A 62,820-nucleotide genomic window follows, 5' to 3' on the forward strand; every position below is an offset into this window, starting at 1 on the left:
AAAGGCTCTAGGAAAGGGGCAGAAAACAGTCTCTAATGTCTCAATGTGGTTCAGATGGAAGAGAACTGAACACAGGCACGTGAACTTGCAAAGCCCTTTAACCACTGGGTTTTAGTCATTTCTTTGTTAACTGGAATAAAGCCATTTTTAACAGAGGTTTTTGAAGTTAAGAAGAAAAGTGATGTTTCTGATGTGCTGACTTGTCACAACAGAGACACTCGCACAATGTATGCATTCAAATGTATCTTCTTCCTTAAGCATTCCCCCTGTATCTATTCTCGTTATCTCATGCCTCACAACCAAATCTTAACCAAGATGAAGCATTTCCCGGTCCTTACTCAGCAGTTAGTAAGGACTCAGACATTCTTCAAAGTTTTACTTCTACCAAGGCAAAACTACCCCTCTTACAATTACACCTCACAAGTAACCCCAGCTTCACTTGACTCTTTGCTTCTATGGAGCCGCCAGCTCACTTAGATTTGTTGCACTTTCAACCACTTAATTATGGCTCAGCATGGGTAGTCCAGTTATGACCTCTCTGGATTTCTAAAAACTCACTGTTTCATGCTTCTCTATACATAAACTAGTGCAGTACTTTTGGAATCAAATGGTCTGGTTTAGAATGTCAGTTTCCACTTACTGGCTGTGTACTCTGGCAAATCATTTCATCTTTCTGTGCTTTGGTCTCTTTGGTGTGTTGGATTGTTTTAATGATGAAATGCATTAATACATGTAATGCACCTAATCGTTCCTGGCCCATAGTAAATATTATAGATGTTTTAGTTATTATTATTATTACTATTATTGTTATTATTAGACATTTTGTGAAAATGGGATTATTGGATATTCAGGAAGAGTAGAGACCTGGTCTGACCCGCCACAGAAAGCAAGGACTTTGCAAAACTTTGCTTACAAGCACAATGCTCGATAGTATGTAAGATATTCCAATGGAAAGACTTGTATTCTACTCTTACAAGGACCCTGTGAGAAAAACAGGACCTGGCGGAAGTTTTAGTCCTATTTATCACAAGATTTTTGAGGTTCCCAGAGACTGAGTGACTTAAGGTGTTATGCTTAGAAACAGGAAGAACCACACTTACAGAGCTAGTGGTGGCTTTCCTCTGTAGGCCAAAGTGTTCTTGGGAGTAGAATGTTGAATTTGCACATTCTCATGAAGATTCAGGGGAACTCTTCTCTGAGGATGCTAGAAGCATCTACTCAGAAACTTTTGCCTTCCTTGTGGCCCTCACAAATCTAGTATAGACCTGTAAGAAGCCTACATCATGGGTCAGTCATGTGAACCAGATTAGACAGATGTTCATTTACCAACATTTGTTAAGTGCCTTTGAAGTAGAATCTGTGCTAGAGTGCTTGGGATATCAAAATATATATGGCTATATGACCAGGATCTAGGATTAGACATTTAGGGAGGATGAAGTTTTTAAAGGTAGGTATTCATTCATTCACAAGTATAAGCTAAGCACGCGCTTATTACCTAGCACTGCATGAGGCCAACATGACAGAAGATGATACGTACGTGCATGCATGTGGGGTGGTAGGCACAAAATGATAATTAATAGTTAGTAGAAATCCATTAGCAGTGGTATTTTAGCAGCCACTGTGAGCCACATGCAGCACTATTAGGAGATTTACGTTCAATATTCCTCAATAAAACTCTATGAAACATATTTTCTACATCTTATTTTTACTAATAAAAAAATAAAATATGATCATTTGAGAAAATCTTTTAAGATCATGTAGCCAGTAAATAATTGAGTCTTTTAAAATTTCCGTGAATACTTTAAATAGTTCCATGATACAAATATGACATAATAGATATACTTCATACATGTTAAATATAAAGTGAAAGACCATTACCTTCGTACCTTCCTTAGAGAGAATCCCTATTTACAATCCCTCTGCCCTTTTTTCAACACACGTACATACACATGTATAAAAATACTCAAGCATACAGTCTTGTTTTTGGAGCCAGGAGCTGTGTGGGGCTGTTTCCATCATCCTACACTAAGAGCATTGTTAGCTTGTGTGCATTCTTGGGTTAATGTGAATACAGACCAAGACTCCAAAGAAGCCAACGTTTTTTTTTAAGAGTAATGACCTTGTTGTCTTTGCTGTCAACAATGGAAAGAAAAGGGACTTACTTTTAGCATCTCCCCTCGGGAAAAAGAAGTGGGGAAAGAGACCTTGGTTTCCCACCTCCAACCCTCCTTGTATGGGGTCTACAAGTTCTTCCCTCAAAGCGCCCTCTGGATGGCCCCAGCTGAGTCAGCAGTTCCATAAACCACTCCTGCCATCTTGTGGCTTGTACAGCATCTACATGCGGCTCCTGGAGAAAAACGGAGAAAATAAGAAGAAAATGCTACAGGCTACCAAACAGTGACTTAAAAGCAACCATGACAACAGTAATCATGAAGGTAGTTATTATGTATTATTCCTATCACTGACAGTCTCAGTCTTTTATAGCGAACCCTAAATTTCAGAGTTCGGATTATTAATGCTATGAGACATCAAATAGGTGAAGAACATATGTACTTCTTATACCGACTGGCCAAGACTGGAACTGCTACAGAAAAGTGAGACAGAAATACATATATTGTCTATGTAGACTAAACTAAAGTGGCCAGATCATCAGGTCAGAGTCATTTATAGAAAAAATTAAACTCAAATCCCTAGAGGAGCACTTTTCTTGATATGTTACTGTTCTATCACTGGGCGTTGAGTTTTAATGATAGAAAACATCTATTCTGCTTTATTTAGTTAGTTAATGAAAATTATTTATTTATTCATTCATTCATTTATTTAATGGAAAGCCCCTATATTTTAGTGAGTACTAGTTACCAAGGATCTACGACTGCATATATTCTTTGCCTCTGTGATGCTTCTATTTTAAGAGGGAAGGCAAATAAAGAAATTTTAAATGCAACAATAAATAATTACAACTTTATGTAACTGCTATGAAAGAAATGAAAGGTTGATGCAATCGAGAATAACAAAGAAAGAAGTACATCGCTGACGCAACAACTGAGGGCTCTCAGAGGAGGTACTAGAATGTGTTGGGAGAGACATGGGGGTGGAGAAAGCTTTGCCTTACCACCATTGGTCCTGGAGCTCCAGCCAATGAACACGAAGCAGGAAAAGAGCCAAATGACCATATTTCAGAAAAGTGGCCACCCAGGGGCCTGCCTTTTTCAGAGGCACTTGGTGGTCAGAATAGTGATTGAACCCTTCTTTTTGCTGGCCCTAGCTATAGACCACCATGGATATTGAAGTAAGAACCTTGTTCCGGATTTATTTCTAGTATATACAGGGCACTAGCACATGACTGTGACGTGCACACCACATTCTGATGTTCTGATGTTTATTCCTCAGTTCTCATAGGCTTTTCCCAGGAACCAGGGTCTTTTATATTCGTGGTTTTTTAAAAAATAAAATACAAACATTCGAAAGAACATGTGAATATAGGATTTTAAGATTTTAATATTTTAGTAGGGAAACTGACCAAACTGTAAAAACCTGAGTTATAGCCTAGAGGTATAAAATTCCATCGTAAAGAATTAACAGAGTGACCAGAGGCAGAGGTACCTAAGTAGGTAGTGCTAACAGTACCTAAAGATGCTGACATTATAAATTGAGGGAAAAAAATAATAACTCACTATTTCCAACGGGTGACTTTAGTGTTAATAATGGAAATACCACAGTAGATCATCAACAATTAAAGAATCCAAATTTAATTTGTTTTAGATAAAAGCCCTGGGCTTCCCCGGTGGAGCAGTGGTTGAGAGTCCACCTGCCGATGCAGGGGACGCAGGTTCGTGCCCCGGTCCGAGAAGATCCCACATGCTGCAGAGCGGCTGGGCCCATGAGCCATGGCCGCTGAGCCTGTGCGTCCGGAGCCTGTGCTCCACAACGGGAGAGGCCCGCGTACTGCAAAAAAAAAAAAAAGGGTGAATATGCATTTTGTGTTAGTGTATTACTCCATAGTGTGTTTACCTGTGTGAGCCCACTGGCACATTTATTTGCTGGAAGGCATGGCTCGCCCACTTGATTCATGAATTGTAACACTTTTGCCCCAGAAGCACATGGGTATTGAGAAGCATCCATGAGTGCAAATGAGAATTTAGTCTGAGATGCTGAGAGCACCTCCTGTGTGCTATGCACACCCTGCCTCAGCACCTTTGTACATAATGGTTCTTCTGCTGAAATACTTTTCCCTCCCCTCTCGAATCTTTACCTACTTTATTCTTACCACTTTTCAGATTTTAGATTGGAGAACCTGCTCACAGAACCCTTCCCTCTCTCCACAGACTAGACCAAGCCTCTGTTACGCTATTTCACAGTTCCCCATCTTTTATAGCACTGATCATAGTTTGTGATTATATATAATTAGTACTGTTTGAATAGTTCCAGCTACCATCATACACTCATGAGGGCAGGGCCATGCCTTTTTTACTCACATTGAACTCCTAATCCCTAGCAGAATGCTGAGCACATGGTAGGTCCTCAATTTCGGAGCCAGATATTGCAAGAAAGACAAAATCCAGAGCAAGCTGGGTCCGCGGCAGTGGAATCAACTATAAATCTGGCTACCAGGGACAGTAACTTTGTAAACTTGGTGAGATCAGGGAATCTTAGAACTCAGCCTGATTCTTGCTCTATTGCTATCCACTCAGAGATCAGAATCAAATCCCAAAAGTGAGAGCCCCCTGTAGGATAATGTTCAGAGGCAGTAAAAATAAGAAGCTGTGCCCACTTTTCAGTCTGCCCGATGGTAGAGAGCCCCAAAGAACACAGAGTGCATGGTGGCAGCTCCTACAGGACACCAAATCTGGGGGGACCTTTGGAAGGACACCAGGAAAGCTGCAGTCTTCAACTCACCCTCCTCTGTTCCCCGTGCCTCTGAAACCTTTTGGTTTCCCATCCAAGCCCTCCCGTCCATGCAGAGACAGCTCTTACCACCTCTTCTCCTATACAAGCCCCCCCCCCCTTTTCTCATAGCCCACAAGAAAATCAGACTCAGGCAGCAGATGACACGGGAGACTGGATGTAATTGCATCTCAAGATAGGCATTAGCGGAGCTCAGACTGGGATCCCACGATGGTACAGTGGCAGGGATGGCTGGGTCACTCACAGCACCCCTACCCTGTTCTGGCTCTCATTCTTCCCAATGATTCTGGAACAACATTGTCTCCACCGTAAAGAGCATCATAGTAAATTCGGTTCATAGTGCAGCTGCATTCAAGAATGGGGGAGTTAAGGTAGGGGATATGGGGGAAAAGCACAGAGGAAAAGATGTGGTCTGAACAACTAGGGCTCTGACAACTGCCTCAGCTTCTTCACAGCAGCATCTATGTCACCTCCGGTGGCAATGAGGGCCTGCAGATTGGCTTCAGGATTCAGAAAGCCCATGGCCCGCAATTGCTCTAGCTGTACCCGGAAGTGGTTCTCGGGCTGCAGCTGCAGGGGATTGGCACCAGCTAGGGCTTGCAACATCTGGAGGAAGGGCATGGAATGGAGGCCCAGCACCACAGAGCCTTGTGCTGAGGGAACTTCAGGACCTGGGGCTAGGGGAGGATCCGCGGGCATAAGGGCACCCTCTCGAGGCTCTGTACTTCCTGCCGTACTTCCCAGCCCTGCTAGCCAAGGCGTGAACAAAAGGAGGATGTGAGGGGCTTCAGTAGCCAGGATCTGCAGACCCTGTTCAATCTGCAGCAAGGCATGCATGGCACGAGGGTTTGCCATGGCTGCCTGAAGGTGCAGCGGCAGTGGCAGCTGCCAGCGCATTTCGTCCTGCAACTGTGGGGCCTCATTCATTCTGGCGGGCCTCAGAGAGCTTGGGTAAGCTGGTGGCGGCAGCCAGACATGCTCAGGGCTTCCAGCGGTAACTGCCGTGGGTGAAGGTGGGGAAGGAACAAATGGGGCCTTGTTGGCAGCACACTCCAGCCTGGAGACAAGATCAGGCATGCTGGTGCCGTGGGCAGTGGAGCCATTCCCTGCACCATCTTGGCTTCCGGCTTTTCTAGCACTGCTCTCTGTGGGGTATCTCAAGGATGCGGGGCAGGAGGGCTTCCCCTTGATTGCTACTGACTCCCTGGGGAGAGGCTGGCCTGACTCAAGTTCCTGGGATGAGGGTGAAGTTGGGGGAACTTGGCTTCCTGGTGGTGGTGGTGGCTCTTGGCTTGGGCTGAGGGTAGATGCAATCCCCTGCAGATAGGTTCTCAGGGACAGGGGCCTCTCATGTAATTGTTGGAGAGAGTCATAGAGCCTTATATTACCTAGAACATTGCAAACCCTGTTTCTAAGTTCGGATGCCTCCTGGTCCCCAGGCCTCCTGCCTCTCCTACCAGCTGAGCCTGCAAATGTGGAAGCCCAGGGGTTGGGGAGAGGGTCACGATTCTCCATCCTTGAAGGTTGGCTGCTACTGGTGGTAGCACTAGCAGTAGTGGTGGTAGCAAAGGGATTGCCACCGAACTGCTCCTGCACTGCATTAAGCATTGGGTACATGATATCTGTATACATGGTGCGGAGCACATTGTAGCCACCAGGGATGCTCTCCAGGTTTCTGAGTGCCCGGTCCTGGCTACGCATCATCTCTTGCATCGTGGCAGGTTTGCATAGAAACTCCATCGTCTGCCGTATGATTTCAGGGTTGTTGAGGATGTACCCAATCTCAGGGTTGTGCTGGATCAGCTGCTGCATATGGGGGTTGTCAAGAACCAGCTGGCGCACCAGGCCTGTGTTGGACAGCAGACCCTGGATGAAGGAGTCATCAATGATCTGAGCCACAAACTCAGGCACAGACACATGCTGCCACATCAGCGAGCTTGGCGGGTCGGGGAAACTACCAGAGGTCAGGCCTAGCCCATTGAGGCCTGTGAGGACACCTAAGCTCACAGGGGATTGGCACCAGCTAGGGCTGGTGGGTAGCCTGTCTGCTGGGTAAATGGAGCTTGGCTGAGGGAGTGATCCAAGGCTTGGGGCTGGGATAGGGACCGAAGCAGCTGGGCACTCAGTGCCCACAGTACGGCGCTGCATCTTGATGACCAGGTGGACAGTGAGGCCATCTCGGACCCCACACTGTGCCAGTGAGTCAGGGTCCTTGAGGATTTTACCAGCAAATATTAGGATCAGCTGATCAGGGTGGGCCTTAAAGCGCTGGGATATCTCTTCCTTCAGCTGCTGGATGGTGCAAGTGTCTGTAACTGAGAAATCCTCCTTGTCCTTGGGTGTCTTCACTGTCACCTTGATGAGGTGAGGATCCTGGACCAGCACCGGGCTGCCCTGCGGCAGGGCCTCTCCACTTTTGGCCATGGTGGGCAGCAGGAGGCCCAGGTCTGTAGGAACACAGCTAGGGGGATGGGGATGGGAGACCGAGATTAGCCTTTTGGGCAGTGGTGAAAGTAGGAAAGGTGAGCAGGAAGAGGATCTGGGATCTCAGGGTGGGGGGACTGCAGGGTCCACATGGAAGGGGTTATGACGTCCCTGGGATAGGATGCTTTGGGAAGATTTTGGGTTTGAGAGATGTCAGGGGTCATGGGAGGGAAACCGGAGGCCCTGGGAAAGAGGTCTACAGTTGATGAGTGAAGGGGCAAGGGCAGCATGAAGGGCCCAGTTTGGGGAAACATACCAATCAGCTGTGGCCCCGTCCTTCTTCTTATACAAGGCTCGAAACTTCCCTCATCTTGCTGAACAACCACCACTGAAGCCTTCTCAGCCGGAACTCACTCCATCAGGTCTCCTCTGTGACCTCAGCGCCGACATCACAGCCTCATGCAATGGACTTCTGAGACTTCTCCAAGGTGTTCTGAATCCCTGGGGGCTTCATCTCCCCCCCCCCCCAACCCTTCAACTCTTCTATTTCCTTTGTCTCAATTGCCTTCTTCATAGTGAGGGGCCTGGGCTGACACTTCCTTCTCAAGCCAAGAGTTTTGCTTTCACACAGCTGTTTTGTGGTATGTGGAGACTCAGACTGGGATTGGACAATTAAGAAAAGCTCCTTAATCCCTTGTGTGCCCATGAAAACCCAAATTCAGCTACCTGCCAGTTGAGCCACTTCCTGGCATCGTATGTTCCTGTTTCCTCTCTGATTCAACATTAGCCATGAATTCTTTATTTATATTTCAACATATTGACTTTCTAATGGGTAGGATCTAGAGTATGAAAGAGAGGTTCAGGATGAAATAAACTTTTTATTTTTTTTCCCATTATTATTATCCCCCAGAAAAATTCAAAGAATGGATTGGCTATTTGTTGAGGTAAAAAAATGACCAGGAAAGAAGGTTGTTAAATGGAAAACTGAGTTCAGTTTTACGTATAGTTAAGATGTCTATTTCACATCCAAATAAAAGTGTAGGAAGGTAGTTCAACATTGTGAGTCTAGAGTTCATCAGCATCAACAGAGTATTTAGAATTGTGCAATTAGTGAGCATAGTAAAAGGATAGAGGTAAGAAAAAAACTGAGTCATGGATAGTACAATATTTAGAAGTCTGGAGGATTAGATGAATTCAGCAAGGGAAATTGAGAAGAAATAAAACATTAAGTCAGAAAAAGAAGTTAGAGAGAGAAAGAAGCCAAATGAAGAAGGAGAAGAGTTTCAAAAAAAGGAGAGAGTAACCAACTGTGTCAAGTGATCCTGGTAGGTCAGTAAGATGAGGACGGAGAACTGATCACTGGATTTGAACAAGAGAGACAGGTTAGATTGAGGGCCATGATGAGGCTAATTTGGAAAAGTGGTGAGGACAGAAAACCTAATTGGTGTGGGTTTAAAAGTAAATGCATAGGGGTCTTCCCTGGTGGCGTGGTGGTTGAGAGTCCGCCTGCCGATGCAGGGGACACGGGTTCGTGCCCCAGTCCGGGAAGATCCCACGTGCCGTGGGGCGGCTGGGCCCGTGAGCCATGGCCGCTGAGCCTGCGCGTCCGGAGCCTGTGCCCCTCAACAGGAGAGGCCACAACAGCGAGAGGCCTGCGTACCGCAAAAATAAATAAATAAGAAGCAGGCTCACAGATATAGAGAAAAAACTAGTGGTTAGCAGTGAGGAGAGGAGGGAAGAGGCAATATAGTGGTGAGGGAGTGGGAGGTACAAGCTATTGGGTGTAAGAGGCTGCAAGGATATATCATACGGCACGGGGAATACAGCCGATATTTTGTAATAACTGTAAATGAAGTGTAACCTTTAAAACTTGTATAAAAAATGATTCGCTTCCCAGGTGGGAACAAAGGTGAGCTGTTCCCTTAAGGGCAGGAGAGGAGGGCAGTAGGGGTGCGGGCAGCCGTAGACTCCCATTGTTTGCTGGATAAGGATATTTGTGACTCAGCTGTTCAAGTTATGGTTAAAGAACGTTATGTGCAAAAAAAAAAGACTAGGTTCTTAAACCTTCTTCCTTCTCCAATAATGAATTTATGTAGAAAGTGATTTCTAATCTAGAGATAACCAACCATACAGCAAGGCCAGGGACCCCCAGGATTAGCACTAAGAGGAAGCCTGTGATGGCCACGTGCTTCAGATTCCTAATGTGACAAGGCCAAAACTCATGTTCCACTTTATCCCTAGACTCACTTTTACCACATTCTTAGGCCCAGCTCACCATACCTTCCATCTCCCAGGCCAACACTTAGTGGCTCCTGTTAATGCTTTTTCCAAAGAGAAACCAGGTCCTCTGTTCTTTCTGACCTTCCCTTATCTAAAAGTAAAATCAGTTTTTTATAGCAACTCAAACCCTCCCCTACAGTGTCTCCATAGTTCATATGGTCTGGGCTCTGGGAACACAGTGCAGAGTTCAGACAGTGGCCCACAGACCAGCCCCTTATATGCTGAGTATCTGTGTTCTCAGTCATCATTTTCACTCGATTCTCTTATCCACTGGGGACATGGAACTCACCTATTGCCAAGAGTAGAGATCTGATTAGGTTGTGCAGCCTCTGTGTCAAAAATCCCTCTTCTGTGCTGCTCACGTACTCAAACAATACGTGGCGTCAGCACCCTGAAATCGTATACTTTGAATCACAGCTCTTCCAGCTTGTGTGAAGTCATGTTTTCTTCATACATATGTGAGGAAAGATCTCTTCTGTTTTTTTTTTTTTTTTTTTTTTTTTGCGGTACGCGGGCCTCTCACTGTTGTGGCCTCTCCCGTTGCGGAGCACAGGCTCCGGGCGCGCAGGCTCAGTGGCCATGGCTCACGGGCCCAGCCGCTCCGCGGCACGTGGGATCTTCCCGGACCGGGTCACGAACCCGCGTCCCCTGCATCAGCAGGCGGACTCTCAACCACTGCGCCACCAGGGAAGCCCGCAAATGCAATTCTTGATTGGATTCTGTTTAAATAAAGCAAGAATAGAAGATAACGTATAATTGGGAAAACTTGAACTAGGTATTATATGATATAAAGTAATTAGTGTTGATTTTATTAAATGTGATTATGATATTATGATACACACACACACACACACACACACACACACAGGTGCCCAGAGTATTTCAATAAAATATTGGCACAGAGTATATGCAGTGGAGCCCAAAAACTGGCATTTTAATTCCAGTTCCATAATTTACTGTGTGAACTTGGGCAAGCTTACTTGAACTAAATGATCCTTGGATTCCTCATTTTTGAAAAGGGCCTAATATCTCTAATTCTTAGTTATTTTTTAAGACAAAACAAGACATGCCCCCCAAACCACTCCTTAGTTCAGTGTCTGAAATGTAGTAAGCATATAATAAGATTTACTCCCTTTTATTAGATAATATTTTATATCATCTGTATTATCACCAGCAGTCAGACCACACAGTGAAGAAGAGGACAGAAATAGACAGGTGTATTAAAAACTTACAAGAGTATCCACACACTTAAAGCCACTCCTCAAGTTAGGGCTATGGGTCCTTGTCCCATGTCTGACAGAAATTGCCTGAACAAAACTTACCATGGCCATTCTTACCCAGCTGTATAACTGTTAACCTGTTCTCATCATTTGGAGCGTATATCCAAGTACAGGAGACCATGACCTCAGCTTAAAAATGGGAGTTGCTCAGGAAAGAAAGTTGTAGTTCTCAATCCATGGCTCCTGGGAAATGGAACCCTGAGCTTTTCATTGCCTCCTCCTTTTTCTCCAAATCGTAGTCCCAACCAAACTCCTCAAATAGCCAGCACTCACCTAGTTGGTTATTGGGCCACATGGAAAGCAGAAAAATTATGGTGAAAGACACACAGAAAATCTGCAAGATGAGCAGGCACGCCAACCAAAGAAATAAGGGGAAGGGGAAGGAAAGGACTGATAGGTTGATTCCCTGCTCAGTTATTGATTTTTTTCCTGAACCTTTTTCCACGGAGAAGAGGTAAATAGTTAGGGCCTGAGGGACCCTAACACGCTCTCTTCTCACTCTCAAGGGAAGAGTATAAAGAAGATTATATTAACTGCCTAGGCCTGTAAGCTAACACTGCCTCATGGTATACTTTTGTTTTACATTTGCATGTAAGCTCTGTGCTTGCTTGTGTGTGGCTGTGTGTGCCCACCTCTCAGACTACCTAGGTTTCGAGGTCATGCCCTCACTTACCAGATAAAGGACTTTGAACAAGGAACTTAATATCTATAAAAAGGTGATAATATAGTTCCTACTTCTCAAAATTATGTAAGGATTGACAAATTAGGACAAAAAAAGTGGGGCAGTGCCTGTGAAAATTCTTAACACATTGGTGGACTCACAGTGGACCTGTTGGAATAATGAGATGGCCCAGTACTCTAATACTGCCTTTCAGAGTTAAGCCCCAGGATCCGCATTCATAAACTCTACAATGGATTTTGTGCCTTTTACATTCCCCTGGAGGACCCATATATATGTGGATGAGAGTATAAAAAAATGGAGAACAGGAAAGTTATTCTGCTATTGATCCCATCTAGAGTATTTTTTTTTTTTTTTTTTTGCGGTACATGGGCCTCTCACTGTTGTGGCCTCCCCCATCGTGGAGCACAGGCTCCGGACGCGCAGGCTCAGCAGCCATGGCTCACGGGCCCAGACGCTCTGCGGCATATGGGATCTTCCTGGACCGGGGCATGAACCCGTGTCCCCGGCATCGGCAGGCGGACTCTCAACCACTGCGCCACCAGGGAAGCCCAAATCTTCCCTTTTTTATGTAAGAAACACCGCAAGGGAGCCTTTCCTTGTGGATTGAGGGTTAAGAATCTGAGAGGGAGATTGAATAAAGGAGGTATAATCAAGCAGGTATGACATAGCTTATATAAAAAAAGTATCCAGGGGTTTGAAATATTTCTTCTCATGGAGTCCCTATCACTCTTTCAAGTCTCCATCTCAGCCCTCCCCTATCATTATCTAAAGAGTTATTCTCAAGTATCTCTGAGAATGCCCAAATGAATGATGGCTTTACCTTTCAATTTGACAAATTTCCAAAGAATTGAAATTGAAAGAACAGTAAGAAGAAAAAGCTAGAACAGTTCCTTCCCCATCCCACTTGCACTTTTCAAAGCCTCACAGCCCTCAATCTCATTAATTTAAACTTTAGCCCTAGAACAAACATCAAAAGACTTCAGATAATACTTTTCTGTGTGTGAGTTTCCAGGTGTCACAGCCTATTGATGGTCACCATCCTTTATTTATGCTAGTTTTATTAATGAGAAAGTTTATTAAAAAATGTATTTGCCTATCTATGTCCATATCAATTATGATTTGAATTAAACAAACCTAAGATGTCTGTTCCATTTTAGCAAATTTTGGTAACTGCTTCTACCTCACCTCATATTCTTCCCTTTGGTCCTTAACCCTTCGGTCTGAATAGCCTTGAATAAGTTGAGAGACTCAAAGTGCTGCAAGTCCGTGGGAGTGAGAGACTGGGGAAGGATGAAAATGAGAGACATGCTCATTTTTGGAGAAGTGGTGAATAGAACTGAAGTTCAGAATAAGCAAGGATCATCTACATCAGTACTGAAGTCATCAAGGATCATGATAAGAGAATAATTATGGAGAGAAGACGAAAGGAGAAGAGAGGAGGGGAGGGGAGGGGAGGGGAGGGGAGAGAAGAGAGATAAAGACAAAGATTCAGAAGCAGAAGCAGATGCCACCTGGGAAAGAAGGAAAAAACAGGAATTAGTAGGTAACAGGAATATGGACAATTAGTGAGAAGTGTAGTATGATAAAGTGACATAAAGATGCTAGGGTTTTATATTTTAATAGAAGGAAGGGATTAGTGATAAGGTGCAGGGGTGACCTCCAGGCCAGGAGATCTGAGAAGTGTGGGAGAGAATGAACAAGTGTACTATGGAGAGACAGGTTTCAGTTAGCCAAGAAAGTAAAGAGAGGGGCTTCCCTGTTGGCGCAGTGGTTGGGAGTCCGCCTGCCGATGCAGGGGGCGCAGGTTTGTGCCCCGGTCCGGGAGGATCCCACGTGCCGCGGAGCTGCTGGGCCCGTGGGCCATGGCCGCTGGGCCTGCGCGTCCTCCGGAACCTGTGCTCTGCAACGGGAGGGGCCACAACGGTGAGAGGCCCGCGTACCGCAAAATAAAGAAAGTAAAGAGAACGCTCCAAGGAGAAGTTGATAATACAGGGAATTTTGCTGATGGCTGACTATGAGTCACAGGTTACTCAGTAAAGGATTTCAAAAGTTGGAGACGGATGATATATGGAATCAAAACTAGGGATATCCGGAGCCTTATGGAGATGAGGATCTGAGTGATGACCTTGAATCATGAGCTTCTTGCATCTGACAAAACAGGGATAAGATACATAATAGCATAGTTCCCAATGGTCTCAAAGCAGTGAGTGGTGGGGAGTATTATGAGGAGGGAGGTGTGAGAATGGAGATGTGGAGGCTGGGGGAGGGGCTGGTCTTCTTTGGAGTAGGGGAGCAGTCTCGATTCCTGGGGCATCACCCCAACATTCCAGTCCCCTTTTGGACGAGATGGACTTCACCTATTCTCGACAAGGCAGTCAGGTTTTCCCAGGCTCTTTTATGCCTTCGCTACACAATGTTAGACTCCATAACTTTTAGAGTGCTTATAAACATATTTGGATCCTAAAAACAATATGGACCTAATGACTCCTTAATATAGGGGGGAGAGTAAGCTACAAAACCAAAATTAATCAATGCTTAACTCACTATTAACCACACTTCAATAATGCTTCAATTCAACTCTCCTAATTACTTTTAATAGGTGGGATGTAGGCGTGTTTTTTTTTGTTTTAAATTGTGATGGAAAAGCAAAGATCACTGAGGCTGAGACCTCAATATCACTATCTATTGGCCTCTGGTATTATTAAAGCCTGTTGTACTTGCTGTTCTTTAAAATCCTGACACAGTTCTTTCTTGCTCAGGACACACATTTCTTCCTCTTCCCACTTTCTGATTGGTGCTGCAGAGTTCTAGACTTGGAATGACTGAATGTATTTGAATTGGCTCTATAGGAGGTGTTTCTGGCTCCTCCTGTTGCTTCAAGATACTTCCCCACCCCCAGAAGCTTTCCTTACTTTCTGTCCTTTTCTGCATGTGCAAGTATAGGTGAGTGAAGCCAGGCAGCCTTCATCTTCCCTTCAGAGGGTTTCACCTCACCCACCAGACTTCAGCAGTTGGCTGGGGTTGGGTAGAGACATGTAGGGAATTTTGCAGATTTAAAGTGTAATCCAAGCTTGGGGAGAAACATAGAAAAGCTGATCTCGGGCCATGAAGTGGCTGTGCAAAGGCCATTGTCCAGCAGACCCTGACCCAGAAAGCTGAATGAGATGGGAGGGGGAGGCCTGAAGCCTTGGATAAAGGGATTAATCCCTTGGATAAAGGAATTCAGCCATGAGATAAGAAGAGATTGAGAGGCCAGCAGCCCACATTTCTTTCTGCTGCAGGAGGTAAGTCCAGTTTCTTTTCTCCCTTTTTTAAAATTTAAATTAGCACTTTATTGAAATACAATTTATATACCATACAATTCACCTATTTCAAGTGTATGATTCAATATTTTTGGTATTATATTCATAGATCTGCCACTATCACAATTCATTTTAGAACATTACCATTACTCCCCTGCCCCCAAAAAAATGTATCCCCTTAGCAATCATTCACATTTTTCTCTCATCCCACCCCCAGCCCTAGGCAACCACTAATCTACTTTCTCTCTTTATAGATTTACCAGTTCTGGACATTTGAAATAAATGGAATCATACAATGTGTGATCTTTTGTGATTGATTCCTTTCATTTTGCATGTTTTCAAGGTTCATGCATGTTGCCGCGTGTATCAGTACTTCATTCCTTTTGATAGCTGAATAATATGCCACGGTAAGGATATACCACATTTTGTTTATCCATTCATAAGTAGAAGGACATTTAAATTATTTCTACTTTGCAGCTGTTATAAATAATGCTTCTATGAACGTTCATGTGCAAGTATTTGTAGAATTATGTTTTAATTTCTCTTGGGTTTATACCTAGGAGTAGAAATGCTGAGTCATACGGTAACTACGTTTACCTGTCTGAGGAACATGCCAGGCTGTTTTCCAAAGTGACTATACCAAATTACATTTCTACTTGCATGTATGAAACTCCCAATTTCTTCATATACTCTATAACATTTGTTGTTATTAATATTTTTTTAAAATTCTAGCCCTCTTAGTGGGTGTGAAATGGTAGCTTACTGTGGTTTTGATTTATATTTCCCTATGGCTAATGATGGTAAGTACAGTTTCCTGCCATGTGCCAATTAGCCCTCATTTATACCCCTGGGAATGGGACTAGAAATCCAATGTTAGAAAGATTAATTAATGAATAAAATATGTTAAAGTGAATCCAATTCATTTAGAATGGCAGACGCCTCATATTTAGACTTCTGTTTTATTTTTCTTGGAGCTCATGCTTCAGCTATAATCTCTTAAAGAAGATGATAATCTCTGCCATTTTATTTTCCTGGGTTGTCACGAAAATTGAATAATGGCTTGAAAGTCTTTGGTGAAATTAAATGTACTACACAAACATGAAGAAAGAAAAATTGTAGAGAGTTTGTTCACAGAAATGGGCTTTCCAGCGACCTACCAAACTGGACATTTGCACAGCAAAAAGCAGTGTCTCTGGGCTTGTTCAACGAAGTGCAGACCTGAAATTGCCATTTCCCTGTGCGTGTTCCAAGTACGTTTCCTGGTTTATACTGGAGATACTGGAGGACTACAAGAGAGGATGTGGTTGACTGCCTAAGAATGAAGGTAGCTCCTGATCCCAGCCTCTTTCCTACCTAAAAAGAGATGCCCCTTTGTCCACTATCTTGTAGGTCTGACTCAGGAGATAATTGATATATTATAATAACACACTATTATATCAGATGCCAGTCTGTCCTAGTTTTACTTCTTGAAGACTTTGGATATAATAAGTGCAGAACATCTTGCTGAAGTGCAGTACAACTCTCAGTACCTAGAGTTCAATTTGTCTTGAGTCTTTCCTACAGTTCAAAGGAACAGACTCTTTGCCTCCTCAACTAAAGCCAAGGCTTCATAGAGGACACGAAGGTGAGTATAGAAAGAGCTAAAAGAAGTCAGAGAAGGACAATCTAACCTGACATTATCCCCACAGGAGAGGCTTTTGAGTGACTAAGTATGGAAAAACTCTAGAAATTCCATGATCTAGGGTATGGGTATTACATGGCCTGAGGGCAAGACTTGAGTTCTTCCTTCTACAGTGATGGAAAGCATGGGTCATAATGCTACAACTCCCAGAATTGATTCAGAATTTGAAGAGGCAAGTGAGTCAAAACACTCCCAGTGATGAGATCGACAGGCAGAATATGGCTCAGACTGCAATTTCTGTAGCACAACAACCAAGTTTTCAGTAATAAAAGTAATGTGAGGACACAGGAAGAGAATCACCAATCCTGAGACTCTTTTTACTCCACATCCCCCACTGACTTTGAGAACTTGCCAAACTCTCTTACCGTAGACACGTGCCCATTCCTGCTGATCACGAATCCTTAATACCCAGATCAGTGACCCATATCTGCTAACTGCTCAATATCCCATCTTCCCTACACTATGATTCCCATAAGGGCTCATACCACAGTTCACCAGACAAAGTGACTGACACCCCCCACCCCACCCCCATCCATATATTCTTTTCTGGGACACTTTTCCCTCCTGTGGGAGAAAAGAAAAACAGTTTCAGTCCAGAAGTCATAAAACACTGCCCGCTTTTAGAAAGGCTTAGTATTACCGTCATAAAAACAAGATCAGGGTCCAGGCAGGTTATTCTAGTGAACCAACTGGGGGTCATGAGAAGATACGAAAATAAGAACTCCAGGGTCTACAGCCAGAGAGACTTGCTGGAGATAAAGAGGAGTCTGTATTACTTTCTTCTGGTGATCTGATCCCTGAAAAGGAAGTCATATACTTTCTTCCTTCCACAAGCCAATTCTAAATAATTAGTACATTCTGTGTATTGTTCTACACTCTAGATATACACATATGAATACAGAAATGATCCCTGGCCTTAAAGAGTTCAGAGTGTTATTCTCCAGCCTCTTGTTTCCTATCATTCCATATATACTCCTTAGGGCTATAATTGTATCCCGTGGCTTTAATCCTCGCATAGTGTGTTGACTCACAAATCTAGAGTAAAATATAGTAGCTACAGCTTACTTGGGATCCAGAATTTATTAATCTCATGTGAATGATATCCAGAAAGTGCTAACTTGGTTTAAAAAACAACAACAACAAATGTGCATTTTTTTTTCCCTCAGCAAATTGCTTTATCTCCATAATTCCCCACCTTGGTGAAGAGCCTCACCATCTTTCCAATAGCTTAATGCAAAAATCAATCTTAGAAGTTTGGGATTAAAATATACACACTACTCTATATAAAGTAGATAACCAACAAGAATTTACTGTATAGCACAGGGAACTATACTCAATATCTTGTAATAATGTATAATGGAAGAGAATATAAAAAAAGAATATATATATGTATTATATATAATATATATATTATATATATATATATACATATGGTTGAATAGGTTTACTGTACACCTGAAACTAACACAACATTGTAAATCAACTATATTTCAATAAAAAAATTTTAAAAAGAAAAAAAATCAATCTTAGATTCCTCCTTCTTCCTTCCTCCAATATGCTGCTGTCACAGCCTAATCATTCCGTCTTAGCAACTTGTTTCATCAGTTCCTTCATATTCTCACTCTACTGCCTTAGTTTTTATAGTTTCATCTGGACTGTTTCAATAGTCATTGAATGGATCTCCCTGATTTCAGCATTGTGCACTTCCAAGCCTCCAACTACCCGGTCGCCCAACAGATCTACCCAAAATACAAATTACTGCATCTTCCATTGCCTGTAAAAGAATAAAATCGAACGTCATGGAATAGCTATTGATTGATGGAAAGTAGATGAGCAGGTACATTACACAACAACAGCTATTCAGTACCTGATCTGCCAGTTAATTTTAGGCAAACAAATGTAAATTGAGTTTCTCAGAGTTTCTTTGTAAAGACCATGTTCCATTTTTCACAAACTTCTCTGTGATAAGCTGAATTTCAAGTGCAAAAACTGAATCTGTAAAAGCAAATGAAGATACATTTAAGGGGTGAGGGAGCGTGGATTGGGCTTGAATAAGGTAGGGGTTCAAAAGTGTGTGGTGGGGTGAAGGAAATAAGAAAGATAAAGGAAAACTTGTTAGGAGAACTTGAAAATAAAAAGATATTCTAAAAACCGCAGCGTAACTTTTGACTTGGAATTTTGGAGTCGCTGGTCTCTTAAGAGAAGTACAAATCAGAAAAGAAATGCAAGTTGTATTGAATGGAATTGATTACCAACTCTTTGATTTATTCATCCTCATGTTTAAAAAACCTTTTGATGAAATGAATTTTGAGCTAATTCTTGTGCTAGATACCAAACTTCTTTTGAATCTTTTCCTTCCCAGACCTAGATACTGGTCTTCTCTAATATCAAGGCTCCCTTGAGCTTTTGCCTTGGCTTTTTGCTCTGTTCCTTCAAGGAACATTCCCTAGAAATAAGTTTCTTCATGTGCTCCCTTGAATATCAGCTCATATTTCTTTTTTTTTTCTGTTTATTTTTATTTTTTTAAGATTATTTTATTAATTTTTATTGGAGTAAAGTTGGTTTGCTCAGCTCATTTCTCTCCTTATTTGTATTCTTCATCTCTTAACTTACATACTTTTTCGCTTAATGTCCTTCATTGAGATGTGAGAGTAAGAGACCTGGGTGTACACCTAGAGTTACTTATCCTTAATCCCCGCCTACACATTGTCACCAATTTCATGAAGAGAAAACCAATTATTAACAAATTTATTCTCTTCTATCTATACTCAGTAGCATCTAGTTAAGCAACTTTTCCTCCATACTAAAAGCAATAACTAGCCATTTACTCGTCCTGGATTTAGGCATTTTTTGTCAGCTCCAGACCTCTTCAACTTGCTCAGGGCTGCCAGGTGACCTTTTCTCACTTAACATTTAGACATTCAAAACATGTCATTCCTCATCTGCCCCCTACCATTTCTCTCTCTCTCTCTCTCTCTCTCTCTCTCTCTCTCTCTCTCTCTCTGTCTCACACACACACATACACACACACACACATACACAAAACTCCTTAATGATGGTTTCCTGACAATGTCAAGACAATGCAATGGGGAAAGAATATGGTCCTGAGACAACAGTATATCCACATGCAAAAGAATAAAATTGACCCTCTATCTCACACAGTAGAAACAAACTTAAAATAGATCCTAGATCTAAGTGTAAGAGCTAAATTATAAAACTTTTAGAAAAAAATATAGGAGTAAATCCTTATGGCTTTGGATCAGGCAAGGCCTTCATAGATATGACATCAAAAGTAGAAGTGACAAAAAGATTGGATTTCATCACAATTAAAAACTTGCTCCTCAAAGGATGCAATTAAGAAAATGTAAAGACAACCCTTAGAATGGGAGAAGATATTTACAAATCACAGAATTCATAAAGGACTTGTATCTAGAATATAGAAAGATCTCAGAAAAAGACAAATAACGCAATTTAAAAAACGGATAAAGGATCCAAATAGACCTTTCTCAAAAAAGATATGCAAATGGATAGTAAAGTGTATGAAAAGATGATAAACATCATTAGGCAAATGCAAATTAAACACCTTAGGCAAACACCTTAGGCAAATGCAAATTAAAATAACATGAGCTATCACTTCACACCCAGTAAGATGACTATAATAGAAAAAAAACATATAATAACAAGTATTGGCAAAGATGTGGAGACATTGGACCCCTTCTTATACTGCTGGTGGGAATGCAAAACAGTACAATCACTTTGGAAAATAGCCTGGAAGATCCTCAGAAAAGTAAATACAAGATCCAGCAATTCTATGCTTAGGTATACACCCAAGAGAAATAAAAAGCCTATGTTTAGAAAAAAACTTGTACAAGAAAATTCATAGCCACATTATTCACAATAGCCAAAAAGTAAAAACAATCCAAATGTCTAAAAAACTGATGAATGGATAAACAAAATGTGGAAAATCCATGCAATGGAGTATTATCAACCATCAAAGGAACAAAGTACTCATACAAGATACGACATAGATGAACCCTGAAAATATTACATTAGGTCACCCAGCCCTCTGTCCTGACTTTCATCTGGACACCCTTGGAGGTCCAGGCCCTCCTCCCACAGCTCACCTTCCCAGACCAGGTCAATTTCCTTGGGTCAGGAAGTTTAGCCTTCCTTTTCTTCTCAGAGGTGCCGTGCTATTGAAACCCTATAGTTAAGGTTCCCAGGGCTTTATAAGCTTTGCATGTATTCATAAGGACCTAAGAACAAACATTTACAGTCTCTCAGTTATATAGATTAAAATCACAGATATAAGCTTATATCTGTAATGTAATTTTAAATTATATTCTTAATTTTAAATTGATAACTTTTAATGATCTTTTTGCAAAACATGCCATTATAATGCCAGTGGTTATTTTTCCTTACTCATATAACTTTAGATATTTTTTATTCAGACATTTTAATTGGTATTTTAATATGGGGTACAGGTGTATTCTCACTGTTATTAACACTGACATGAGGTCGGAAAGCTAAAGTGCCACCCCTGGCCTTCAGGTGTTCTCCAAGGCCTCAGAATTTTCAGCTCATCAGGTAAGCGGAACAGCTCTCTAGACCCTGGACGGGGCCCTGGAGTGCAGGACCTAATGCCGCGCTGGACAAATCAGCAGCATCTCCTCCCCCCCTCGCCCCGCCCCTTTCTCCTTACGCCTTTCTGCTTTGGTGGAGGCTGCGGCAGCTGTAAATCCTCGGCTCTGGTCCAAGATACAGATTCCAGGTTGGTGAGCAAATCCGTTTTCTGGCCAGCCACCGCTGTCCCCACTAGTACTCAGAGGTTGACGCGCCCTACAGGTTGGTTGGGAGGTTCGCGGGTGGAGGCAGGGCGAGGGAGACCTCTGCAGTTTTGAGTTGACTCAAGTTCAGGAAGAGAGTACAGAAGAGGCACCTTTGGAGCTGGGAGTAGCCTGTGTAAAGATAGTGATAATGAAACCCTGATTCTGGAAGCTGAAGGCTGTAGGGGCGGCAGCTCTGAAAGTTTTGATAGGGAATGATGGCAGACCCTGCGGCTGGTGTGGATCCAGAGGTCAGCAGCCCTTCCCCCCATCTCCAGCCTTTCTGCTCCAGGAAGTGAGCACCGTTTATCCTACCGCCCCCCCACCCCGCCCCGGGAGGCCCTGACTCCTCCCAGAGGGAGCTGGGAGACGAGCCTTCCGCATTCAGTCTGTGCAAAGGCCGGGCTGGCCCGACAGCCGTGCATTTCCCCTTAGGTAGCAGGGCCGTGAGCGGTTGTTCAAGAAGAAAGACCAAACGAGTGAGCGCTCTCAGTTGCTCAGAATCTATGTAAAACTCCTTGGTTTGCTCAGAGGAGCTTTGACCACATGGAGCCTCACATCTGGAGCCTCCGTGTGCCGGTCACCTGGAGATGTATGCCATCTGTGTCTGGGCCACTTACTGTCACTTGAAGTGACAGGGCGGTAAAAGAAATGGGGTCCCTTCCCTTTAGGAGCTCATGATACAGATAATTTATCTTTTCATCCTCACTGCGAATGAACTCAGCGAGATTAGCAACAACATTTAATCAATCAATGAAGACAGAAATGTGTGGTTAGGAGCATGGGTGCTGCAAACAGAGTGCCTGGGTTCAAACTCTGCCTCTGACACTTAGACGCTGGCTGTGTACCCCCCACCTTTTGTTTGAGCTCTTTGAGCTTGTTTCTTCCACTTATAAAATGGACAGAGTAATATTTATATTATAGAGTTTTGGTGAGGCTTAAGTGAGGCAGAAGTTTAAACACACAGGAGAGTGCCTGAAAAAATAGTAAGTACTCAAATTATTAAGTCATTATTATGGACAAACTCAATGCCTACCTCAAAAAATGCAAAATCAAAACAATTTTTGAAAGATTAGAGTAGGGAATAAAATATGTACAAATGCACTATGATAAAGGAGACTATGACTCCTTCTGACATCTCAACAAGTTAAAATACAGCAGGGTTTAAACGATTAGGAATTACAAGTGGAATATCACAAATGCAGAAAAAAATGATTAGAATTTTATTATCTAACCTAAAAAAAGACACGCAGTTAATGGATTATCTAACACTCAGGGAGAAGAAAACCTGTGCAGGACAATATTTTAAGAATTTGGAAAGTTATTGAATCATTATAAATTTTGAATGCATGAGGTAGTGATTTTTTGAAGTTTTAAAAAAAATTTAAAGTATGTTCCAATTCAAACATTTATCGAGTGCTTCCTGCAAAAGGGCAAAAGAAAATTATTTCCTCAGCACAATCTCAACTCATTTACTCATGCAGTTGCCACGTGTTTAGATTTTTACCCTGTTTTCACTAGAACTCCCAGTTCGGGGGCAGTCCCACCCATCTTATTTCTAACTTTCATTCAGAGCCCCAGCCTGGACTAGTGTTATTCTGAAAGCCCTTTTAATATCGAATTGTGTGAGCTTTCATTCTAAAAGATGCTTCAGATCTACATATCAGTCCATTCTTTGGCCTCCCCCACCCACCCTCCTCCTTTTCTGTTTTGCACCCTAAATTGCATTTACCTGGGAAGAAGGCTCCTGTGTTTAAGGCAATGCTTCTGAGGCCTTAATGTGCATACGAATTACCTGAGATCTTATTAAAGCGCAGATACTGAATTGGTCTCGGTGAGGCCTAGAGATTCTGCATAAAGAGCTCCACTGGACGCCAGTGAGGCTATTTAGCAGACCGCACGGCCTTTTTCTGGCATCTGCTTCTGATTTAACTGGCCCTAGTCGTGAATTTGGCCTGTTTCATTTGCTAATTTGATCTTCAAGGTTCTTCCCCTTAAGGTCTGCTATCTGCGCTCCTCACACAGCCAGACTTATCTTTCTGCCACCCACACTGCTCTTGAGATGTGTCCTTAGTCAGGGACTCTGTTGGCTTTTCTTGTGTCCTCTGGGTGGCGATCAGGAGTAGCAGTGGTCAAGCGCCTGCTGGCATGTGAGCAGGGCTACGCAAACCCTTTCTAACTGAATGTTAGCCGACTCTGTTCCCCTCGCTCCCTTTCCCAGCCTTAACAAGAGACATCAACTCTTACATAATCTTTTCTGTTCAAGATTCCTTCTCTGCCTTGAATATCTCAAGTAGAGCATTAGATGGAAAAGTAATAGAGAAATATAATAGAGCCACATACATAATTTAAATTTTTCTATTGGCCTTATTAAAATGTTAGAAGAAACAGATGAAATTGATTTTAATATATTTAACTCCATGCTTCCAAAATATATTTAGAAAAAAATCCATTAATGAAATGTTTTAGATTATTTTTTCTTACCAAATCTTTGAAATCCAGTGTGTGTTTTATACTTAAAACATCTTATTTCCAACTAGCCACATTTCATGCACTCAGTAGCCACCTGTGGCTACCATATTTGACAACACAGTTATTACTTGTGCTTAGAAGATCAAAAACGCCAAGCCTCAGTTTTTCTCATTGCATTTCTTCTATTTTGTTTTTGTTAGCTCTAATGAGTTATCATTTACATTTAATAAGTTAGCAATTTTAAGCATACAACTCCGTGAGTTTTGAGTTGTATATAGTTGTCCAAACAACACAATCATGATATATATAGGGGATTTCTGTCACCCCCCCCCCCCAATTTTTTTGTGTCCCTTTGCAATTCATCCCCTTCTCACAGCCCTGGGCCCTGGTATCCACTAATCTGATCTCAAATAGTAATGTTTTGTCTTTTTTAGTATTTCGTATAAATGGAATCATACAGTAACTTATCCTTGCTGTCTAGCTTCTTTCACTTTGCGTAGTGCTTTTGAGATTTATTTTGTTGTATATATCAGTACATCCATTTTCTTGGTTGGTAACACTCATTGAGGTCATGTTTACAGCTCACTCGATCCCCAGCAATGCCCTATACTCACCCTGCTCATCTATGCTGTATCTCACAGACTGTTTTCTTAGTCTGGGACACTTTCTCAGGGCCTTTCTCCTGTAAGGGCTTCTTGTTACTGAGAGGCAATTTGATATTTTTTATCCTACCACACACTCAGGAGGGGAAAATTGGTGACAGTTACAGGACCTGTTACTAGACTCAATGGTCCAGTCACTTGGGGTGCATAGCCAATGGACACACCAAGTACTTTTGATTAAAGTAGAAGCATTTCTTACTTGTGACCAGTAAGGAGACAGGGAGATAGCTCTCAAAGTACTGTCTTTCCAAACAGCTGGATCAGGGAAGTTCTATGTCTGGGGTACGTGCGTGTTCATGCAGGGGCAGGCATGATCTTCCATGTAGTACGGGTTTCTCTAGGTTGCCAAAAACTGCAAGCAAGCAAGTGCTTGGTTGTTTGCTTATACTTTGATAGCTTGTTGATTGGAATGCACTGTAACCTTTTTGAAACATCTGGTGTTTGGAACTTGATGCAACTTAGTGGTTAGTTTCTGCAAAACAAAGCACACCTTCATTTAACCCCATTCCTTCCCTACTGCTGCCTAGCTGACAGACCTTGTGTTCTTTAATTATGCCCACACTGACCAAGCTGTACATCACTGTACATCTGCCTTTGCAGGGGGGGCCAGACAAAGAAACACTGTGGAATTATATCTGCTTTCAGTCACCCTGCGGCCTATCCTGTACACAAGGGTCACAGCTGGGGTCAGGGGTAGTGCGCCTCCAACTAGGCAGTGCATTTGTCAGCTGGCTCTTCTTTGGTGGCCCAAACCAGACTCCAGCTAGGCAAACGGAGCATATGGCTTCCAATGAGTAATTCAATGCTGGAATAGTAAAAATAAATAAAAAAGTAATCTTAAATGTCTTTAAAAAATTATGTGATTTAAGATTGACGTATTTACACTAATATGTATAAAATAGATAACTATTAAAAACCTGCTGTATAAAAAGTAAATAAATAAAATAAAATTCAGAAAAAAATTATGTCATTTAAGACAACAGTAATATAATTTAATGACTGAAAACTTTCAAGAATGAGAATAAGATGTTTTTCAGTGGGGACATACATATTAATTCAGCCCAGACAAAAAATAAAGTTAGGATTAGTTCCAGCATCTTTAGTTGTCTTGTCAGAGAAGCTACTAGCTTTCTTAACTGACCCTTTTTTATGCCAGGAACACAGAGACTACTGGGTGAGGTCCAGCATTCTCACATTGTCCTTAAATGCCATCTTATTAAATCTTGTTATGAATTGAGGTAGTGGATTTTTCTCCTAGGTCCAAAACAAGGAAGAAGATATGAAAGGGGGTGAGAAAGTGATGCATTCATTCTTATACAGATATTTATATAGAGCTGTTCATCCACCAGACTCTGCTCTATCCCTATTTCTGGTAAAATACTGAAGAGGCTCTTTTCTTCATGGTAAGAAGGCAGAGCACTGAAGGACTGAAGAGCAATGACAGTATAAATGTAGTGACAACTAGTTTTTATTGAGACTTTTCTACACATTGGCTCAGATAATTTATCACAAGCGTGCTATAAGGGAGGACTTGTTATCAGCAATACACAAAACATTAAACCACATCTCAGATCAGGGATTACCCCAGTGTTCCAGAACTAGAGACAGAAAAATTCAGGATTCAGACCTGTGTCTGTGTTACTCCAGTGTCAGTGCCTTCTCTTCTCACCTCACCCTGCCAGGGCAAGGGAAGCAGCCTGAGTCCTGGGGATGTGCCACCAGGAATGAAGCAGAACAGGGCCGGAGAAGGAGCCTACACATAGCTTAGGAAGAGCTGTAGGATGCCTTCACATGCCAGGAAGAAGGGGACTATTATGCTGAATCAGTGCAGCCCCAAAAATGAGACAAGCACCAGTCAGGAGGTGGGTAGAAAGAAGCTGAGCCACTTTGTGACCTGAGCACCCTTGCAGGTGCGTGTGGGGGGGCATAAAGGAAACATTCTCTTCCTTTAAGGACCAGACAACAACCTAAGGTTTGGATTTGCATAAAACTAGATTATAACCTTTACTTTGTCACTTATTCATTCTGAGACCTTTGGTAATTGAATACCTTTTTAAGAAGTTCACTTTTCACATTTGTAAAATAGGTGTTATTAAACGTATCTTATAGAGTTATTGTGGGATTGGATTACATCAATATACTACCTGTAAAGAGTTCAGCCATTACCTCACATAAAAAGCGATCAGAAGATGGTCTCTGATTATTTTCTACCTTCCACTGTTCCTTGAAACAAATACCTGCATGCATATATACTTGCTTGCATTAATGATGATTGTCTTTGCTACGTTTTCAAAAATGGATGTGTTTCTTGCTCGAAGTCTGAATGGTACACCTCCTCGTAGAGTATATATTTCATTCACCGTTATCTCCCCATACCAACTATAGCACTGTGCTTGACTCTTAGATCCTCTCCCACAGCATGCCTTGTGTAAAAGCTGTGGGGTTGGGACAACTCTGAACCAGAAGTCACAAGATAGCTTCTCCCTCTTATTTTCCTCTCATTCAATTTTTTTTTAATTGAGATATAGTTCACAGACCATAAAATTCATCCTTTAAAGGTATACAATTCATTTTGGGGGGAAAAATCACAAAGTTTTTCAACTAGCACCACTATCTTATTCCAGAATATTTTCATCACCCCCAAAAGAGACCCCAAACTCATTAGCAGTTATTTCCCATTCCCTCTCCCACCAACTCTTGACAACCACTCATCTACTTTCCATGTCTGTAGGTTTGCCTACTCTAGATATTTCCTGTAAATGGAGTTATACAGTGTGTAATCTTTTGTATCTGACTTCACTCACTTAGCATAATGTTTTCAAGGCTCAATCTTGTTATAACATGTATTGATACTTCATTCCTCTTTTTCCTCCATTTTTATACTTTTCTCCTATTAGCGATTCTGAAATACTTTCCCCAAATGCTATAAGACCTCTTTGTCCCGACCATTCCACCAGCATACCTCTGCCTCAGGTCGTTTTTCTGTGAACTCTCGCTAGAACATATGTGGCGTCGACTCTCCCATCTGTCCCCTCTGTCCCCCACACACGGGCACCTTAAGACTCCTGTCAGAGTTTTGGACAGGCCTGGTGAAATCTCTTCTCCCAAAGCACCAGGTCTGTGACTGACTTTGACCACCTTCACCACTGTCTTTGGTTAAAGTTATGAGGTTTGAGGACAGAGCTTTGAACTAGGACTCTGGACATGATAGGTTTTGCCAACTCTACGTTTATTTATTTATTTTTTCTGGTTTAAACTAGTTTAATGAAACAATAATGTCAAGAAACATTTATTGAGCATATACTATATTCAGAGGATTGTCCTGGGTCCTCCAGGAGATACAGTGATAACAAATACATAGTCCAGATACATAGTTCTCAGGGGCTCTCAATCCGAGGGTAGATACACATGAAAACACCTAACCATAATACCAGACAGAATGAATCAGGGGCGGTAGCTGAGGGACAACTAGTAGACATAGCAAACATCCATTGTTTCACCTGCCCACTGCCCCTATTCTTCTCACAAGTCTCTTGGTTTTCTTTGGGCCACCCCTTTCACTCTCAGTTCACAGTAGAGCTGATTCAACCTCCATGTCCAGGTTTCTTTACCTGTAAAATGAGTATACTGACCCTACCTCGAAGCATACTTTTTTTTGAATTTTTGAATTTTATTTTATTTATTTTTTATACATCAGGTTCTTATTAGAACACATCTACAATTTTATAAGATGTGTGATTTTATAAAGTCATTACTGTCTCTATTTCTTTATCAAGAGGCTAAAAATACTCTTATTAATTCAGAGTTTTCCTATGAGAGATAAAACGGGAATATGATTTCTAAATCACAACTGGTTATACAAGAGTTAACTGTAAAGATAAAACGTCACCTTATTGTGGTCACTTTTGTTTCTTTGGGTTTTTTTGGGAAGGTGACCATGAGAGATGAAAGGGCTCTGTAAAGAGCTGTTAGAAGGTAGATGTGTCGTCACAATAAATGATGCTTTTGATCTTGGAGATTAGATCCTGGAGAGCAGTGCCAGCACCATGTGAAAGAGAGGTGAAGGAGCTCATGAGAAAGGTCTAATCATCTATGGAGGGATGAGGAGGTTCTAGAGTTTTCTTCATCAAAACTTGAGGACCTGTGTGTTGGACACTGAGCTAGTTCAATAATGAACAAAAGCAGTCTCTGATCTCATGGAGCTTATATTCCAGCGGGAATATTCAAACAATTAAAGATCCATATTAGGTGGTGATAAGGAAAATCAAGCAGGTAAGTCTATTGAGAGTGATGGTGTGGGTGGCCATGCCTTAGCTAGGCTTGACAGAGCAAACTCTTCTGATAAAACATGTAAGGAGAGAGTTGAATGAAGTCAGAGAGCCATGCAGATACCAGGGTGAAGGGGCTTCCTTGCAGCAGGAACAGCAAGTGCAAAAATCCTGAGGTAGCGGCATGTTCTGGTGCTTTGAACATTGAGGCTGTGTTTTGGTGGGCTGAGAAAAGGTTAAACAGACAGTGGCCTACCCAAGGCCACTTCTCTCCAGCACATCATTGTCCCTTCATCCAGTAGGAGTAAAAGGAAACCGTGATCATTGCTCTAATGAGAGTGCAAATTGCTGTCTAATGTGAGCAGGGGCAAAGAACATGCTTGAAGTTAGAATGAGAAGCTCTTGTTACCCCAGGTGCTTGACCTGTTTATCCAGAACAGTCAGCCTGCCTTTGTCTGCCTCATTTCTTACCCTGAACCCTTTTTTTTGGCCATCTACCCAGGATTCTATACACAAGAAACACCTTAGAAGTCAGGGCTGGGCAGGCCGGAGCCAGGAGAGTGGCTACAATGACTTCAGCAGTCCTGGTGGACATCCAGGACGAAGTGACCTGCCCCATCTGCCTGGAGCTCCTGACAGAACCCCTGAGCATAGACTGTGGACACAGCTTCTGCCAAGCCTGCATCACGGGGGATAGCAAGGAGTTGGGTATTGGCCAAGAAGAAGAGAGCAGCTGTCCTGTGTGCCAGACCAGCTACCAGCCTGGGAACCTGCGGCCCAATCGGCACCTGGCCAACATAGCGGACAGGCTCAGGGAGGTGGTGTTGGGCTTGGGGAAGCAGCTGAAGGTGGTTCTTTGTGCGCACCATGGAGAGAAACTCCAGCTCTTCTGTAAGGAGGATGGGAAGCTCATTTGCTGGCTGTGCGAGAGGTCCCAGGAGCACCGAGGTCACCACACGTTCCTCATGGAAGAGGTGGCCCAGGAGTACCAGGTGGGAGCCCAGATGGAGGGAAGGCAGGTGGGAACAGACTCCTTGGTAGATTATTAACTTTTCTTTATGCTCTAATCTAATTTCTTTGTAGTCCATCTATTTACGTAGAGGATGAACCTAGAAAAAGCCCCTCTGGCCAAGAGCAGAGACTGTAGCTCTTTCTCGCTGCTCATGATTGGTTCTGCATGAGTGGACGATGCTGCTCGGGGCCAGCAGCGGGCAGGGCAGGTAGAGTTCAGGGGATACGTTGGCAGTGAGAGTAAAGGACTTGAAGTGGTTCATGGTCAGGTTCCTTCCCCTGGAGAAAAGAGAATCAGCCTATTCCCAGTGGTTTCTATCCCCTGTTTATAAAAGATAACTTTGACCTTCTCAGTTTTTAATTCCGGGACAGGCATCTCCTGAGGTCAGCATAATAATCTCTCCCCCATTCATTCCATGTCTCCACACTGAAACAATTTGACACTTGATCCTGCTTGACTTGATGTGTTTCTTCCAGGAGAAGTTCCAGGAGTCTCTGAAGAAGCTGAGGCAAGAGCAGCAGGAAGCTGAGAAACTAACAGCTGTTATCAGAGAGAAGAGGGCATCCTGGAAGGTAAGAGAGATTCTTCTCAAGGTGTCCTGGGACGGGAATCAGGGCAGGATGTGGGAGCCGAGGGCAAAGGGGACCTAGTTCTGTCTGTTCCCTGATTTAGCTAGAAGAGCTTCCCTTTGCCTCGTCCTTCACTGCAACCCTTCCAAACAAGGGTATTGTTCTTGGTGCAGAGCCAGGGAGAGAGAAGGGGGAGTTAGAAAATGAACATATCAAAGGGAATCTAGGTTTTTGAAGACAATCATGGGAGAGGAACCATGGCCATTGGCAGCCCTTAATTCCTGATTCTGGACCTTGTTCTATAGTTTCGAGCTCTGAAAGTTGGAAAAATAGGTCATGCACAGGTCACTCTCAATATCGAAAACTGGAAGGGGAGGCTGATGGTGAGTCCTGAGAGGCCAGAGAGGCTGCTTGGAATCTAAATCCCACCTAGGAATCTAAGTGTGTATCTCAGAAGCCTAGATAAGACAGCCTGGGGCCAATGGTCTGAGAAGAGCTGAAGGGAGAATAGGAGAAGAGAGCAGGTTCTGCAGGACTCACTCCCCCATTTGCTCATTCCCCCGCAGTGAGACCTGCCGGGAAAGCAGTACAGAGCCTGCCTCCCCAACCCCTTATACCGGAGACCCTCAGCTCAACAGACTAGCAACCTCTTTCTCTTCCATGTTCCTGAAGAATCAGATGGAACCTGAGAGACACAGGATCCAGAAGCAGTTTGATCAGTTGAGGAGCATCCTGGACAGAGAGGAGCAGCGGCAGCTGAAGAAGCTGGAGGAGGAGGAGAGGAAGGGGCTGAACATCATCGCAGAAGCTGAGGGTGAGCTGATGCAGCAGAGCCAGTCCCTGAGAGAGCTCATCTCAGACCTGGAGCGCCGGTGTCAGGGGTCAACAATGGAGCTGCTGCAGGTAGGAATCGCAAAGGAGCCCGAGGTCTGACGGTCAAGGCAAAGAGAGGCTAACTTTCCTTCCCTTCTGATGTGGGACTCCTTATCTTGGTGGGGGAAAGAAAAAAATTTCCTTTGACCCTGTAGTGCCTCTTCCCTATTAAACAGTTCAAAGTTCATGGATAAAGCACAGGATAATTAAAAGTACAAATGCTAAAGGAATGTCTCATTTTTATTTCTTATGTATAAAGGACAGTCCAAAAGTTCATTTGATACAATGTAAAAGATCGAGTGATGTTTTACTGCAGCATTTCTCAATCTTGGTACTATTGACCTTTTGGGCTAGAAGATTCTTTGCTGTGAGGGGCTGCCCTGTGCATTGTAGGATGTTCAGCAACATCCCTGGCCTCTACCCTCTAGATGCCAGTAGCATCCAACTAGCTGTGACAACAAAAAAACCCTCCAGACATTGCCAAATGACCCTGGGGAGAACTTATCCTCCCTCCCCCTGTTGAGAATCACTGGCCATTAGGTACCTGTTGTCTCTGATGCCGTGTTGGGATTGGTCAGGTGCTCTTCACTCAGCTTAGTCACAGGCAAACACATACCAAACTCAAGTACTTAGAGAATTTTTATGTAATTACCAGCCCTTCTTTGCTTCACTTTCTTCTCTAGGGCAGCATCATTGAACATGTTGTAATAGAAGTTTGAACAGGACTTTTGAGGCACAAACAATGAGCTCTGGTCTGTGTGTGTATGTGGCTTGGGAGGGTGCAAGCTGTCAAATCCAAAGAGATCTGATGGAGAGATTTGAACTGAGGTTGAAATCTGAGCGGCTGCTGGCTTCATAGAGTGAATAGTGGGACTATTAAGTTGAAGCAGGATGCACCTTGTGACATTCTGGAACCTTCAGGCTCTTCCTTATTTTCTGTTTGCTTTCTTGCTTTCCTCTTGCTCCCTTTCCTGGTGGAATAATCATTTCTCTACTTATACTTGGGCCCTAGTATTGGGGTCATGGGATAGTTATTTTCCACCTGTTGGAGATTTTCCTCATTCACTGCTTCTGGTTTCACAACTTCAGTTTATTCTTCTTGCTTTTTTCTTCATCTTTGATGTTGGGTTGCCCTAATGCTTGCTCCTTCCCCCACTTGTTCTAGCCCCTTTACAAGTCTCTTCAAACTGGAAAAATTGCTTCGTAAGTGCAAATGGATCATCAATTTATATAATAGCTAGTCCAGGCACCTGTCTAGACTCTTCTACCCACTAGTTAGTATGACTGCCCAAAGGTCATTTTAACTAGAGTGTTATCTCACAGTCAATTTCTCCAGAACTTGCCCATCACAGACACTTCCTCCTTCTCTTTTCCATGTTTGTTTGACATGGTTACCCATTAAGATTTGACAGCTGGATGCAAGCCTGCAGCTTTCAAGTTTCAAAATGTGAACCCTGAGAGTAAAGCTAAGAGGAAGAGGCATGAAGTATCACCCTGATTTGATCATTTGAGTTCCTTATTACAAGTATGCCTTAAGATTGATACAATCCTGGATCCACCTCTACCACTTTACATATGCAAGCCAGTTTGAGTTGTGTTTTTGTCAAATACAACCAAAAATAGCTCCAATACCATGAAAATAGTTATTCCTATGTTACACAGATCAAACCATTAGCCTTTCCTTCTGCTGCATTGAGGTGTATAGAGCAGAAGTTAGGAAGACCAATTCGGAGGCCATGAGACAGTTCTACTCAAATGAGGCAGGCAGTGGCAGTGATGATGATAAAGAGCAGTAAGGGTGTGAAATGCACTGGCTTGGTCTAAGATGGGATGTCAGGTAGCTTTTAGGACAGTACTTTGTCTACATTTGGTGACTGGATGCTGGGATCATTGAGGAAGATGGAAGATAACAGAAAAGACCTCATGGTTGCAGGAAAGGTAAGTTTTCTTTCAGATATCTTGAATTTGTGGTGCCCGTGGCTTATGTGAGGGGTATATAAAAGAGATGTAAGCAGAAGTACAGATTTAGGAATCATCAACACATGTGTGTGTTGAAATCAAGAAAAATACACAAAGTCAGAAAAGGTAGCATAGAGGGTTAGGGGAGGTGGAATTTGAGAAACAACCCCTTTTCATGGCCCTTGTGTCCTCAGCAACCAGAATGTGAGCATCTCAAAGACAGAAATCAGGACTTAGTCATGTGAGAGCATCTAGAAGCAGGCACAGTGCCTGGCAAATAAAAGATGAGGTACATATATAACACCACACACACACACACACACACTCTCTGTTGTAAAAATAAAGGTATTAATGAATGAATTGTATCATTTCCTGACATCCCTACATAGGGTCTCAGGGAGAGTCTGCTTTCAGCTCTTATCTTTACTTTTTGGCCTCCATATTGGATCATCTCTACCTCTGTCATCAGGGGGTGGTGAGAATGGGATGAGGGACATGGATGAGGCTGTAGTAGAGGACAAGTCCTATTACCCTTGACTTAACCTGTCTCTTCCTTTCCTAGGATGTGAGTGATGTCGCGAAAAGGTACGTGTAGAACATGACGTGGTTCCCTTGGGTTGCCAAAAGACTCCTGTACCCATAGAGTTATCTTGTGGTCAGTGGGAAAGGAAAAAAAAAATCACAAAGCAGGGAAGATTTAGGACTGTGGTGTCTTGAGTGGCTTTTCGTGAGAATTTGGGGTCCCCCAAAGTAAAGGGAATGACTTGGTTTCAATGGTAGGAGAATTTGAGTGGCAGAAGGTCACAAATTGGGACAGTAGTGTTCTTAAGAATCAAGGATTACCATATCACTGACTCACCATGTACCTCGTGATAGAACTCCTTTTCCACAAACCTCTGTACCTGCTTCCAGTCCTGATTCTAGTAGCTCATAGCTACCTCAAAATACGCAGGGATTTTCTTTGCCCACATACTTTATCAGACGGAAATTTCCCATTTGCTTTTTTTTTCCAAGGTCCAGAAATCAGCTCTTGGGACACCTGCTTAAATTTCCCTTTCCCCCTCGGCTTTGGAACAGGCCATGCCTTGCTACCTAGTTCTCCTCAGTCTTCCATTTTTCTCAATTCCAGTAAAAATATAGACCCGAGGTCTTGAAAAGAGTGGCTTTGGCCCTGAAACAAAAACATGTTCTCTTCTCTATCACCTACTCTAGAATTTCTTTCATCAAGGTGACCCCTAAAGTAGCCCACATACCTGGTACCTTGAAGCGCCTCACGAACACATGACCTATGGAGCCTGTTGTCCCTTCGGAAGTCTTTATTCTCAGTTTGGAGGTGAGGACATTTCCTTTCTCCAACTGGCGTAATGTTCCCAGAGACCGAGAATCCTAAGAGGCTGTTCTGAAGGTCTTTCTCCCTAGGCCTCTGCAAGACCGTGAGACCTAAATCACAGACTCTTCTAAGGGAGCCCTTCACCTGATACTCTGAAAGCCCTAGCAGCAGGTCCTGATGTCCTGCCTGTCAACACAGATACCTGTAGGCCCTCTAAGAGGGTGCTGACATTTTAAGTATTTTGTATCTTTTTTAGAGGTAGCAAAGGATTTCCCAGCCATTATTTTATTTAATATTATACAGTCTCTGGGATGCAGAGAAAGAAGGGAAAATTATTGTATTTTACAAAACAACAACAAAGCAAACAAAGGAACAAAAATGAGGCTTTGCGGGATAAATCCTATCAACTTTCTTTTTAATTGATGTATATATAGTTGATTTGCAAGAGTATATTAGTTTCAGATGTACAACATAGTGATTCAATACTTTTATAGATTATACTCCATTTAAAGTTATTATAAACTATTGGCTATATTCCCTGTTCTGTACAAAAGATATATTCACCCCAGTATTCATCGCAGCACTATTTATGATAGCCAAGATGTGGAAGCGACCTAAGTGCCCCTCAACAGATGAATAGATAAAGAAGATGTGGTATATATATATATATATATATATATATATATATATATGAAAGAGAGAGAGAGAGATACTACACAGCCAATAAAAAAAGAATGAAAATCTTACCAGTGTGTACACAGATGGTGAGAAGCTAGTTTTTAGTCCAGTTCTTCTGGCTCCTATGCCAGAGGTCTTTGCAGAATGATGCTAATTTTCTTCAAGGAAGAGTGTTGAAGTTCACCAGGGGGCCTGGGAGATGAAGGAGACAGGTGTTAGAGACACCCAAGGTGAGCAGTGTTGAAGATTCATAATGTCTGTTCTCTCTAGGAGTGAGCTCTGGACCCTGAAGAAGCCGGAAGCTCTCCCCACCAAGCTGAAGAGTATGTTTCGAGCCCCAGATCTGAAAAAGATGCTGCGAGTGTTTAGAGGTGAGGAGTTTTGGGGAACAGCGTTTGGAAGAGAGACCATGGTAGCAGAGGAAATAAAAAGAATGCAGGGTAGGGTTGGTATTTGGGAATAGTGTCAGGGAAAGAGATCAAAGAGGGAGGGACACAATGTGCTGAAAAGATGCAGGTCATACTGAAGGGGGAATGAAATGGCCGGTTCACATCCTTATAGAATTCCCTTCCACACCTCTCAGCCAGGTAAGGGAGAGACAGCAGACCTGAGACTGATGGTTCTATATAATGTGATTGACTCTTTATCATTACAGAGCTGACAGATGTCCAGAGCTACTGGGGTAAGTAGAAACTGTGGCCTCTTTGAGCTGACATGTTCTTATCCTTGCCAAACATACCCACACACACACTCTCAGGTATGAGGTGTTGCTGTTTCCCCCCAGCCCCCTAGCTCCACCACCTAGCTCCAATTCCTCCCACCCATATCCTCGCTTCCTCTTCTCAGAGTCATAAGACCCACATACCCATTCTCATCTGCTGATGCTGTACCTTTCTCCCACAGTGGACGTGACTCTGAATCCACACACGGCTAATTTAAATCTCGTCCTGTCTAAGAACCGGAGGCAGGTGAGATTTGTGGGCACTCAGCTGTCTGGGTCTCATCTGGAAGAGCATTATGGCTGTGGTGTCCTGGGCTCTCGGCACTTCTCCTCAGGAAAGCATTACTGGGAGGTAGACGTGGCCAAGAAGACTGACTGGATCCTGGGGGTGTGCAGTGATTCAACGGGACCTACGTTCTCTTTCAACCAGTTTGCGAACAATCGGAATGTTTACTCCCGATACCAGCCTCAAAGTGGATACTGGGTGATTGGGTTACATCATAAGCACGAATACAGAGCCTATGAGGAATCGTCCACCTCCTTGCTCCTCTCCATGATGGTGCCCCCTCGCCGAATTGGGGTGTTCTTAGACTATGAGGCCGGCACGGTCTCCTTTTACAATGTCACCAACCACGGCTTCCCCATCTACACCTTCTCTAAGTATTACTTTCCTACCACCCTATGTCCATATTTTAATCCTTGCAACTGTGTAGTCCCGATGACCCTGCGCCGCCCAAGCTCTTGAACTTTCTGCTGTTCCCACCATCTGAGCTGTACTCTCTACTCCAAAGCTCTTTTGCATCTCAGCTTCTCCTTTCTTACCTCCGATTTTCCTGTGTTCTCACTCCTTTCCTGTTGAACATTTACTCAGTGCTAGAGCTGAGTAACCCAGCGGTGACAGTGAACATCCTTGACAGATTAATTACAGATCTTGAGATGGGTGAGGGGTAGCTGTCAACATTTTTCCCCTTTTTTTTTTTAAAGAAAGAATTGGAAAATTTTATTCGAGCCAAATTTGAGGATTATAACCTGGGAAGAGCATCTCAGAAAGCTCAGAACTGTTCCCTCAATATTTTACCATTAAGCATGGCATTTGGTGGAGATTTTTCTTTGTTGATGTATGGAATCAAATTTAGGAAATTCTCTTCTATTAATTTGATGTCAGTTTTTGTACTGAGTGGAAAGTTGAATTTCAACATATATTGTCGCTGTAATTGTTAAGATAATCACACGTCATTTTTATTCTGTTCTTGGAATACATTGATTTATTTCCATTTTTAAATCTAACACAGATTTCTGGAATAAGCCACTGTTATTCTTCATATGCAATACTGGATTTGTTTTTGCTCATACGTTGTTTAGGTTTTGTTTTTATCTCTGTTTATGAAAGAAATTGACCTGTAATTTTACATTCTTGTAACGTCGTCAGGTTTTATAAAATGCAATACATGGGCAAAGAAATTGCTGTTTTTTTTTATGTAAGTACATATAGGATTGAGTGCTAAAATCCATTATAATGTTAATTTGGGTGGCTTTAAATTCAATTTTAAAAAAAGATTCTAACTTCAGTTTTTACTACAAACTTCATGGATCTTAAAAATCTAAGGTAGTGATTGAAAAAAAAAAAATCTAAACACACTGAAGTAAAAACAGGAGAGAAGAGGAAAATGATCAGTCCAATACAGATTTTTCTGTCAGAATGGGAGGAAAATGTAAAAAGAAAATAATCAATATGAAGCACTTTTAGGAAGAGAATGATTTCTTCTAGCTTCTCCATACCTCCTTTACTTTATGATCAAACATGAACAGCTTGTGCATGAGCACTTTGTCTTTGGGAGAGGGATGCTATATGCTTTTTGAGCTAACTGTAAAAGAAATTATGATGAGGGGGCTGTAAGGATGGAATGAATATCAAGGAGCTGAATATCAAGATCTGGCTGTCCACTATGATAGCCAAGAGGCTCCAGTGGCTGTTGAACAATTCAGACATGCCTAGTCTGAATTGAGATGTGCCGTACATATAAAATACACACCATATTTTGAAGACTTAGTTCAAAATATAATGTAGGGGCTTCCCTGGTGGCACAGTGGTTGAGAGTCCGCCTGCCAATGCAGGGGACACGGGTTCCTGCCCCAGTCCGGGAAGGTCCCACATGCCGCGGAGCGGCTGGGCCCGTGAGCCATGGCCGCTGAGCCTGCGTGTCCGGAGCCTGTGCTCCGCAACGGGAGAGACCACAACAGTGAGAGGCCCGTGTAAGCTGAGAGACAAGAACATTTTATGAAGATCAAAAGGATGTTAATAAATGAGGGATTTCTTATTCTCCAGTTTGCATGCCACATGCAAAAATTTTTAGTTATTTCTGGTCTCCAGATGACAGGAAAGATGGAGTCATGAGGCCTGCATGGGATTCAGTCTTAAGTCCAGAAAAAGCAAAAACAGAGCATGCATTCTAAGGCAAGTTGCTTGGAACGAACCAAAATTTGTTAAGCCTTTCTGCAGTATATCAAAATGTGTGTGTGTGTGTGCATGACTGCATGTGTGTGTGTGCCTTGGGAGTGGGGATTATATCTAAGAAGAATTTTTTGTTTAACTAAGACTAAACATGAATTTTATTCCAAGCCATATCTAGGAGCAAATTAAAGCTTTACCTCTGACACAAGAAAACATTTGCGGGTAGAGAAAGAAGACAAAGTAAGGTGTGAGGTTTAAATGCAGACAAATGAGTAAAAAGAAAGTAAGTTTCCCAAGACTGAAGGAGAAGATACTGCCGAGAGAGTAGAAGCACAATGCCATCTGTAGTATACCCTATGACACACCTCCCAGATCTGCTTTTCAGGACCTATGTACCTATCTCCCAGCTGCTGGGAATATCAGATACTGGGAGCTCACATCTGCACCCCTCCCTGGAATTGTCCTCAGACCCAAGGAACTACCTTATCCAAAGTTTTGTCCTATCACACAGGGTAATCCTCCGCCAATGACAGGATACCATGGGAGTACAAATAACTGGCTTCCTTGCCTCATTATGGGATAACACAGAAGGGCCATTCCAGCACAGGAGCTTCCCATAGTATCATGCAGGCCCCAGATGCAGCCTCATGGTGAGTCAGCTTCTCCTTTGACCCAATCATACATTACTAGTTTTTTACAAGTATAATTCCTGAGATCTCCTCCAAAATCCTTCTACACGCTATTCTATAACCCAGTTTGTATTTATCTAGGACCTTGTATACAATAACTGGAAAGATTGTTTCCAGTAAACTTTTAACTTTCATTTGCTAATTATTGCTGATCACTGCCTATCACTATATAAAGTATACCATGGAGATAAATCTGACACTGATTTTGACCTCAAAGAGATTATACCCTAGTGGTAAAAATTTAGCAGTGTTTTTTTAAGCTAGAATGAACATCAGAATCACCTGGAGGGTTCAATAACATATTACTGTGTCCCAGCCCCAGAGATTCTGATTTAGTGAGTCTGGGGTAGTGTCCAATAATTAGCATTTATAATAAATTACCAGATAATGCTGATACCCATGGCCCAGGGACTACACTTTAAGAACCACTGATGGGCTTCCCTGGTGGCACAGTGGTTGAGAGTCCGCCTACCGATGCAGGGGACACGGGTTCGTGCCCTGGTCTGAGAAGTTCCCACGTGCCGCGGAGTGGCTGGGCCCGTGAGCCATGGTCGCTGAGCCTGCGCATCCGGAGCCTGTGCTCCGCAACAGGAGAGGCCACAACAGTGAGAGGCCCGTGTACCGCAAAAAAAAAAAAAAAAAAAAGAACCACTGATAACCAATGATAACTAACGTAACAGCAAGATAAATAGACCCCTGGAAAATAATGAAAAGAATAAATAATCATGAAATAAGCCAACTGTGGAAGGCTCTCTGGATAGTATGTCATTAAATCTGAGCTAAGAAATATTTGGTGATGGGTGCTAGAAGGGAAAAGTAATAAGACTTTGTAGTTCTGAGAGAGACTATTGTTCTGCTGGAATTATAGAATAGTCTCCCAATATGTCAAAATTTCTTAATTCCATTCCTTAGCTCAGATCCCAACACCAGCTATTCAATCCACCACCTTTACTGGGTTCCCTCCCATGTACCATCTTCTTTTTTGTTTTTCACTTAGCAATTCCTTGTTCTTTTTCTTAAAATTTTATTGACGTATAGTTGATTTACAATGTTGTGTTAATTTCTGCTGTACAGCAAAGTGACTCAGTTACACGTATATATATTCTTTTTCATATTCTTTTCCATTATGGTTTATCACAGGATATTAAATATAGTCCTCTGTGCTATACAGTAGGAACTTGTTGTTTATTCATCCACATAACATCTTCTTAATTTTCAGGACTATTTTGTAAGAATGTATCGTTCCCCTAAACCCTCCACCTCAATCTAAGTCCTGTGATTTTACACACACACACACACACACACACACACACACACACACACACACATACCATCTTGCTTAGGCTTTACATCATGATTAACAGATATAATTAATAAATACTTGTTATTTTATAGCCATATGTAGGTTCTTTCTTAGAGACAAGGGAAAAAAGACATAAGAAGTGAAGTGCAGAATTGCTGTTTTTGGAAATTTTCTACATGGTTTTCTATGTAGGTGAGGCAAATACTTTGAAGTGAGAGTGTCTTTTTAACTCTGGCTCATATTCATTCTCTAGGTCTTCTCTGCTGTATTATGGAATTAAAGAATAGATTTTCTATTCCTCCAGAAACTAGGCAACATGCTCAGAAAGAGGTTATGTTCTCTCGCTGGAAGCAAGAAAACTCCTGCAAAAAATGTGTCTATAACTAATTCCCACAGATACGCTGCACCCCAACAATAAACAGTTCCATCCTTCTTCCTTCCTTCTGATAGGGATTCCAAGGTTGGAAAATGTGAACATCTGGATTGGCTCCCCCTTCTTTGCAGTGTATCTAATAACCCTCATGGGAAATGTCACCATCCTGTTTGTGATCCAGACTGAACGCAGCCTCCACCAGCCTATGTTTTACTTCCTGGCCATGTTGGCCTGCACTGACCTTGGCCTGTCTACAGCCACCATCCCCAAGATGCTGGGTGTTTTCTGGTTCAATCACAGGGAGATTGTGTTTGGTGCTTGCATCACAAGACGTACACAATCCATATATGCACTGGCCTGGAGTCTGCGGTGCTGACAGTCGTGGCCATAGACCGATACATTGCCATCTGCAACCTCCTGAGATACAGCATGATACTTACTACTCGCCAATAAGGTGATAGCCATCCTGGGCATAGTCATCATGGTCCGGACTTTGGTGTGTGTGTCTCCTTTTAGAGTCCTTATCCTAAGCCTTCCTTTCTGTGATGCCCAGATCATCCCCCACACCTATGGTGAACCCCTGGGTTTGGCAAAGTTGGCTTGTGCCAGTATTAAGATCAGTGCTTTCTATGGTTTGATTGCTTTTTCCATGGGATATATTGACCTTTCTGTGATTGGATTTTCCTATGTCCAAATCCTCAGAGCAGTCTTCTACCTCCCGTCCTGGGATGCCCGCCTCAAGGCACTCAGGACATTTGGCTCCCATGTCTGCTTAATGTTGGCCTTCTACCTGCCAGCACTCTTCTCCTTCATGACACACTGCTTTGGCCACAACATCCCTCATTATATCCCCATACTTCTGGCCAATCTATATGTGGTTTTACCCCCTGCCCTTAACCCTGTAATCTATGGGGTCAGGACAAAACAGATAAGAGAGCAGGCACTTAGGATGCTTAACCCTAAAAGCTATTGATATTTAACCCCAAGAGGATCTTCCATGATCATTCAGTGGAATGATAAGATCAAAACAGAAGTAAACACTGGAATATTTTTGTTAAAATCCTCTACGTGTAATCCTCTACTACATTTTCCTTATTAGTCATCATGTACACCACATTAGAAGGCAGAGCTCAAAGATTCCAAAATAATCACTCTATCTTTTGCCACAGGAAAAGTACAACAAAAAATTCTCACATTTAAACCCCACTGATACTACAAGATTCCTAAGGTGAGAAAAAAGTTTGAAAAAGTGGCCCCAGTAACTACCTTAAATACTTTTCTTTCTCATGGGGATTCTCTTCATTCACATGTCAGAAGCTGAAGTCCATGACTATAAAAATGATGAATTTCATGAAAACCAAGCAGGATATAGTGGGAAGAGAAATGCACAATGAGTCATGAGATACAGGTTTAAATTCAGGCTCTGGCCTTGACTGGAAGATGTACGTGAGAATGTCACTTAGAGCTCTTTGAGCTTCGGTATCCTTACCAATAAAATAACTCAAAAAAAAAAAACTGTTGTGAAAATCTCTGCAGCTTCTGAAACGTAAAAACGTTTGACAACAAATGAACACATGTATTTCTAGTGTGGTTGTTACTTCTGGTGCATGTAGATTTAACTTACTAAATCCAATCCTACTATACAGTCACTGATATGAAGTGAGGTCTCCAGCTCCAGATGATCCCATTGCTTGGGGCTCTTTAGGGACTCAGCCCTTACCTTGGTCAGAGCATTTCATTTAGAAAACTATAAAGCCTGAAGAGTTAAGAGGGCTTTCTCTGGGCTTGAGGACTCAGTGAAACCTCATGCCCTGCGGTTCTCGTTAGGGTGAGCTTCAGGGCAGAATGAAATAGAATGACTGCTGACATAATATAAAATCATTCTCACTTGAGTATGGAAGCTAGATAGGATATTGATTGATTTCTCTGGGTATTCTAGGAGCTGCAAAAACATGAAGTTGGCTTCTAATTGGAAATGGGACCCTGGCTGAAATTTAAGGTAGAATGAGCAAGGAATATACAAAGAATAGGGCTAAAGTAATAGTAATGTAAACTAAGAGAGGAAGTGAACTGAAAAAAATGATACTTTGTGTAAATTTATAAAGAAAAATGACCGAATGATCAGTTTCTAAATAGAAATTACAATATTGACACAAACAAGATTTAGAAAAAAACTAAACAGATCAAAATATGAAGGAAGATGACAAAATAAGTCATTGCAGATTTTTTTCCAAGTAAGATGGTAGACCATGATAACTTTTCATATGTTTCTTATACTATATTAACTGTTTTGCAATACTAAAACATTTGCAAAGCTTTCAAAATTATTTAGAAAATTAACATTATCCTGATGACAAAATCAAAAAATAGAGAAAATACAGATTCTCTAAATCATTGCAAATGGCAACACAATTATGAGAAGCTTGACTCAAAGTGGGTATACACAGGGATAGATGCTACCAATTTGTTACAGGGATTTGTAAAGGATGTAGGGACACCAGCTGTTATTCCTCACAATAACTAGCACAATTTTGGCACATGAAGGGGCTCAGTAAACATTCCTTTACTGATGGTATTGAAGTGCCTAAGTGTAGAGTTGACAGATAGTGTCTACAGTGGATCTCTAGTTCCATAGAAGTCAAGCCCTAACTCTAAGGAACAGACAAGCTACATACTGAAGGGCGGCTCCCTGCCCTGGTTCTAAGGAGAGAGGCTAAAGAGGACCACACGTTCTCACAGCATTGTCAAGCCCAGTGCAGGTGCTTCAAGGAACTGGACACAATAGGCCTAAGACAGGCTTTGGGGTGAGTCTACATACAGATAAAGGAGACAGGGTCGGGGTGGGGGGCAGGATTACTCAAAGAACCAGATCTTAAAAGGCAGATTCAACTCTGCCATGAAGTTCCAACAGTATTAAAAACGTCCTAGGGCTTCCCTGGTGGCGCAGTGGTTGAGAGTCTGCCTGCCAATGCAGGGGACACGGGTCCGTGCCCCGGTCCGGGAAGATCCCGCGTGCCGCGGAGCGGCTGGACCTGTGAGCCATGGCCGCTGTGCGTGTGCATCCGGAGCCTGTGCTCCGCAATGGGAGAGGCCACAACAGTGAGAGGCCCGCGTACCGCCAAAAAAAACCCCAAAAACGTCCATTAGCCCAGTCTTGGTTGGCTAGATTTAGTATTAATTAATGCCTTTGAAATTAGTAGACTGTAGATGTTTTGTCAATTTAACTGAGAAAATCTGTTAAGAGTCACTTTGCTATTATAGTCTATGGTCCAACTGTACTGGAAGAAGGTGTATTAAGAACAAGAGAAGGGGAGGGTGGGACCTACCACCTCACTCCCTGGTTTGCAGGTTTGTTGAATTTGCATGAGAAATTTGCATGAGCAGCACAGATTCTTTTGAGAAAAAAGATCTGAAACCATTGAACAGTATTCAGGAACAGAGCAAATTTAAATCAAGACCCAGTAGCAAGAGAGAGCAACAGGTTACCTGGGAATTAAATATCTAGAGGAAAAAGAAATCTATCCTGGTGACCAATGCTCAAAACAAAGACCTAAATATTGTTGAGGAAATAAAACTGTGTATTCCACATATCATAAAGTAGAGTTGGGGAGCCTCTTGGTACATAGTCATCTGATATGCTTCAGATATATTCTAAGCATATGGGTGTTAATGATGGGAGCTGCGACCTCAGAGGCCTAGTGTGGGACATCAAGACTGGCAGTCAGGGAGTCTAAACAGCAGGGCATTACTGCCAGGAGTAAATAAATGCTTCATTGTTGGCAACTCAACAGTGCCTCCTCGTGGCTATTAACCAGAATAGCAATACTGAAGTGATTCCAGTTAACTTCTGCTTGGTGTCTGAAAGGAAACTGACAACTTTGAAATCAGAAAACTCCTGGAATCTCCAATGCTAGCGGAGGGTCAGGGGATAGCTTAAAAAAGAAAATAGTGTACTTCATGATCATAAGGCACGTGGGGATTTTAATTATTAATTTTAAAAATAAAAGATATATAACAGTTTATACTCTGATTTTCTTTTCTCCATTGACATTGAAGAGTCAATATCAAATCCATGACATGAGTCAAGTATTCATAAGGATAGAGTATATCTCAGTATTTTTTTTAATCTCAGTATTTTATAACATTACATTAGCAATGTTTGACTAAGGACAAATTACGTATAATAGTAACATTTATTCATTTCTTCATTTTTCAACCAAAAATTAGTTAGCGAGTGCTTTATGTGTGATTAGCACGGTAGTGGTTAGCATAGGTAGTTACCAAGAAGTAAACTACTTTCAAAGAGATTACGTTCAAAATAGCCTATGAATTATCATTATTCCCAATCTTGCAGATTAGGCAATTGAGCAAAAAGATAAATTACTAATGATCATTTAATTAATAGTGACCAGAGTCAAGAGTGAGACATTAGGCACATTTGCTACATAAATCTATTTTTCCTACTACATTTTTGAGGAGTGAGCTGCAGTTAGACTTCAACTGGATAGTTTTGTAGTTTTCTAAAGTTTTTCAGGCTCCAGATTGTAAACAACAAAGGCAGAGCCCTACGCAACCCAACATATATTGAATTAGTCAGTGCAAGTAAAGTTAGTTTCTACCACAAAGATATCACAGTAACAATGTAATAAAAGTTTACTTCTCATCCACATACCATTCCAATAAATGTGGGCTTTGTTTCACATCAGCGTTTAGAGACCCATGTTTCTTTCATTAGTTGGCTCCTTCATGTTCTTGTCCCTTACAGACTGCCACTGGTTCTTCTGAATCTGTCAGGCAAGTGAAGGGAGAGAATGTGCAAGATTTTGTAGGAGGTTGTAGGGACTCAATCTGGGAGAGAGCTACATCATTTTCTCTGTCATTCCATTGGCCAGAAACTTCACATAAATCTAGCTGGAGACACCAGGTGACTAAATATTTATTTCTTCAGAGAAATTATATGAGAGACCCTCACATGTAAAACATACGTAACCTCTTCCCAAATGAGGCTAAGCGAACTCTCATCTAGCCACTATATGCAGCATAGAGTCCAAGATCTCCAGGAGTGTGTGGTCATTTCCATCAGGTCCTGATGTGGTTTCTCTTGGACCAGTCATCTTCCTCCTACTACCACACGTTTAATGGTGGAGCAGAAACTGAATACCAGTCAAAAAGATTCCCAGTTGAAGTGAAACATGGAATACATTTAACAAGAACTTGTCAGTGGTAATTCTGGAATACTTTGGGGGCAGGCTTTGCAATACTTTTATCTCCTGACAGTAGAATAAGTTCCCTGACTAGGTGCTGGATATGACTCTGGGAGAATCTCTCCTGGCCATTGTTTTCTATGTCCCTTTTTCTGCATATGTGGGATTGTACCTTCTTCAATGTCCCCCATTGCCTTATATGAAGCAGACATTGGAGAATGTGACTTCTTTTGCAGATACTACATATGGAGACTGCTTTATGTCTGTAAAATATTAAAAATTGTTTTAATTTTTAATCAAAAGCATTTTTAAAAGCCTAGCTCATGTTCCTTTGGCAACGAACCCTCTCGAAACTTAACAAGGATTTTCTTAGGTAAAAAATTTTTTTTTCCTTTTTTTAATGTCTTTTTGCTTTCCCCATGCCACTGCTTTTCTACATAACTGTGTCTACCTAAGGCTATCAGACTTTAGTAGGACAGCTATCCACATAATGTAGTCTCTTCTCAGGGCTGCTTTCTATGAGTCTTTGTTACTTAAAGGCATTCTAAATCTTTCTCTTAACCTTTGACTTCCCAAGTACTAGGAAAATTCTTCAAGGCTTTATATTTATGGCCTTTATGTATTATGATTCATTTCTGCTTGAAAACCAGCTAACTTTCTGCTAACCTCATTTATTTCTCATAATAACTTGTCAAGTGAAATCAACAATCTCAAACACACATTATTATTTTGAATTCTTTCAACCTTTTCCCTAGAATTGCCATTTAGTAGACAGGTCAACTTGTTAGGTGATCCTTCTAGCACTGGATGTCAATTTTCTCATTGTCTGCAGCCTTAGTTAGAATAACCTTCCAGCTATCAAAAAATCAGTTCCAATTTGTCAGTGTTTTAACACAAAACAATTTTATATTTTTTAATAACATCCAGTCCAATGCAATGTGGAAGGGGAAAGCTCTCTTCCTTGCAGTCACTCAGTGTCCTAGCCTCCTCCACTGTGTGGTTCCACCATTTTCCATGGGTTCATGTCTTCCAGTGGATTATCTGCAACTAACCAGAGGAGGCGGATAGAGTGCAGAGGGCATCAAGGAGGTGGTAAAAGCCATTCCTGGAAGAGCTGCATGCCATTCCCTTGGACAGGCTTAGTCTTACAGCCTCACACAATTGTAGGTATGTCTGAAAATGTAAATTTATTTGTGTTTACGAGGAAAAAGAATTCTGTTCGTAAAAATTAGCCTCGACTCTATCATATATACACATTGATTGCCAAGCTACAATCCAACTTGTGGAGTGAGAATAGTGAGAAGTGGTAGGAGAACCTCTGGAGGTTTCTGTGGTTCTCCTGGTCTCTCGGAGACACTGTCTGCCCTAGAGACTGATCTACATCTTGTTTGCCTCTTACAGATGTTTTATTAAACAATTCACCATCTTTTATTTTAGACTCATAAGAGAGAGAGGCAAAGGGACACTTTTAGATCACTTCCATGTTTTCCAGTGATTCCCCATCACCTGTGGTAGGAAGGAAGAGAAGGCACTGGGTGGAACGTCGGTAAGCTGCATCTCAGGGATAGAAGTTCAATGGATGGAATGCAGGGATTTGAATCCTTCCCCAGACCCAGTCCCCTGCCCAGGACCATCTAAATGTATTCCTGAGACCTGCCTTGCCATTCTGCCATGGTGACATCAGGAGTCCCGTATATGATTCAAACAAGCAATGATTTTCTACTCAGCCTTTGAGTTTATGCAGTTTGTTGTCTATCAGGAGGCACTGTTGTTGGGACATAATTGGGAAGGGAGACTAGAGGAGTCAATATTCTAGGGACAAACAGACCTTGGTGAATTTCCTCAACAAAGTCACTGAATCTATTACATTTACTTGGATGTTTATAATAGAATTAAGAACTGTGTCCTGCTTGAGAAATAAGCTGAGCCTTTTCTTAGACACATACTTCTGAAAAAGTAAATATTGATTTGTCTGTAGATTGAGCCAAAGGAGGGTATTTATGGGTCCATGTGTCTTGCTTCCTCACGGCTGAGGTGAGAGCAGTCTCCTTGACTTCCCAGATACACTACTGACTTAAAAGGAGTCTGAGAAGTTCTGTACTACATTTATCCAGCCAAGTGGTATCAGCAAGAAGATATTTCTGAGATGTTTTTTTCCTGTTGTGGGAAAATACTACCTTGCTTAGTATCATCACTTCACTTTCCTTTTGCAGCAAAGTCTTTTTTTCCTAGCCAAATGGATGGCTTAGTTCACCAAATAATAAACATGTTATAATGATCACTATGCCTCATTCTTCCTACTCTCCACTGAGTGACAGATTGATCAATATGCCATATACTCTTGGGAAAGAGCCTCCAGACACTCACTTTCAGTGTAAAGAGGCTTGGATTTTAAGTGTGGAAGCCAGGTTTAGTATCCTGGCTGGGCTATTGCCAGCTGTATGAATTGAGCAGTTAAACTCCCCATATTTCAGTTTCATTGTCTAAAACACTGATAAAAGTAATTATTTCACTGACTTTTTAATTTAATTAATTAATTAATTAAAAACATTAATTTTTTTTCTTTTGCGGTACGCAAAATACGTAATGGGAGAAAATATTTTGCGGTACGTGAAATATGTAATGGGAGAAAGAGGATGATTGGTCCAAGAGGAACCACATCAGGATGGAGATGACCACACACTCCTGTAGATCTTGGACTCTGTGCTGCATACAGCGACTAGATGAGCGTTTGGGTAGTCTCACTTGGGAAGAGGTTATGAACGTTTTACATGTGAGAGTCTCTCTTTTGTCATTTCTCTTAAGAAATAAATATTTAGTCACCTGGCCTCTCCTCTAGGCAACTAGATTTATGTGACGATTCTCGTCAATGGAATGATAGAGAAAATGATGTAAATCTCTCCCAGATTGGCCCCTGAAACAAACATCCCACAAGATTCTGCACTTTCTCTCCCTTCGGTGTGTGACAGCCAGATTCAAAAGGACCTGTGGAGGTCTCAAAGGGTAATGTGGAATACCCACATATGATAGAAGCATGGGTCCCTAAATGTTGACATGAAGCAAAGCCCGCATGCACTGAAATCAGGATGTGGGTGAGAAGTAAACTTGTACTGTGCTAAGTTCCTGTGATACCTGTATTGTAGTAACTAACTTTACGTGCATTTACTAATTCGATACATGACAGGTTTTGATGTGCACTATCTATATCTATAATCTGGAACATGAAAAACTTCAGAAAACTACAAATCTATCTAATTGAAGTCAAAAAGTGTAGCTCAATCCCTAGACAATACAATAGGAAAAGTAGATTTAGTAGCAAATATGTCTAATTTATCTCTCTTCATCCTTGTCCCTGTTAGTTGAATGACCATTAGAATTTTATCTTTTTACTCAGTTGCCTAGCCTGTAAAATTGGGAATAATGATAATTCATGGGCTATTTTGACCATAATCTCCCTGAAAGTAGTTTACCTCTTTCATCACACATCACACATAAAGCACTCAATAACTAAATTTTGGATGCGCAGATGAAGAAATAAATAAGTGTTGTTATTACCTACAGTCCTTAGCAAAATACTGCTAATATAACATCTTATTAAATATAATAATACAATATACCCTTGTGAATACCGATTCATGCTATTGATTTGACATTGTTGAGAATAAATTGTATCCCTTTTATTTTTTAAATTAATCATTCAGCTCTCCACGTGCTTATGAGCAGGAAGTACAGTACTTCCTTCTTGAAGCTACTCACTACCACTCCCCCTGAGTGTTGGATCGCCAGTTTTTCAGAGTCGTCAGTCCCCTTTCAGAAACAAGCAGAGGTTGAGAACTAAAGTATTGCTATTCCTACTTATAGCCACAGGGCAGCAATACTGACATGTCAGCAACAAAGCGTTTCTCTACGCCTTGCAGTAACGCCATCCTGTTTAGACTCCCTGGCTGCACGGCCTTGAGGTTCCACAGTCTGCATCTGAGGTCACAGCTCTCATCCTTCACACCCGTATGCTTAGAATATATCCCAAAGCACAGTAGAGTATCAGATGACTATGTACTAAGAGGTCCCCAAACTCCACTGTGGAAAACGTAGTTTTGTTCCCTCAGCAATACTTCGGTCTTTGTTATGGGCATTGGTCACCAGCATAGACTCCCTTTTTCCTCCAGATAATTTAATTCCAGGGAACTTGTTGCTCTCTCTTGCCACTGCATCTTGATTTAAATCTGCTCTGATCCTGAATAGCAGTGTTCAGTGGTTTCAGATTCTTTCTCAAAAGGCTCTGTGTTCCTCAGGCAAATGTGACTAACCTGCAAACCCGGGGAGTAAAGTAAGTGGCCTTAGTAGGTCACTTCTCCCCCCTTCTCGTGTTCTTAGTGCACCCCTTCCAGGACAGTTGGATCATAGTCAGCCTATTGTAGCACCGTGATTCTTCACAGATCTCAGTTAAACTGAGAAAATATCTGTATCCCACCATTTTATTTATTTTATTTTTTCTTTCAGTTTTATTGAGATATAATTGACCTACAGCACTTATAAGTTTAAGTTATACATATGTTGTGAAATGACTACCACGAGAGTTTCGTTAATATCCAACATCTCATATAGGTACCAAAAAGAAGAAAAAGAAAAATGCTTTTTTCCTGTGATGAGAACTTTTAGGATCTACTCTCTTAGCAACTTTCAAATATACCTTAACTAGAGTCATCATGCTGGACATTGCATCTTTGATACTTATTTATAACTGGAAGTTTGTACATTTATACCCCACCAACATAAAATGCCTTCAGTTTATGCTAATTCATTCTATCCACTCAAGACAGTGTTCAGAGATCTCTACTAAGCATGTTTTTTAATGCTATGGAACTTCACAGCAGAGTTGTGTCTGCCATTCAAGACTGGGCTGTTTGACTATCCTGTTCCTCCATCCCCTTTTTCTACATGTAGATTCACCCCAAAGCCTACCTTAGGACCACTGTGTCCCATTCCTTGAACCACCTGCACTGGGCTTGACAATTCTGTGAGAACCTGTGGTCCTCTTAACTTCTCTCCTTAGAACCAGAGCAGAGAGCGACCCTTATGTACATGGCATATCTGTTTGTGCCCTGCTTCTATGAAACTAGAGATGCACTGTAGACACTGTCAACTCTTGACTTACCACTTCAGTCTCGTAAATAAGGGGATGTTCACTGAGCCCCTGGATGTGCAAAAATTGTGCTAGTTACTGTGAGGAATGACAACTGGTGTGTTGGTCCCTACATCCTTACAAATCCCTACAACAAGTTGGTAGTATCTATCCCCGTGTGCTCCCAGTTTGAGTCAAGCTTCTCATAATTATGTCAGCTGTTTGCATTGATCTAGAGAAGCCTAGCTGAGGAATTAAGACCTGAATTCTGTCCAACTAACAGACTCTTATTTGAGTTCTTTCTGGGTTTGCAGCTGGGAAAGCATAACAAAGGTAGAGAAAGCACTCCTACAGACCAACAGAGTAGACCAGATGTTTGAAAATATTCCTTGACAATATGTACCATATTCCTATGAATTATATTCTTTCTGTTAGATCTTTTCTTAAAACTCATTTTTATAATCATCCACAGAAGGCTCTTATGAAAATTAAATGTTATCATGCACAAACACTGGTATATTGCAAGTGTTCAAAATATTTGAGCTTTTAATTTCATGATTATTACTATAATTATTATCAATATATAAGGACATTGAGGCTATTAGTATCATTAGGCAAGTGGTATTGAAGTTGGCCCTTCTGTCCTCTGAGGGACAGTAGGAGATGGTGGTGCATAAAATTCTTCCGGCAACCATGAGATGGAGAGAATTCCTATTAAAGAATTTCTTTTTAAAAAAATGATAAATACTGAATCATACCTGTGGCTCTGCCTTGAGTAAATAAGAAGCATGTCTGAGGGCAGTAAGAGCCCCTTCTTGTAGGGAAATGGATGTCATTTTTCTTTCCCGCTGTTATTGAGTGTGGCTTTAGAAGAATCTGCCCCTGGAACCCACATCAGCATTGAGTTGCAGTTACTTTAATCCCCACAGGGTGGGGCAGTTGATCTCCATTCCTGTTGCCGGCTTAATGCCAAATTCTTTCCTAACTGTGAAAGCTGCCCCTATAGCATTATGTCACATCTCTTTTTTTGTCCGCACCAGAGGACTTGATTCTGTCTCTGTTTCACTGGGAGGCATGCTGTACTGCAGAGTTCTGCTATAGCTGTCCTTCATGTGGTACTAAGTTTTCAGACTCAAGCAATTGGAGCTGTGCCAATAATTAACTCTTGTCTCTCAGCCCTAGACCCTCCCATCCAAACATCTTGTGATGCTGGGACTTAAGACTATAGGACCCTTGGTCAGCCGGCTCCCTCTTAGTTTCCACCTACAGAGAGCAACAGAGAAAGACTGAAAGGTTGAAGCAGAGGAGGGGATATTTTGTCCCTCCTGTCTCTTCCTCTCGTCGGTTTCCCTCAGCAATGACTCTTCCTCCTGGCAGTGGAATTGGTTTTAGCCTCCAGGATTGGTTGGTTGGTTGGTTGGTTGGGTTTTGGATTTTGTTTGGGTTTGGGTTTGGGTTTTGTTTGGGCTTTAGAACTTCCAGGATCAAATCAGCCTCACCAGCAGGATAGAGTCCTACCTCAGAGGTCTCAGTCCAGGCTTTAAGGGCACATCCTTGGAGGTCCTGTGACACTAGTAGCATTCAGAGGCAGCACCTGTCCTCAGAGTTGTGAGAGTAGTTCAACGAGCCCACCACCAACCTGTTGTCTCCTAATGACCCAATGCTTCCCAAGTATAAGGTTCTTTTCTTTTTTTAATGACCAGTGTTTTTTGTTTTCTGTTTTTGGCCACACCACGCAGCATATGGGATCTTAGTTCCCCGACCAGGGATCAAACCTGTGACCCCTGCAGTGGAAGTGTGGAGTCCTAACCACTGGACCACCAAGGAATTCCAAGTGTAAGGTTCTTCCTGCAGGTACTATCTCTGTGTTACCTCAGCATCCCCCTCCATTTTTTTTTTTTTTTTGGCTTTCAGGTCTGCAATACTTATTTAATCAAGTGCTTACCTTAAATTCTCTAAAAATAGCCAGTGGTGGGGCTTCCCTGGTGGCACAGTGGTTGAGAGTCCACCTGCCGATGCAAAGGACACGGGTTCGTCCCCCAGTCTGGGAAGATCCCACATGCCGCGGAGTGGCTAGGCCCGTCAGCCATGGCCGCTGAGCCTGCGCGTCCGGAGCCTGTGCTCTGCAAAAGGGAGAGGCCACAACAGTGAGAGGCCTGTGTACCACAAAAAAAATAAATAAATAAAAACTAAATAAATTAAAAAAAATTAAAATAGCCAGTGGGATTTATTTTCTCCTGACTGGACCCACTGTTACCCAGAAACCTGACACTGTGCTATGTCTTCCCACCTTCAACTAGAGCTCTTGGGAAGAGTCAACAAGTAAGACTTGACTTTCAGTTCACTGCATGTGCAGCTTAAACACGTGGAGAAGTGGTCAACACACTGACCTGACTTCCCAATTTTTACCCCATTGGTATCCCCCCTCCATACCCCTCTCTCAACCTGTATCCTCATTCTCTAGACTCCCTGAAGGTTGTGAGGCCGCGTAGGACATAGTAGGAGGCTGGCATTGCTTTATATTATTATGAGTGCTCTTTCCCTTTGGTCCTGCAGATCCTTTGTCAGATAGGACTCTGCCTTCTCTGAGAACCCCCTGGCTCTCAAAATAGGAGGTACAAGCAGGAAACACCTATGGACATCCAGAAGGACAAAACACAGGCAAAGGAGAGTAGGGTAGAGGCCTGGTCTCCAGCTTCAATTGCACAAGAAGGGGCATTTCTCTAGAAAGACACCAGGCTATAGAGCCTAGATTTTAATCTCTGCTCTATCACTTCCCAGATATATGATCTCCAGCAGTTTGTTCTCTTAAAATTATATTTTTTCTGCTATGTAAAATAGAAGTAATAGTACCTACAAGAATGTTGTGAAGATTAATTTACTTCACTATAATTGCCCAGGCTCAAAGCAATTACCCAAGAAAAATGAGTTTCTTCCTCTTGCCTACCCCATCCTGAAATAGGTAAGAATAAAGGAAGAAACCTGGGTCAGGCTTTTCTCTAGCTCACGTCTGGGCAAAATCACTGAGAAGGAAGGGGAGAGAGAATTAGAAATCTATTTTACATATTCACATCCCTCTCTGCAGCAATTTCTGAATTCCTTGTTTTATCTCTTTGGTTTGAACCCCATATACAATAGGGTTCAAGGCAAGGGATATGAAGTGGTGAAGAACATTGAGCAGAATCAGGGTGTCCACGGGGATGCTCTTTCTGGCCACATCTGTCAACATCACAACTAGCAGGACGGTGCTGAAGAAGAGGATGAGGATGGAGTGGGAGCCACACATGCTCAGAGCCTTGACTGCAGCCCCCTCAGCCTTGAACTTGAGCACAGCTCTTAGGATGAAGATGTAGGAGATGAAGATGAGGATGAAATCTGAGCCTAGTAAGGTCCAACCAGCTACAGATTGGTAGATTCTGTTCAGGGTGAAATTGTCACAGGAGAGCTGGACACAGGTTGGCACAGATGCAGTTCACAATGACATTTTTCCCACAGTAGAGGAGCTAGGCAGAGAGAATGGGAATGGGTACAGTGAGAAGGGCATTTCGTATGACAACGAAGACACTAGCCTTGGCCACAAAGTGGTTAGTGATGATGGATGGGTATCTCAGTGGATGGCAGATGGCCACATAGCGATCATAGGCCATAACCATGAGTGTGCAGGACTCCATGGCGAGGAAATTATTCATGATGAACATCTGGAGGAAAGAGGCAGAGAAGCTGATGGACCTGAGGTCAAACCAGAAGATGGCCAGGACCTTGGGGATGGCAGTGAGGCAGAGCACCATGCCCAGGAGGGAGGGCAGGCTGAGCAGGTAGTACATGGGCTCGTGCAGAGAGGCCTCCAGCTGGATGGTGATCAGGAGGGTGGCGCTGGCCCCCATGGTTAGAATGAAGAGGAGGCTGAGGGACAGGGACAGCCAGTGCTGCCAACTCTGGTAGCTGGGGAAGCAGATGAGGAGGAATTCAGAGACTGGAGCTGTGGAGTCGTTGCTGGGTGATGCCATCCAATGAATCTTGAGCTGAGAAGTCTTTTCTTGACTATTTTCTTGGGCAGATACAAGAGGTAATTTTATCTAATTGACTTCAAGAATAACAATAGGTACCTTACAATATTAAAAATGTTCAACAAATTAATTCAGTATGGTACCAGTGTAAGAAAAGCAAAACAATAGCATAATGTAGAAGTTGCTTTCTCAATGAAAATTTTAACAAGCACGGGACCAACTTGTCAGCTAAGCAGAAGTTTAATAACATGAGAATATGAATGGCCATTAAACTTTTTTTTTTTTTTTGCAGTACGTGGGCCTCTCACTGCTGTGGCCTCTCCCGTTGCGGAGCACAGACTCTGGACGCGCAGGCTCAGCGGCCATGGCTTACGGGCCCAGCCGCTCCGCGGCATGTAGGATCTTCCCGGACCGGGGCACGAACCTGTGTCCCCTGAATCGGCAAGCGGACTCTCAACCACTGCGCCACCAGGGAAGCCCCAGGAAGCCCCACCATTAAGCTTTTTTAAAAGGGTATCATTAGTGATCTGACCATGACTAATTCATTGGACTGGTGGCAATAGAAACCAGAATGAAAGGAGTTGAAGATTTCTTAAGTGAGGAAGTGTAAATAGGGAGGGCTGACTATGTAGCTAAAAGGTTCGTTTCAAGCTTGTCATTAAAGAAAAGAGCAAGACAGAAATGAAACATACTGTAACATACCTATTTGTCTGGGGAAAGATTATGAATTCAGGAGGAAAGTAAGATAAATGAAGTAGTTAGTTCATTGAGAATGCAACTTCTACTATCATTATAGTTTCTTTGTAGCCCTTTACACATAGATTTTGTACCCTTCTGTCTCCCTCCACCCGACTCAAATATCTGAGGTCAAATAACATGCACTTTTAATTTATACACACCAACATTCTCTAACACCTCATAGATACTTAACAAAAGCCTGTTGAAAAAGGTTTTTTAGTTCCTGGACCTCGGTGTTTACACTGATGGGAAATTTCAAGGAAGGAAAGTGAAAGTGGAGAATTAACCAGAGTTGCAGTGCCGAAGGGAATCCTGAGGAAGGGAAAGGAGAAGCTCTGATCAATACTATGAATGGTGGCTATATTTTAAATGGATAACCAACAAGGACCTACTGTATAGCACAGGGAACTCTGCTCAATATTATGTAACAACCTGAATGGGAAAAGAATTTGAAAAAGAATAGATACATGTATATGCATTACTGAATCACTTTGCTGTACACCTGAAATTATCACATTGTTAATCAACTATACTCCAATATAAAATAAAATTTTTTTAATTTAAAATATTTTAATAAATATTTTTTAAAACTACTACAAATACTGGTCACTGAGGGTCTGTGCGGTGGACTTCAGAGGATGGACTGGGCATGACACAAAATGCATGTTGGAACTTGGAGGCTTATTCATGCCACTGTCTGCAGGTGCTCCTCGAGAGCCTGTCCCTTGGTGAGTGGGAAAACCCTGGGCTAGGTCTCTGACTTAATAAATCTTTTGCCCTTGCCCTAAAACAAACACAGAACCACTCTATTGCTCCGAATATGTTAGTAAGAATTTTCTTGAATTCCTTCGGTTTAAATTATTACTAACTTTATCCATACAAAATCTCAGGAGACGAGGGTAAGATGGCGGAAGAGTAAGACGCGGAGATCACCTTACTCCCCACAGATACACCAGAAATACATCTACACGTGGAACAACTCCTACAGAACACCTACTGAACGCTGGCAGAAGACCTCAGACCTCCCAAAAGGCAAGAAACTCCCCCACGTACCTGGGTAGGGCAAAAGAAAAAAGAATAAACAGAGACAAAAGAATAGGGACGGGACCTGCACCAGTGGGAGGGAGCCGTGAAGGAGGAAAGGTATCCACACACTAGGAAGCCCCTTCTCGGGCGGAGACTGCGGGTGGTGGAGGCGGAAAGCTTCGGAGCCACGGAGGAGAGCGCAGGAACAGGGGTGCGGGGGGCAAAGCGGAGAGATTCCCGCACAGAGGATCGGTGCCCACCGGCACTCACCAGCCCGAGAGGCTTGTCTGCTCAGCCGCCGGGGCGGGCGGGGTCTGGGAGCTGAGGCTCGGGCTTCTGTCGGAGCGCAGGGAGAGGACTGGGGTTGGCGGCGTGAACACAGCCTGCAGGGGGCTAGTGCGCCACGGCTAGCCGGGAGGGAGTCCGGGGAAAAGTCTGGACCGGCCGAAGAGGCAAGAGACTTTTTCTTCCCTCTTTGTTTCCTGGTGCGCGAGGAGAGGGGATTAAGAGCGCTGCTTAAAGGAGCTCCGGAGACCGGCGCGAGCCGCGGCTAAAAGCGCGGACCCCAGAGACGGGCGTGAGACGCTAAGGCTGCTGCTGCCGCCACCAAGAAGCCTGTGTGCGAGCACAGGTCACTATCCACACCCCACTTCCGGGGAGCCTGTGCAGCCCGCCACTGCAAGGGTCCCGGGATCCAGGGACAACTTCCCCGGGAGAACGCACGGTGCGCCTCAGGCTGGTGCAACGTCATGCTGGCCTCTGCCGCCGCAGGCTCGCCCCGCATTCCGTACCCCTCCCTCCCCCCGGCCTGAGTGAGCCAAAGTCCCCGAAGCAGCTGCTCCTTCAACCCCGTCCTGTCTGAGCGAAGAACAGACGCCCTCCGGCGACCTACACGCAGAGGCGGGGCCAAATCCAAAACTGAGCGCCGGGAGCTGTGAGAACAAAGAAGAGAAGGGAAATCTCTCCCAGCAGCCTCAGAAGCAGCGGATTAAAGCTCCACAATCAACTTGATGTACCTGCATCTGTGGAATACATGAATAGACAACGAATCATCCCAAATTGAGGTGGTGGACTTTGAGAGCAAGATTTATGATTTTTTCCCCTTTTCCTCTTTTTGTGAGTATGTGTATGCTTCTGTGTGAGATTTTGTCTGTATAGCTTTGCTTCCACCATTTGTCCTAGGGTTCTATCCGTCCGTTTTTTTTTTTCTTTTTAAAAAACTTTTTTTTCTTAATAATTACTTTTTATTTTAATAATTTTATTTTATCTTTATTTTATCTTCTTTCTTTCTTTCCTTCCTTCCCTCCTTCCTTCCTTCCCTCGTTCCTTCCTCCCTCCTTCCTCTCTCCTTCCTCCCTCCTTCCTCTCTCCTTCCTCCCTCCTTCCCTCCCTCCCTCCCTCCCTCTCTCTCTCCCTTTCTTTCTTTCTTTCTTTCTTTCTTTCTTTCTTTCTTTCTTTCTTTCTTTCTTTCTTTCTTTCTACGTTTTCTCCCTTTTATTCTGAGCCGTGTGGATGAAAAGCTCTTGATGCTGCAGCCAGGAGTCAGTGCTGTGCCACTGAGGTGGGAGAGCCAACTTCAGGACACTGGTCCACAAGAGACCTCCCAGCTCCACGTAATATCAAACGGCGAAAATCTCCCAGAGATCTCCATCTCAACACCAGCACCCAGCTTCACTCAACAACCAGCAAGCTACAGTGCTGGACACCCTTTGCCAAACAACTAGCAAGACAGGAACACAACCCCACCCATTAGCAGAGAGGCTGCCTAAAATCATAATAAGTCCACAGACACCCCAAAACACACCACCAGACGTGGACCTGCCCACCAGAAAGACAAGATCCAGCCTCATCCACCAGAACACAGGCACTAGTCCCCTCCACCAGGAAGCCTACACAACCCACTGAACCAACTTTATCCACTGGGGACAGACACCAAAAACAACGGGAACTACGAACCTGCAGACTGCAAAAAGGAGACCCCAAACACAGTAAGATAAGCAAAATGAGAAGACAGAAGAACACACAGCAGATGAAGGAGCAATAAAAAAACCCACCAGACCTAACAAATGAAGAGGAAATAGGCAGTCTACCTGAAAAGGAATTCAGAATAATGATAGTAAAGATGATGCCAAATCTTGGAAATAGAATAGACGAAATGCAAGAAACATTGAACAAGGACCTAGAAGAACTAAAGATGAAACAAGCAACGACGAACAACACAATAAATGAAATTTAAAATATTCTAGATAGGGCTCCCCTGGTGGCGCAGTGGTTGAGAGTCCGCCTGCCGATGCAGGGGACACGGGTTCGTGCTCCGGTCCGGGAAGGTCCCACATGCCACGAAGCGGCTAGGCCCGTGAGCCATGGCCGCAGAGCCTGCGCGTCCGGAGCCTGTGCTCCGCAACGGGAGAGGCCACAACAGTGAGAGGCCCGCGTATCGCAAAAAAAAAAAAAAAAAAAAAAAAAAGCTGAGTCCTTTAGGAACTGTGTTGTATCATGCTCCTGCAGGTAGGAAGTGAGGATATGAAAGATGGAGTGGTTTGAAACTGAGGTAAGAACTTGCCAAGGAGCCAGAAGCCAGGGATCTGTTGCATAAGCCTGACTCACAGACATGGTTGAAGATGTAGGAAAGAGACAATAGAGTCTTTATTACAATAATAACTCCAATGTTCTGAGTGCTTTATGAGCAACCTAAACTGCTTAAGTTCTTTAATTTTTCTCATTGAATCATGTCTCTTAGATATGAAAAAGCAACTCTTTGGAGTAGAAACTATTAACCCTACTGTGTGTCAGGGATAGATAGAGAGAAGGAGCCTTGCCCAAAGTCACACAGTTAGCCTCCATTCATAGCCACATCAATCTGACTCCAATGTCTGTGTTATAAATGACTCATCCCCACTGTCGCCACTATTCTGATGAACGTGACTATAGCTATTGAAATCCTAAACAAAATCCTAGTGCATAGAGTTCAGAAAACTGTTAAGATTTGTTTAATTGATAAATATATTTATCCCCTAAAAAATGCAGAGAGAGTTCAACATAAGGAAATCTGACAATCTAACTTAACACATCAAGGTTGTAGATAAGATATGGGAATAAAATCATACAAATCACAAGCAGATTTGAATCCTAGCTCTGACATTTGCTATTTGTGTGACCCATCCATCAAACAAATACTACCTACTATGCTCCACAAACTGTATTAGACACTGTGTACATGGTAAATAAGGCAAACATGATCCCTGTTTTCACCAAGAGTTCATTCCAATTATGTGGTTGTTAAAAGAAAATAGGCATCTCTAAATGTACTTCTTTGAGTAATTTCTGAGATATGTTGTTTAGCAAAGAAGCAAGTGACAAAAACAGTACATAGAATGCTACACAAAATAATTTTGTAATGCTATACCAAGAATGCAATATAAAAAAGTGTATGTATATATACACTTTCTTATATGTTCTTAGATATAATCAAATTACCTCTGGAAGGATACACAAGAAACCTGTAAGAGTAATTCCTTCTGAGAAAGACAAATGTGTCAGATTTGGCAGACAGGAGTAAAAATTGTATGTTAGAGATTGCTGGTTGTTTCCCCAATGCCCCAATTCTTCCTTAGTAACAAAAAAACATTATTATTTTTTTTTTTTTGCGGTACGCGGGCCTCTCACTGTCGCAGCCTCTCCCGTTGCGGAGCACAGGCTCCGGACGCGCAGGCTCAGCGGCCATGGCTCACGGGCCCAGCCGCTCCGCGGCATGTGGGATCTTCCCGGACCGGGGCATGAACCCGTGTCCCCTGCATCGGCAGGCGGACTCTCAACCACGGCGCCACCAGGGAAGCCCAAAAAAAAACATTATTTTATTTGGGTACTCATGTATACTGACAAAGTACTATACCTCTCAGATTCCAAATGTTAGTAGATGTCATTTTTACAAAGTTTCCAAGAAAACTCTCTAATGTGAACTAACTCAGCTGAGACATGAAGGTCATTTACCCTCCCTGCTTCCACATGGAACAGGCACAGGATTGATGCCTGAATTTCTAGCAGCCACCTTAAACTATTATATGCAGGCAGAAATAATACTGATATAGAGAAAGAATTACTTTTACTGAATACCTTTTTTAATTTTTAAAACTTTGAACTACATGAATATATTTTCTATTTCTTAATTAAATATGTTTTAATTTTATTCTTTTGATCATACAGTTAAAATGCAGAAAGCTTTGGTAATTTTACAAAAGAAAATATACAAAATCCTGTCATATGCCATCATAGAGCATTATTGCAGGAGCATTACTTTAGATAAGTGGGATCAAAAAGGCCTTAAGGAATAGAGATATGATGAATGGGAAGAAAAACAAGAGTAGAAGCAGAGAAGCCAGTCAGAAGACTACTACTTGGTCCAGGCAAGAGATGGTGGCCTGGACCAGATTGGTGGCAGAGGAAATAAATTTGAGTGGCAAAATTTTGGAAGAATAGTCAAGTAAATATACAGATGAATTAGAAATGAGGTATTCAATGTAGAAATCAAATATAATTCTTAGGATTCTCTGATAACCTGGTGGATATGGACCCATTTACTGTAATGGCATCACATAGTAAGATTTCTGGGTATTGTTGAGTTTACATTTGAAGTTTGTGATGATAAATTTAATGTGAAGTCAACAAGTTTATTTATGGGATATTTTTCTAGAAAGCTTCAACCTTCCACAGAAGAGACATATTTAGATTTAATCATTTTCCATTATTTCAAGCAGCTACAATGGAGGGTGAGAACAAAGGAGGTTAGATTATTTCCAAGAGCATAATTGAATGACAGGCCATAGAATCTAAGCTTGACAGGAATAAAGTCAAGTAAAGAGAGGGATATATAATAGAATGAAGGGGATTCTTTCAGTGGCTTGGTAATCTTTAGGTCCAACAATTGTGACTGTACTAAGGATAGTTAAAAATTTGAGCCTGCAATTAGAAGGTGACAATCAGATAGTAGGATGTTTTGAATCTAAGTTTTAGAGGTGGGTCAACCATGAAAATGAGGTAAGTCAAAAACTGGGAGTTTAAACAAGAAAGGTTAAGTTCTGAGTAAAAGCTGAATTGAGTATTCAAGCATTTCCAGTTTTCCCAGCCATGGGATGCCCACTGCATGCAAATGACATTCTCATGAAAAATAAATGCATGTAAGTGAAGTAATTAATAATTATAGGAGGGATACATATAGTATAATTTCTTAAATTAAGGATAAATCTGAGAAAAGTTTGGGAGAAGTTTAGACTTCAGACAAAGAATATGTTCAACAGAGAAATGATTTGAGATATGAATTTTTAGTCTGTATGCTCCCACTGACTTTAGACAAATAATTTAATTAGGCAATAAGTAATTCATTTACTTCTTGTCTCATCTGATGCACCTATAGACACAACTGCCTGGGAGGTACCTTGCATTAGAAAATGGACAGAAACTTATTCTGGTGCCCTTTATAAATTTGTCTGGGATTGGTGTAATCGTAGCAGTCTGCTGCTTGTATGGCACTTCCTGATGGTTTATATTGCACTGGAGGATTGAGTTCATCGGTAATAGATAGAAATGAGGAGAACAAATAGATAACAGCTCTGGGCAAGCAGGGCAGGAGCTGTTTCTGCTGGGAACTTAGCACAGCTCTATTGTCTTGTGCTGGGAGATGTGCACCTGGAACACAATAGGGCTGTGCAGAGATAGCACCAGAACAGACTAATGGCCAAACTAAAATTTCAAAAGGGATGCTACAATCAAGCCCATAAAAAGTGAAACAGCTGCTTTGTAGTTCCCTCTCCTCCCATCTTTATTTTTACTGTTTCCCATGAGTTCCTAACTGATGACCTTTAAATGTGTCCCTGGGTGGGGGGAGGCGGCGGGGGGTGGGGGAGGTGGTGGTGGGATGAATTGGGAGATTGGGATCGACATGTATACACTGATGTGTATAAAATGGATAACTAATAAGAACCTGCT

The 62,820-nt window shown here is 42.4% G+C and overlaps 4 protein-coding genes across 7 annotated transcripts; 2 read left to right on the top strand and 2 right to left on the bottom strand.

Annotated features, from left to right (window-relative positions):
• Positions 1–5,046: 5,046 nt before the first annotated feature.
• On the bottom strand, positions 5,047–10,149 carry UBQLN3 (ubiquilin 3). Of its 2 annotated transcripts, XM_032641637.1 has the most exons (3): positions 9,899–10,149; positions 7,646–7,987; positions 5,047–7,366 (listed from the first exon to the last, which is right to left on the bottom strand). In XM_032641637.1, exon 3 carries the CDS (start codon positions 7,327–7,329, stop codon positions 5,326–5,328), a length of 2,004 nt encoding a protein of 667 aa, XP_032497528.1. In that variant the 5' UTR covers positions 7,330–7,366; positions 7,646–7,987; positions 9,899–10,149; the 3' UTR covers positions 5,047–5,325. The 2 variants fall into 2 exon arrangements, with proteins under 2 accessions (XP_032497528.1, XP_032497529.1); XM_032641638.1 differs by lacking the exon at positions 9,899–10,149 and having other exon boundaries at positions 7,646–8,835.
• A 7,843-nt stretch (positions 10,150–17,992) lies between these two features.
• On the top strand, positions 17,993–37,449 carry TRIM6 (tripartite motif containing 6). 3 transcript variants are annotated; one of them, XM_032640229.1, is made up of 8 exons: positions 17,993–21,325; positions 29,285–29,774; positions 30,271–30,366; positions 31,036–31,266; positions 33,758–33,780; positions 35,474–35,574; positions 35,859–35,885; positions 36,107–37,449. In XM_032640229.1, exons 1-8 carry the CDS (start codon positions 21,195–21,197, stop codon positions 36,667–36,669), a joined length of 1,662 nt encoding a protein of 553 aa, XP_032496120.1. In that variant the 5' UTR covers positions 17,993–21,194; the 3' UTR covers positions 36,670–37,449. The 3 variants fall into 3 exon arrangements, 1 of the variants encoding a protein (XP_032496120.1); XR_004351103.1 differs by lacking the exons at positions 35,859–35,885; positions 36,107–37,449 and having other exon boundaries at positions 31,036–33,174; positions 35,474–35,522; XR_004351102.1 differs by lacking the exons at positions 35,474–35,574; positions 35,859–35,885; positions 36,107–37,449 and adding an exon at positions 34,424–34,614 and having other exon boundaries at positions 31,036–33,780.
• Positions 37,450–39,013: 1,564 nt separating this feature from the next.
• Positions 39,014–41,714, top strand: LOC116758333 (olfactory receptor 52E5-like). Its single transcript, XM_032641160.1, is given in 4 exon segments — positions 39,014–39,026; positions 40,765–41,064; positions 41,067–41,182; positions 41,184–41,714. Coding segments are annotated over 4 exon segments (960 nt in total).
• An 11,473-nt stretch (positions 41,715–53,187) lies between these two features.
• Positions 53,188–55,384, bottom strand: LOC116757856 (olfactory receptor 56A1-like). The gene is given in 2 exon segments (XM_032640230.1): positions 53,188–54,516; positions 54,518–55,384. Coding segments are annotated over 2 exon segments (939 nt in total). The 5' UTR covers positions 55,075–55,384; the 3' UTR covers positions 53,188–54,134.
• Positions 55,385–62,820: the final 7,436 nt, after the last annotated feature.

Source organism: Phocoena sinus, chromosome 8 (assembly GCF_008692025.1).
Source record: "Phocoena sinus isolate mPhoSin1 chromosome 8, mPhoSin1.pri, whole genome shotgun sequence".
NCBI classification, from domain to species: domain Eukaryota; kingdom Metazoa; phylum Chordata; class Mammalia; order Artiodactyla; family Phocoenidae; genus Phocoena; species Phocoena sinus.

Coding starts and splice junctions, on each gene's coding strand:
- UBQLN3 (XM_032641637.1), bottom strand. CDS start 7,329: ATGGCCAAAAGTGGAGAGGCCCTGCCGCAGGGCAGCCCGGTGCTGGTC.
- TRIM6 (XM_032640229.1), top strand. CDS start 21,195: ATGCCGCGCTGGACAAATCAGCAGCATCTCCTCCCCCCCTCGCCCCGC. Junction 21,326..29,284: donor GTCCAAGATACAGATTCCAG/GTTGGTGAGCAA, acceptor CCATCTACCCAG/GATTCTATACACAAGAAACA. Junction 35,886..36,106: donor AGATGTCCAGAGCTACTGGG/GTAAGTAGAAAC, acceptor TTTCTCCCACAG/TGGACGTGACTCTGAATCCA.